Source organism: Crinia signifera, chromosome 2 (genome assembly GCF_055691185.1).
Source record: "Crinia signifera chromosome 2, ASM5569118v1, whole genome shotgun sequence".
NCBI lineage: Eukaryota > Metazoa > Chordata > Amphibia > Anura > Myobatrachidae > Crinia > Crinia signifera.
The window spans coordinates 71,067,019-71,139,107 of NC_139218.1; the positions used below are offsets into that span (position 1 = coordinate 71,067,019).

At 44.3% G+C, this 72,089-nt stretch overlaps 1 protein-coding gene and 1 long non-coding RNA gene across 2 annotated transcripts; one reads left to right on the forward strand and one right to left on the reverse strand.

The window, feature by feature from the left end:
- Positions 1-843: 843 nt before the first annotated feature.
- Positions 844-2,046, reverse strand: LOC146059802 (uncharacterized). The gene is made up of 2 exons (XR_014470315.1): positions 1,476-2,046; positions 844-1,121 (listed from the first exon to the last, which is right to left on the reverse strand). It is a non-coding gene; the product is annotated as an uncharacterized LOC146059802 (long non-coding RNA).
- Positions 1,525-54,222, forward strand: PHF12 (PHD finger protein 12). Its single transcript, XM_083172349.1, has 15 exons — positions 1,525-2,250; positions 4,556-4,737; positions 20,908-20,980; positions 28,284-28,668; positions 29,062-29,182; positions 29,656-29,788; positions 30,209-30,373; positions 31,114-31,272; positions 31,401-32,139; positions 37,298-37,405; positions 37,760-37,903; positions 45,784-45,885; positions 47,621-47,703; positions 52,250-52,388; positions 53,003-54,222. The coding sequence occupies exons 1-15, from the start codon at positions 2,197-2,199 to the stop codon at positions 53,341-53,343; spliced, it is 2,928 nt and encodes a 975-aa protein (XP_083028475.1). The 5' UTR covers positions 1,525-2,196; the 3' UTR covers positions 53,344-54,222.
- The last annotated feature ends 17,867 nt before the right edge of the window (positions 54,223-72,089 follow it).

A 72,089-nucleotide genomic window follows, 5' to 3' on the forward strand; every position in this document is an offset into this window, starting at 1 on the left:
CTTTTTAAAAGTAAGCACGTATGATTTTAATGCCCATCTCCGGGAGAAGTAGCTGGGAACTTCAGGGGGCCGCATCATGATGGAGATTTGCAACAATTCAGCTCTGCACTTTTGATTCCCTGGATTATGAGGCTACCCTGCCCACTTCCCTAGGAAGTGGGAGTGCACTAGGGTTCATTTTTGTTGGGAGACAATTTACCTACCAGTCTATTTTTTTGATTGGGTGAGGAAACCCATGCAAGCATAGGTAGAATATAAAAACATCTCACAGCAAAGGTGCCCATACATTGCCTGCGATGTCTCGCAGCAGTGTACGGACACCCGACAGCCTGCGAACCGCCAGGACCTTACCGGCGGCAGGGACGCATGCGATCTGTTGTGATGGATCGCATGCATTCCTGCTTCCCGCCTCGCCGCCAGGAGGAACGGGTGGTCGGGTCCGGTGCGCATGGGACCACGCATCGGACCCGACAGCATGTCAGGTAGGGACGATTTGACGGGCCGATTGGTCGCAATCGGCCGAAATCGGACCAAATCACCTCGGTGTATGGGGGCCCTTAGAGTCATGATGGGAAATTGAGCCCATGAACTGTGAGACAGTAATGCTAACTATTATTATACCATCTGTACTGCCCATTGAAATCTCTGTTCAAAGTAACATTTGCTGCTACTCGGCTCATATTGATTGTGGAGCATGAATCATTCAGTGCCTTATTCAACAAAATGTAACAAAAGGAACAAGTTAAAATATTTAAATGCAAGTTGTTTTATTCTAAACTCCGAATATGCAAACAGTAAACTACGCATCATCAGGAAGCAAATATTAAAAAAAATAACAATAAATATATGTAGAACTATACAGAGGAGCCATGTTTATTCAAGTACCAAGAATTTCTCTCATGGCAGGTTCTTGTGGAATGTGGATGCATTGTCTACACTCTGTAACACATACAATACACATCCCTCCAGTACAGCTACAAGGGCGTGTTCTCTCAATGTTGCTGGCATTGGCAATATGGACACTGGTGTTTTGTTTGTTTGTTTCTCTCTCATATACATTGCCTTATAGCGGTGCTGGACCACGAGGAGCTGTATTTGATGATTGCTTTTTAACAGCTGATCTGACAAAACAATGTAGGAGAAATGTGACATTTCAACAAACTATAATGCCAGAAAAACGGAACTCTGCATTTAAAATATCAATTGCGGTAGTTCTACTGTAACGCAATAAGAACGTAACTTCGTGCACGCCACCTCCAACATGGCGGATCGACGCAGGCGCACATATTTCGTCCACAAACCCAAACAAAACGCCCACGGCAGGAAGGAGAAAGCCATACGCACACGTTGTGACGCAGCCAGCAACCACGCCTCCATGTGTACCGGCTCTGTACACCACTTTTCCATCACACTGCGCATGCGTATAGCTAGACTTCCCACGTCCAACCCCCTACGGTGTACCGACTCCTGCTCACCTTAGTGCGCCTGCGCATTCCTTAGACGTCACTGTATCTGTACAACTTGCCATGGCAGGCTTGTCTCTACCTGAGGACGCATGCGCCTAGTGTTACGTCAACGTCCTATCCAGCCGCCCCGTCTTCTGTGTAGCGGCTGAAAGAACCCGTTGGCCTTACTGCGCAGCCGCACACTGTTACGTCCACTCGTCTAGCGCTTCTGCCTTCTCCGCTGTAGAGTGGCTCGATCACTCCCCCTCCCCTTGCTCCCAGCAGTACGCATGCGCACACGGCTGTCTCCCGCGCAGTCACTTTGCGCCAAGTGCGCGGCCGCCGCTGGGGGAGGGGAGACGCACGTAAGCATCCGCGGAAGGAGTGGAGCGCAACAGAGAGCCCGGAAAGGATCTGCGAGCCCCCGCCACCTCCCCCCACCTTCCTGTGACAAGCAGGCCCGTCATGGCCGGTGCCCTGATGCTTCCCGCAGACCGCAGCCATTGCAGGAGGAGGGACCGGCGGCCAGTCGGCTAGGCCCCGGATAGGCCTCGACACATCTCCGGAGCAGGGAGAGCCCCTCACTCCGGACCGCTCTCGTCCGAGGCTTTCTTGTCCGGGTGACGTCGAGGCTACAGGCCTGCACTCCCTCCTTACCGTTACTCTGTCTCCAGTGACCGCCCTCCAGCCAGCACCGAGCCCCGGGGGCCTGTATATCCTCTGCCGTCTGTCTAGCCTCCCGGGCACGGTCATGGAGACTAAAACGATCGTGTACGACCTGGACACGTCCGGGGGTCTTATGGAGGTAAGCAGGGAATGTTGCTTATGTGTGCCAGAGTGACAGGCCTGGGCAGCGGGGTTCCTGCGTGTTCCTGCCCCCATTCCTTGTCCTCGGCAGCGCCAGTTCCCTCAGTCCCCTCCTGCAGGCAGGCTACCAGCAACAGACCCTTGCTTTTCCACCAGCAGCTGCATGTATTCCTGTGTCCTCTCTCGCATGGAGGCCCCAGCAGCATATACAACTGTGTCCTCTCCTGCACAAACTCCCCGGCAGCTGCATGTATTCCTGTGTCCTCTCCTGCACATACTCACAAACAGCAGCTGCATGTTCGCCCATGTACTCTCCTGCACAGACTCCACAGCAGTGTCTGCATGTATTCCTGTGTCCTCTCCTTCAGAGGCACCAGCATGTACCCCTGTGTCCTCTCCTGCAAACTTCCCAGAAGCAATGTATTCCTTGTGTGCTCCCTGCACAGACTCAGCAGCAGCAGAGTGTACCCCCTGTGTCCTCTCCTGCAAACTTCTCGGAAGCAATGTACCCATTGTTCTCTCTGCACAGACTCCGCAGCATGTACCCATGTGTCCTCTCCTGCAGACTTCCCAGAAGCAATGTACCCCTGTGTCCTCCTCTATAGACTCACCAGCAGCAGTATGTACCCCTGTGTTCTCCTCTATAGACTCACCAGCAGCAGTATGTACCCTTGTGTCCTCTCCTGCATACACTCACCAGCAGCAGTATGTTCCCTTGTGTCCTCTCCTGCAGACTTCCCAGCAGAGTGTCCTCTCCTGCATGTTTCCCTTTTGTTCTCCCTGCACAGACTTCCTAGCAGCAGCATGTACCCCTGTGTTTTCTCCTGTAGACATCCCAGCACCTGCATGTACAACTGTGTCCTTTTCTGCCCACACTCCCCAGCAGCAGCTGCATGTACCCGTGACCACCTCAGTCCCCTCCTGCAAAGACTTTCTACCAGCAGTATGTCCCCCGTCTCCTCCTGCAAGGACCATTCAGCAGAACCATACTCCTCTTGCTCAGACTCCGTAGCAGCTGCATGTACAGCTGAATCTTCTCACACAGACTTCCTAGCTGCATGTACCCTTGTGTCCTTTCCTGTACAGACTCCCCAACAGCAGCTGCATGTATCTGTGTGTCCTCTCCTGCAGGAGCAGCTGCATGTATCCGTGTGTCCTCTCCTGCAGGAGCAGCTGCATGTATCCGTGTGTCCTCTCCTGCAGGAGCAGCTGCATGTATCCGTGTGTCCTCTCCTGCAGGAGCAGCTGCATGTATCCGTGTGTCCTCTCCTGCAGGAGCAGCTGCATGTATCCGTGTGTCCTCTCCTGCAGGAGCAGCTGCATGTATCCGTGTGTCCTCTCCTGCAGGAGCAGCTGCATGTATCCGTGTGTCCTCTCCTGCAGGAGCAGCTGCATGTATCCGTGTGTCCTCTCCTGCACGAGCAGCTGCATGTATCCGTGTGTCCTCTCCTGCACAAGCAGCTGCATGTATCTGTGTGTCCTCTCCTGCACGAGCAGCTGCATGTATCTGTGTGTCCTCTCCTGCACGAGCAGCTGCATGCATCTGTGTGTCCTCTCCTGCACGAGCAGCTGCATGTATCCGTGTGTCCTCTCCTGCACGAGCAGCTGCATGTATCCGTGTGTCCTCTCCTGCACGAGCAGCTGCATGTATCCGTGTGTCCTCTCCTGCACGAGCAGCTGCATGTATCCGTGTGTCCTCTCCTGCACGAGCAGCTGCATGTATCCGTGTGTCCTCTCCTGCACAACTTCCTAACAGCAGCTGAATTTACCTGTGTACTCTCCCGCACAGACTTTTGCAGCAGTTGCATGTGCCCCCTCAGTGTCCTCTCCTGCACAAACTTCACAGCAGCAGTTGTGTGTACCCCTGTGTCTAATCCTGCACAGACTTCCCAGCAGCATTAGCCACTCTTCCTGAGACCAGCAGTAGCATGTATTCCCCATCCCCTCCTGCAGAGACTTACCAGCAGCAACACATACCCCATTGTCCCCTCCTGCAGAGTCCTCATCACATAACCCTGTCCCCTCCTTCAGAGACATACCAGCATGTATTCCCTTGTTCCATTCTACACGCAGTAAGGAGGTTACTCTGCCTTTGTATGAGTGTAGCTGTACGGCAGCATTGTGTTGTAACCTCGTAGGCCCTGGAAACATAATGATGTTGGGAGCAGACATTTTACACCTGCTTTGCTGTTCCCTGTCGTTAACGCTTATGAAGTTATCTAGTATTACTGTTGTCTGTGCAATGCCAGTGTTTTATTTATTTGTCTGTAATCCTGTATCCTTCATAATTTTTGTTATATTAGCAAATCCAAGCTCTTCTGGCACCCCCCAAGAGTGAAGAGGGGGAGAAGAAAAGCAGGAAACCTGAAAAAGAACCAAGGAGGAGTGGAAGGGCCACCAACCATGACAGCTGTGATAGCTGCAAAGAAGGAGGGGATCTGCTCTGTTGTGATCACTGCCCGGCTGCCTTCCACCTCCAGTGCTGGTAAGAGTCTGCAGGTCCCTTTTCTTTTTATTTTGTATCGTAGCACAACATATATTGTTTTTGTGTAGTCTGTTTTGGTCCATTGAGTCTATCAGACTGTTAGCTAGCGGTTTGCTTTAGGTTTTGGAGGTTGTTCTTACCATTTGTTACATTTGTTTACAATTAGGAGTTAAAGTAATAATTAGTCACTAGTTCTATAAAATCGATAATAACTTATGTCATTGAGTGATCTGTGTCAGTGTTTGGTCTGCGACTAAATGGTTGCCCGGGTATAGAGTAGCTGCTTTCTGTCTATTAATATTTACAAGGGTGGGGTGATTGTTCGGTTCTTAATATGGATTTCCTCTGGTGTAAGGGGGTGTTACACAAACTTGTCTGTGTAGAACAGTGTTTTTCAAACATTAGTGTGCTTTGAGCAGTTCCCAAGTGTGTCACCAGAGCTAGAGATGTCCACCACGGTCCAACTGTTATTCACTGGTCTCTTGTTTTCATGTGATGGACAATGTAATTTATTTATGGTAACCACGGAGACCAGTGTGTTTTTTTTCATATGGTTGCCAATGTTGTTTTTTGTTCTTATGGGGGGCCATTGTGTTTTCCCCTGTAGTGGTCTTATGGTGTGCCTTGGCAATTTTAAAATCTTGTTTTGTGTGCCGTGAAATGAAAATCACTGGCATAGAAAATATTGCACATATCTTGACAGTTCTGTTATAAGCAGCGTTGTGGTATTTATGATTGTCTGTATCATATACTGTGTGTGTGTGTGTGTGTTACACAGTACAATCATGCATCTCCTTACCCTGCTTCTGCTGTTTTAAAATAACATTTACTGGGGCTCATATATTTTAGTGTCAACATAATTTGGCAATGTTAAGCAATCAGCCACCAGTAGGTGGTGCTAGTGCTGCCCTTTCTCAGTCAATAACAAGAGGAGCTATGTTCTTTCTTTCATTAAACTCAACAATGTTGTTTCCTCACAGCAGTGATGCTTTTTGCGTTTCACCAATAGCAGCTAGTTTCTACCCCCATAACATTTTCTATGTTGAAGAAGAGAGTTTTGTTTTACTAACCCTTTCTCGATGTCTACAGTACATTGTTGTGGTGCTGATATAGCAATTACTGATATTAAGTTTGGTTTATTATATGCTTGCAGAGTTTCCTGGAGATTGCTATTTATTATTACTAACCTAAGTGGACCTATCTTGGTCCAGAGCATTACATTGTGGACAAGTTACGTTTCCAGTTACCGTGGGATAAAATATTATTAGGCTTAAATAAATCTCCTTGTAAATTCATTCATTGGCACTGGGAAGGTTGCCAGCATTGTTGTTCAAGGACAACCTTTATTGTGTATATATGATTGAATACTCGTGCTTAGGGATGCTTCCTAGGCCCACATTTTGGTATTAAACAGTATCTGAGATGTATTCTGGTCCATAACCACGCTTTTTGTGTTTTTTAAATAAATAAAACAATTATTATTTATTATGTACACTGACAAGTTTTTTGTTTGAGTACTATTGTTATTATGTTTATAGAAATAGTTATTTAACACTATATTGATGCTATTCATTACAGCAGACATTGGTTTTTGTGAACAACTCAATTCACTATGACTCACCAGTAAGTGCGATATACGTTGCACTAAAGGTAGAACTGAATTTGCAGGAGCTTTCTGGTTACATCACTTTGCTGGGCTCCTAGTGAATTAAATTTACAATGGTCATTAACTGACTTGCTTTCCATAGTTCTTTAATGTATGCATCTGATATCAAACCATCCTCTTGTTAATATTTATCAGTCTCTGTGTGACTGAGCTGATTAGGATGTGTAAAATGGCCGGATGATCTGTATTTAAATATGTCCTCTATACTCTCCCTTATTACTCTGTAGCAGATTGCAGTGTTCTCTACCACAGCAGACGTGTTAGGGCCCTTAAAGATGTCTGAAATACTGAACAGCGCTGGGTATTATCTTATCATATTACATTACATGTACAGTAGAACTTTTGGTCCATTTTTTAAATGAAAAGTGAGTAATGTGTGTGTGCTGTGTAAACATTGCTTCCATTTAAACCACGAAGGGAGGTGACACAGGCAGGAAGTCATTTGTACCGTGTAGATAACATGTTGCTGGTCTTGTAGATGTAATGTATCATTTAGGAAACCACTGTGTTCTGTTTTCCTATGCTGTGGACAGATGCGAGTGGTATTGTATAAATTATATATTCCTGTGCAGAGACTAAAAATGTGTTCATTTTTTTTACCTATTGCATACACTTGGCATTTTCTTCTGTTATTTCTTTGCATTTAAATGCTGATAACAGTGATTATGGTCTGTGATTATCGATAAGTCCATATTAGGAGTGTTCCACTAGCAGACTGTCCATATAAATCAGTGTAACTTAGGATATGCTTTGCATTTCCCTATATTGTTTAAGCATTATCCATTTGTTAATGTTATTGCATTTTTTTTTTTTTTTTAACATGCAGCATCATATATTTTCACTTGTATGCTGTCTGTTTTTTTTTTTTTTTTTTTTTGGTATTCATTTTACTAATGAGTAGCTATACTATACAATATGTGTTTAGAACACTGATTGACCAAATGAAGTAGAATACTGAATTTCTAGTCTATATCGCCATTGACTACCATGCCTTTGGTAATTTGCCAGCCAGCCAGCCATGGATAATAGTATGTCTTTGAGCAAATCCCAAGAGCAAGGTAGCATATGTGCTTGAAACCAATATTACATCTTGTTGGTTTTCTCCTGTCTATTTGTGTAGGACTTTTCTTATACCCCTTTCACACTTGCAAAAATATCCCGGATTTTTGTACATGAATGTGCATCAACCCAGGGATTTAGATCAGTGTGAAAGGGTCTTGAAAGAATATCCTGGTATGAACATCCCGGGATTTCTACCCAGGTCCTGACCTGCGTAAATTCCGGAATCGACCCGGCATGCGGTCAGTGTGAATGGTCCCGTACACGGGACTTTAAAAAAGCTGCTGATTGGAGCTTTCTTGGACTCACAAATGCTAATGTCATCTTTCAGAGCCCTGGAGTCCATTTCTAATGACATGCATATGTATTTGCAGGGATTTCTCTGGATCAGTGTGAATGGGGCTGTCCCGGGTTGATCCCAGGTCTGAGTGCAGTGTGAAAGGGTACAGTCCTGGGAAGCATCCGGGAACACATTCCCGGGTATGACCCGGCTCTGCGAGTGTGAAAGGGGTATAACTTATCTTCCTCTGTTCTGTAATGGGAGATTTGTGTCCATTTATTATTGGGTGAGATCATCTTGCCTTTTGAATCACTTTCCGGTACTTGTGAGTTATCTGGACGCCCGATTTTTTTGATTGTATGCCTTAAGTTAAGGCATACAATCAGATGCGATGCGATGCGATATCGCATCGCATCGCATGCGACCATCGGATGCGATGACCCGATTTTTCCATAGGAATCAATGTTAAAATGATTCCTATGGAAAAAGGGGTCCTTTTCATACCCCTACTATCCAAGTGGGCATGGAGTTGGATATAAACCTGTGGCGAGCGTAGCGAGCCACCGAGCCCGAAGCGTGGCGAGCGAAGCGAGCCCCGCGAGGGGACGGTATTCCGTGTCCCCTCGCGGGGCTCGCTACGCTCGCCACGCTTCGGGCTCGGTGGCTCGCTACGCTCGCCACAGGTTTATATCCAACTCCATGCCCACTTGGATAGTAGGGGTATGAAAAGGACCCCTTTTTCCCATTGAATTCCATGTTAAAATGGACTCAGTCCATTTTAACATTGATTCCTATGGAAAAATCGGGTCATCGCATCGCATCCGATGGTCGCATGCGATGCGATGCGATGTGCCCGATCCGACCCGATTTTGAAATCGGGCGTCCGGATAACTCACAAGTACCCACTTTCCTTTACCTTCCCTGTAATGTTGATACCATTCCTTGCATGCATACTACACATACTATGTATATTCCCCTGCTCTGTCCTGCATCTAATTTGTAAAATACATCCATCCATACATACATCTCTACCATGTGTGCTGATATTACTAATTTTCTGTCACCCCTATGGGGGTACAAGGGAAAGCTCGCATGTCTCTGACCGTGTTGTGGCTAGGAGGACATTGTGTGGTGTACAGTTCTCATTTGGAGTCATTTTATTGGCTTGCTCAGCAAATTATATTCAGCCGTCTTATCCTGTCCTACTGGGTAGCTTTTTAGTGAAAGGGTTTTGTCAGCCATTTTTAACAATGACTTTCTTTCCCCTTATCATTTGGTAGTGTTTGCAATATAGTTGCCTTTGAATAGAAAACACAGCTACAAACGTAGCTACGTTTGTATCAAGTACTTACATCCCTAGCATTCCACCTTGCTATCAAAGGCATACAAAAGAAATATTTATATAAGAGTGCCTGCATCGTAGTTTAAATCCAGAAAGAAATGGTCATAAGGGAGTGATTTTATTCTACCCCTTACACACTTCCAGAAATATGCAGATTTCACATGAATGCGCAGCAACCCGGGATATTGTTAAGTGTGAAAGGACCCAGTTAAAACAATCCGTGTCCAGTCACTGGCTTTCGATGAAGTGTGAATGGGTAAGCCAAGTCCATGCAACCAGTTCACAGCCTAGGAAGAGCCGGCATCGGAGATGGTCTCATCTGCAAGCGCCGGGTCAACAGATGTCTCTGATGTCACCGACACAGCAATAATCCAGGATGTGCCACCAGTCTGAAAGGGGGTTAAGCTGGGTCACAACTCACAACCCTAAACCTAACACCCTCTCGCCCTCCAGCCTACCCCCCCCTTTTAGGTGCTTAAGCCAGGATAGACCCAGAAAGGGAGCCAATTTAAAACCATGTTTAATGACTAGAAGAGCCTCTATCTAAACGGAATGAGGTCTTTAAAAAATAATGAACCGTGCATATTGCCCGGCCAAAGATCCAGGATGCCGCCTCATCTTTGCAGTGTGAAAGAGGTATTGTTTTTATTTATTTTTACCATATTGGCTAGCTGGCTCCTGAAAAATCAACCAACCGCCATGGTTAGATATTTAAATACATGTATAGTCAGAGCATCTCTGGCTTCAGCATTACAACATTACCGAAATACATTGTTGATAGCAGTATACTACACAGGGAGAAAAGTATGTTGGAGAAACAAAAATGGATAAAAAAAAGTGACAAATGCCTTGCTTGGAAAGAGTAACGGTGCATACACCCTGGGTGTTTTTGCCCAGCGTGTAAGCAGAGCAATGATGGGTAAATTCACATGGGCGAAAAATCACTCATTGCATAAACAATAAGCAATTTTTGCCCATCCAAGCGATTTTTCTCAGGGGTGGATGGCTTTCCATGGCAGGTCGCTATGAAATCTGTCCACCCTGTCGCTCATCTGCTGGTAAGAAGAAATGATTGTGCCTGAACAGAGCAACAATTATATTGCTCCATCGGGGGCAATCTAGTAACAAGCAGTGCAAAAAAACTATTTAATTCCCCCTGTAGTGAACATAATGGGTAGAGTGAGATTACTACAGGGTTGCAGCAGCCATTTAGATTGATAATTCACAAGGGGTTACCTAACACACCCACAATAGGTACCAAGCAAGGCAGCCTTTTGGCCATCCGTCCCAAGTCTCATCCCATACTTTGGGTAAAGGTGCGTACACACGGGGCTATTGCTCAGTGTCTCCTTTTCATCAGCGACCAGAGATGAAGAGTAACCTCTGCCGGCGCTGCAGCAGAGGTAATCAGCTGGTCGCAGGAACAAGCTCCTGCGACCAGCGATTATAATGGGGCTGAAAACGGGAGCGCGCACCCAAAGATTTATCGCCAGGGCACACCCCCATCACTGGCAATATGGTCGCCAGCGACCATATTCCCAGCGATTTCAGCCCCTATCGCCCCAGTGTGTACACATCTTTAGAGTGTAGACTGTTCTGAAATAGAAACCTTTTCTGGTTATTTTTTTTTAAAGGAAAGGTCTGAGAGTGAGGTGCGATGTGAAGTGTTAATGTGGTTTCCTTGTTTACAAGCCAATGGGAGTGGTCTGAGCAGACATTTCCCGAAGGGATACAATGCCTATGTAATAAGGTTTATTTATACCCAAGAGGTGTATTTGAGGCGCGATACTTCCTGTCCTTATGGCAGTCTTTTTAATCAGTCAGAGAAAAAAACACACAGTGATGTTTGTTTGTTTTTCTCTAAACACGGACAATATTTTGACTCTGTGCAATGAGGAAATATAGATGGTTTTTAATATATTACAAAGACGGTGTATGCAGTCTTTATAGGACCCATTGTTGAATTTATTAAAAAAGTATAAATAACTGGTTTTGTTAAAATGTTGGGCAATAAGAGGACTTCCTGTACAGGTTGCTTCTCAGCACCTGTGTGATGGAAGTGATCAGTTTTATGTAAACTAGGCCACAGCAATTTGACAAAATATTTTTTTCTTTTGTGTGTGCTCGTGCCATCTGTCATTTTACACTTGCTAAAAAAGCATTTGATACATCTATGTATCAGTGATCGCATAGTCAATGCGATTTGGGCACTATATTCGCACCCAGGAATGCATTGCAGTATATAAAATCACATAGTAGGTGCTGTATTAATCATTCCATATAGGGAAAATTGCAATGATATAATATGAAAATATTCTTACCGTAGTACAGGAAAAGTAAAATGAGTGAACAGTATTAACAGTAGGAACCTATAATCTAGTGCAGCAGTTCTCAAACTGTGGGTCCTGACCCCCAAGTGGGTCCCGACCTTCTCAGTATGGGGGTTGCAACTATTCAAAAATCTGTTGAATTGTTTCTTTTAGACTCCTCCCATCATTTTATGCCTCCACAATGCTGCCATGCAGGTGCTCTCTGATGACTACACATGTTATGTGACCTTCTGCAGTAACTTTCTGGGGTCCCGTAATTATTTTTATTGTCTGATGGGGTCCCAGAGCAAAATAGTTTGAGGACCCCTGATCTAGTGCCATGAAAAGGGTGGTTAGAATGAGGAGAGCTGGGGGGTATTCAATCCCTTGTCACGACTGTCGGGATATCCCCGAGGGGTATTTAATGTCTGGCACTATTTCCGACGGGAAATATGTCAGGCCTTTTCCTACAGCATTGAAGGCGGGTAAAAAGATAAGGGATCCAAGTATACTTGTGTTGGGTATGGGTCATACAGGGGATTAAGGGATGGTTTACTTTGATGGGGGGACACCCATAGAGGGACAAAGTGCCTGCATTGTGGCGGTCGGGATTCCGGCAGCAGTATTTCGTTCGTCGGTATATTGACTACATCCCATCCTATTAGCAGCAGCACTTAACCGTTGCCGTAAGCCACTGTCACAGACATTTAAATGTTATAATGCAGGACATGCTTTAAATGTAGCAATATTGTTTCATCCCATATTTTAAGTAGTAACTACCAATTATTTTAGCATCTGCAGAGTTAAGCTTAGTAAATAGTTATTTCATAAATTCATATTCTGAAAGTGGAGGTGGTCTGTCCTACCTGCAGTGCATTGTAGATGTTGGTGGGAGCTCTGTCGTACCTGCAGTTCGCTATAGACGTTGGGGGAGCTCTGTCGTACCTGCAGTGCACTATAGACGTTGGGGGGAGCTCTGTCCTCCCTGCAGTGCACTATAGACATTGGGGGGAGCTCTGTCCTACCTGCAGTGCACTGTAGACGTTGGGGGGAGCTCTGTCCTACCTGCAGTGAACTGTAGACATTGGGGGGAACTCTCTCCTAACTGCAGTGCACTGTAGACGTTGGGGGGAGCTCTGTCCTACCTGCAGTGAACTGTAGACATTGGGGGGAACTCTCTCCTAACTGCAGTGCACTGTAGACGTTGGGGGGAGCTCTGTCCTACCTGCACTGTGCCGTAGATCTGGTAGTCGCACTGAGTAGCTTGCCACATTGCACAGGCACGCAGAGAAAGTAGCATTGCTGAGCCTGCCGTTGTGGAGGTGATTTTCGCCACAGGGTGACCTGTTCCAAATCAATCAATCACTGTTCAGTTAATTTGCATTTTCATCAAGAGTTTTGGTTTTTATTCCCTCCTAAATAAGTAACTTTTTCTATGGATTCTTCCAAAGGTTTATACCCTGCATCCTCGGGTTCATAATCTAAGAACCCGTGATGAGGTGCGGTGTGAGAGCACCAAAACGTATAACTGGGGTTGAACAACATGGCAATTCGACCCGGGTTATAAGCAGGTTTAAACCCGGGTTGCCCTCTGTGTAATGGGCGACCCAAGTTTAGTGTGAATGGCCGAACCCGGGTCAGACCCAGCATTGCAATCTGAAAGAGGTATAAGTCGCCAAAACATCCCTACATTTGGTCTGTTCCAGTGACTTTATTACTGCTTTTATTGCCTTTGATTGCGATGAGTAAAGATAAATATTTATCTACATTTGGATTTTTGTTAATACATATGCTAAAGTGGCCCCCTTGAAACGTAGTTTTTCTAACGTACAGCCAGTGAAAAGAAATGTGGTGTCCCTCTGTCAGCACAAGTGATCCCCCCCCCCCCCCCCCCCCAATCCTCCAATCCTCCAGTCTTACAGATATGTAGTCACTATGGCAACCAGTTTGTCCAGCTCGGATTTAAAGGAACATGCTCATCAGTTCTCTACAATATGTGGTTTAATGTGCTACCTGCTGTAAAGAATAGGGATATTTCAAAACACTGAGCAGTTCCGTTATGAGAGGATATACTCTATTAAAATGTGTAGTACACCAATGAACCATAACACTTAAACCACTTGTGCATTATTGTGTTAGGTCCCCTTCGTTCTGCCAAAACAGCAGGGCGTGGACTCTGCATGATTTCTGAAGGTGTCCTGTGGTATCTGGTACTAAGATATTAGCAGCAGACTTTGCAAGGTGGGACCACCATATCTCGGGCTTGTTTTTCCAGCACATCCCACAGATGCTCAATTGTTTCCGGGGAATTTGTAAAACATGACCAAGTTGACTTGACCTGCAAACCTATTACCTAGCATTTTTTGGCATAATATCCTTCTGAAAGAGGCCACTGCCATCCGGAGTACCATTGCCACAAAGCGGTGTACTTGTTCTGCAAGAATAATTATGTACAGTAGGTGGTGTCTGTCAAAGTAAAGGTCCATACACACTGGACGACTATGCCCAGCATGTATGGACAGCAGTGATCGCGTTCATCGCTGGGGAGGGGAGACGGACGCTCAGTGCACACACACTGAACGGCTTTCCCCCTGCCCGGTGCTGTCAGCTGGGGGAGGACAGCTTTGCATAGGGCAGCGCTATCCAAAGCTGTTCTCAATCTTGGTGTTTTTGAGCGACTTTCAGCTCAGTCGCCCAGTGTGTATGGGCTTAATGAATGCTAGGAAACAATGTTTCCCAGAAGAACGTTGCTCCAAGCACTACACTGCCTCTGCTTGTTTGCCTTATTCCCATGGTAAATTTTAACAAGATGACCAGTGGTATGCACTTTACCTGTCAGTGGGTTTAATATTATGGTAATCATTGTACTGTACTGTAATCTGTAATTACTGTTTTGTGCACTTGTTTTTCAAAAAAAATTTGCCATAACTTTTTGTATTATAAACTGATAAATATAAGGGGAACGTTTTATAACTCTTCCTATAGATTTCTCATTTTCAGAATACATTTTGTAAAACAGTATTTGTATAAAAACACTGACGTGCTAAAAGTCATGGGTTGAGGACCCTCCTCCCAGCCCGGTGATGTGCACTGTGACCATATTGTGGCCACCATCTTGCCACCCGATGCCCACAATCAGTGCCTCGATATTATCTGCCACCAGTCCCCCCCGGAACTTAGCTGTAGGAGAGGACCGGTCGGCTGGCCAACGTAGTTCCTCTGTTTATCGTTCTCATATCCGTTCCTTTGCGAATATAAGACTGTCATATCAACTGGATCACTGTAAATAGTAGAATACCCCTGCCTCTCCCGATATTCAGTCCACCTATACCATTTTATACGAATTGAGGAGGGGGAGGAAGAATATTTACAACCAGCCGTCTCAAATTGATAATGGTTTTTATACAGGGCATAGAATGAGATTTCCAAAGTTGTCCTATGGCCGCCTTGGTGGAAATCAGGATAATGTCCCATCAGGTATTTGTCACAGCTTAACAGAGGGTGTGTGGTATGGTGAAACAGCAACCACAGGATCAATAGGGACCTCCTTGGCAAATTTAAAGAGAGAATAATTTGCGATGGCACTAAAGTCCCCACACACACACTTCCAGAATGTGTATAGACACTGTATTCATATTTCCTTTTTATAATAGTTTTTCCACACTTAGGGACACCCCCCCCCATTTCTTGATGGTGTCGCATCTCACTTGGATATGATTTAATAGGGCTAAAAGCCAAATGTGCTGTAATAGAAGATACAAAGGTCTGCTAATAAATATGGGAAATGGCTTCTTACCATTGGCACTGTTCTAATGTCTCCGTAGCTTTGTGTCTCATAGGCTGAGGCGTACAATACATGCCATGTACAAGCATTTTCTGTTTGTGCTTGATTCCTTTGCCTGTCCAGACTTGTCAGGATAGCTTGATGATTAGTGTTGAATGCCATGGGCAGGACCTGCCATGTTTTAAGTATAAAATTAACTAATGAAGTATACTTTGAGCTCCCACAGTTTTTCTGCTATAGCAGATAATTAAATTCAGTTTTTCAGAATTTATGACCGCTAAGTTAGACAAACTTTCTATGTTCGTGTTCATCAATGTGATTTGTGATATCTGGGAGTGATCCCCAACAAACCACATTGATCTATACACATTTGGTCCTAAATGGTATAGTTTACCACTCCCAGTAGCCTGTTCAAGAAAATTTGCGCAAAAGACGCAAGACATCAGACTTCACATGCTCATGACACCCGCAACACCCCATGCAGTGTCCTCTGGCTCTGGCAGGTTAGATAAACAGGCATGGTTAGCTCCACGGTTCAGTAAGAAAGTGAATTTTTGGACCCCATTAAGCAACAGGCAGTTTAGTCTTTTGCTTTTCACTGATTGCTCCCCTGCACGTCACATTTCCCACTCAAAGCGGAATCTTATTGGCTATCATCTGTCACATGTTTTGTATAGCCAATAAGATCCCACTTTGAGAAATGAGTAAGAAAGGATAAAACCGAACCTGCACATCGCTAACACAACTGTTGGTTTATTTTGCTGCTTGTTGTCCAGCCTGGACCCATAAGGTTATCTATGAATCTGACTGGACTCATTACTTCCAGGTTTGTACTTTCCATGCTACTTCTGGTGGCTTGCACTTCATACGGAAATGCAATGTTGAGATGGAGGAGACAGTGTTGGCAATTATGGATTTGTTCAGTGTAAACATACTTACTTTAAGGCTTTCCTGTCCGGGAGAAACCTGGAGGGTAGACTTTCCAGAGCTGGAGCTTGACATGTCACAAAGCCCTCTCCCTGTAAGTAAATGCAGACATTTGTGGCTCTGCAGGCAGGGAGGAGGGAGCAAAATTTATTTAGTTTATCTAGAGCAGCAGATTCCATTGCGCTTTACAATTGTAGACTGTACTATATATAAAACAAACCGGGTAACAGACCGACTTTGAGGTAGGATGGCCCTGCTGCAAGCTTACAATGTATGGGAACATAGGAGGGAAACACAAGGACAGGCACCATTAATAGCATGGCAGTCCCACCAAGTTGCAAGTCCAGAAGAAAAACTATAAGCGCCTCAAATGATGTGCATCAATTTAGCCCAGCTCCCTCCCCACAGAACTGTGACTGCCTGTATTAGACTGGTGGGGGAGGGGACTGCAGGGGTGCCAGCTAAATGTGGTAGGCTTGCCCACCCTTCTGGAGACCAGGAACCCAATTTTCAGGTGCCTTCTGGCCATTTCATGGTTTATGCTTCTTTTACAGTGAGCGAGTTTAGGAATTTTTATTTTAGATGGGGTAAGCTTTGTATTTTATACTGGTCCATTTTATTGGTTTTGTGTGTGCTAGGGTTGTTAAGGTGAGAGAGGGTTACTATTGACACGTTTTGCTGTGACAATGGTCTGAAATGCTGAATCTGTAATTATTGCTTTGTTTCAATAAAAAATTAAATTATTTGATGCGGAGCAATAGTTAATGTGGCCCCGACAGAGCAGTTCAATTGTTCCGGGAGCCCATTATTTATTACACTTATCATGCCCAAATAGGCCTGTCCTGCAGTTTTCGCACAGGTCTGCTTGCCACCTTCAGAAGCTGTGAGCAGAAATGTGTTCTCCTGTGGCATGTGCGCCCAAACAGAGCAACAATTGAAAAGTGTGGCGAGGGCAGTGAACAATGTAATTGCCCCCTGTGACTTTGTTAATGAATACATGTCATATTATACTTCATCACAACTGTGAGTTCTGCTACCTTTTATTGTACAGAGTGTTGGCTAAATGTTACAGCAGTGTGATGGAAACCTTTCAGAAGGGTAATTACTGGAAGCATATAGTTCTGGGCAGGATGTGTTCTAATCAGGTCCATACCGTGCCAGCCATTTGTTTTGGCAGGAATCTCTACCACTCTGGAAGATACGATATAACACGCAGGCCGGAGCCTGTCTGAGATTCATGAGATGATCGCTTGCTAGTTGGTTCCTGCTGCTGGGATTTCTCTCTGGTAACATATTTTGGTATGCAGGCTTTGTTCTCCTTCAGACCAGACATGTTCCAGGCTCCTGCCATGTGTGCGTTCTACTTGTGTTTGCTGCCATTATTTCTTCTTACACTCTAGCCCTCCACCGTTTTCTCCTCGCAGAAAGAAATGCTGCACTGCACTTAAACTTCATATACAACTGAGCTTGTACAGTATAATCCCTTTGGAATTGTGTTTTTGACTTCACCATACCAGGAGTTGCTTGAGGGATTTCTGTACAGGATTTAAGTAGAAAGCCTGTGCATGAAAACATGCCTGCCACTCCATCATGCTACATTCTGCTTGTAATGGCCTGTTGTGAATGAGAAGTGTTACTATTGTACTGCGGGCTATTTACTTGTGATCTCTTGAGTAATACCTTGCTGTTCTATTTTCTAGGTCAACATTACGCGGTGTATGTGTGGTTGTCTTGTTTGTTTGAGTGGAGGAATTCCCCGAACGGCGAGGTTTGCGTCTAATGCAGCGAGCCTGCTGCATATAGCCACGAGCCTCGCCGTTTTGGCAGCCGCACACGCTGTTTCCACATTGCTTTTTAGAAATCGCAAGGTGGAAAACGGCAAAAAGCAGAGTGCAGGGGGGTCGGTTGAATAGGCACTGCTCACTGTCATAGCTCACCCTTTAGCATTGAGTATACCGCTTTAAGTTGTTTTGTACTTGGAATTTACTTGCTGCATTGGGGGATTTTAAAAAAGGAAAGGGAAATCTGTGTTACCTAAAGTTAATGGGGTATATTCAATGCTAAAGGGCAGGGAATGACAGCGAGCAGTGCCTATTGCTCACCGTCATAGCTTGTGGGTCAGTATTCAATTGACCCCTGTCTTCGCCGTTTTCACCTCCCTGTTACTAAAAAGTGAGGTGCAAATGGCGAGTGTGGTTACCAAAACGGCGAGGCTCATGGCTATAAGCAGCGGCTTGATGCATCAACAGCGATCTTTGGTGGAATCGAAGATAGAATAGGGTGAGTGACCGGCAAGGGTGTCAAACTGCGAGGATGGCTTGTTTTCAACGATCCTTCGCCATAACTCCCTCTCCGGCTGCGTTGAATACATGCCTTTTATATCTTTGATGCGCTCTAGCATGGATGGGAATGTGTGTAAATGGCTACCATAGTTGGCTCTTCTAGACAGATGATTAAAGGACTTGCTTATGTTATTTTCTTGACTACACTGCAGCATTGGAAGCTGTGGTCTTTTTGGTCTTTTGCTCAATAAAAATTATATTGAGATAGGATTGTGTTGGTTATTGAGAACAAATATGACCCCAATTTTCATTGTATACCCACCCTGATGGGTCAAATGCCCCCCCCCCCCCCCCCAATTGTTAGCGCCACACCACGATCAACGCCAACCCGAAGCGTGGCGAGCGGTGGCAGTATGCGTCCTCCGACCTTTTCATTCCCCCTCTATCCACTTCGACGCGGAGTTGATTGTATATAGTGTGGCGACCACAGCGAGGGGACGCGCATTACTTCACAGGTATTACGCGTCCCACACGATATAAAATCAACTCCACACCGACGTGAATAGTGGGGGTATGAAAAGGTCGGAGGACGCATACCGCTGCCCCCCTCGGGCTCGCTGCGCTTGCCACGCTTCGGGTTGGCGTTCATCGTGGGGTGGCCTTAACAATTTGGGGGGGGATTTCACATGTAAAATACCCACAAGGGTGGGTATACAATGAAAAATCGGGTCCATTGGCCCATTTAACATTTGTTCCCTATGTAAAATTGCGTCCATCGGTCGCATAGCATGCCTTAACTTAAGGCATGCGATGGACGCGATTTTTTAATTCTCGGGTCAAAGGCTAAAAAATAGCACTGAAATCGCGTCGGTCGTGTCCATCGCATACCTTAAGTTAAGGTATGCGATCACCTACGACGGGCGTCGTGCTAGGAAACAATATGTTTCCTCGGACTCCATGTGTATTCATATCTCTCACTGTCCACAATACTTTGGATCTGCCTGTACATGTCTGTTTCTGCATACCTACACGAGTGTGGCTTCCTATGTACGTCTTAGTATATAAACACCGCTACAGGAGGTAGGCACCTTTCTCCTGAGAATGGAAAGGAGACCACTTAGATGGATGGTGACAAAAGGAACGAGATACTGGCACAGTGCAGAGTACTGACACCGGCATACTGTGATCTAGAGCAGAAGGGTATGGGTCATTGGCTCGAGTATGAAATGCCACCTGACGCCTCATTAAAAAGGTGAAAAACTCGTGTCGTCCTTTTGACTGTCCACCTTAATGTCAACCTTCAGTGGTAGACCCAATGCATGTCGACCAAGTGACCGCCCCGAGCAGAAGTAGCCCTCTGTTTATCAAGCCAAAGCCTTAACACTGCAATTTTAGGTTCTTAATTAAGTAGGTCCCTGGCTTAAGGCCCATACACACTAGATTAGTGGTAGCCAACTCCAGTCATCGAGAGCTACCAACAGTTCACGTTTTCCAGACAACCTAGCTGCTGCACTCATTACTCACTGGCACATTTTAAAAGATCCACAGGTGGAGCATATTATGTCACTTGTGATTTTGTGAGGAGATCTAGAAAACATGAACTGTTGGTAGCTCTCGAGGACTGGAGTTGGCTACCACAATATTGCTTACAATATCTCTCAGAAATCCCTTTCAATATCGCCTAGTGTGTATGTAAGCTGTACATGGTTAATGACGTGCGGACCCTCATCCAAACATGGTCACTTAATACCCAGTGCCCCACCTCATGGCATCGGCAAGTGTGTGATCCACAATCTTCCGTCACTTTAGACAGGAGATTGGGGTGCAATAAACATTTGAATATACCCCTCTGTATAGTTAAGTACAGTATGTGTGCTTCTGCAGGTTGTTAGCAGTGTCCTCAGTACATGCAGCTCAATAGTCAACCGCTATACTCCACTGACTAATATCGTTTTTCCAGGAGTTCAATGGAAATCACGAGCGACAGTGTATCGTTTGCAGGGTTGTTTAATTTGTACCCAATTTAAAGGAAACTTATTAAGGATTGAGAGAGCTCAAATGGTGTTCTGCAAATGTTCTGTGAAAAGATGGAATAGGGCGGGAGAGATGCAGTGAGTCTGGTTTGTGTGGTCTATTTGGAGCGTCTTGCCAGCCAATAGTCCTATAGCGGTACAAGTTTTGCTGCTTTACTTAGTAAATAGGCACTTTTCAAATGTTTTCAGTTATTTTAAGAGCTGAATTAATTACGTTTTCTCATCAAACTTTTTGGCATTGACTATTTGTGTGTTTGTTTAGGATTTTGTCTCCAGGTTTTCCTGTATGTTTCTTTTCAGGAAGTCTGGTCACTATACTGTACTCTAGGCTGTCCCGTCAGTAAAACCTTATTAGTAAAGTAGATCTGGCTTACATACTGCACCGCGTTTGTATATTTGCAGTGTTTCTAGTATTGCTGATGTCTTGGTAATACAATGCGGTTTCTGAATAAAGAAAAGATCTTAATTCTATCTTTCTGTTTTCTTAGCAACCCTCCCCTGAGTGAGGAAATGCTGCCCCCTGGAGAATGGATGTGTCATCGCTGCACTATACGCAGAAAGGTAACTAGTGTTTATTTCTGGCTAGATAATTAGCTGGAATGTATTCCAAATTTAGATGATGATGTCTTTCACTTGGAGGTCCTCACATGGGTCTCTGTTACTTTTCTCCTTTCTGGGTGATAGAAAATCCTCTTGGGACAACTTTAATATTGCGATATTCCATTAAGTGGAAAAGCGATAGCTCTAGCTGCAGCACCGTGATCGGGGTGTGGGCACATGGATGATCTATGCTGAGCGGTTTCACTTCTGCATTACAGAACATCTCCTACTTATAAAATTCACACCATTCATTTTCCACATGTGTGCTGCTGTGGAATGGAGAGAACAGTACAAGGTTATGGTGGTGGATCCCAGTTGAGTAATACGTCGTCTTATGGCAAAAAAGTGCATTTATTATGCTTTCAGACTGTAAAATGAGTGGCGATTTTATACATACACTTCAATTATCACTACTGTACGCCTAGTAATGCTGTCATTCTTAATAATTACATGTACAAGAAAAGAAAAGTGCAGTACATTTTAGATAACCTAAGGCTTTGGTAGCCTATGGGCCATATTCAACTGTTTGCCCTGTTGGCAACCACTAGAGGGTGCTAAATGGAGCTTTTGAAATGTATTCAGGCGCATCCAGCTGGGGGTGCTGAGCTAAAAACAGCAAATTCACCTGTTTGAGCGCTCAAACTGGGCTTTTCTGGGTGCGCCCGTTAGTTTAGTTGCTTTAGGTGTTAGGCCCCCGCTAAAACCAAACTTTATGAGCGCAATCCGCATGAAAGAAAAAAAATAACATCTCTCCGGTTGCCAATACATTGTGTGGGAGACTGTTTTCACGCTGTTGTAGTCAGACCAATTTCTGTCTACCTTTGCCCTGTGTGTGCACTCTTCTACACCCCTTCCCCTTGTGCAGTTACAATATCTAAACGAAGGTTAACAAAGACGTGGTAAACCGTAGTCTAGAAATACTATATATTAAAATCCTCATAAGACGGATACCTTTTCTGAACGTGGTGTTATGTTGTGGCATTTCTGCGCAATGTATAAGTGCAAAGGGTATAACAGGTTGACCACACATTTTTCTAATTTTTTTAAAAATCTGGACACCTCAGGAACCAGGGTAATTTTATGCTGTGGTAGGGTTGAAGGGGTGGGAAATAAGGGGCCCTCCAGCTGTTGATGAACTACACATCCCAGTATGCCTTGCGTTAGTTTTTCTATTTGGCCATGGTGCAACTGATGCAAATCCTGCTGGGATGTGTAGTTCATCAACAGTTGGAGGACCACTTATTGCCCACCCCTGGTAGAGGCTACAGGGAGGGAGTCGCGCTGCGTGGAGCTGTGCTGCAGGGGGATGCGACGGACTACAGGTGGAGGAGTTGCATTGTAGTGGTGGGCAGTGGAAACCAGGTTCAGGCCCCCAGTGTGCTCCAGGGGGTAACACTGATAATCTGGCAAACAGGGTTATCCAGCACAATGCTGGAACCCAGGTTGCCAGATTATCGGTGGTCAACCTGTAGTGTGTATTTGTGTTGAGAAGCGATAATCATTACACATGTGAAGGGTAAATATTCTGTTTGCAATTTCTCTGTTCCCCACCTCCTCCAAGGACTTAGTATAAGGCTTTATTACAAATCGGTACTTTGTGATTTGTTTCTGCCCACATACATATGTGTTATGAGCCTGCTGCTAGTGACAACACTAGGCTTTATGTGCTGCAGATCAACCTAGCAACATCTCTAGTGACACCATGAATGTTAATGAAGGATGGAACAGCGATCGGTCCATTTTTCATTAACGTTGCTCCAGTGTGTTCGGGGGGGGGGTGTGCAATGTGTGGAGAACAGAATCACCACAAATTACACTGTGCTTCTGGCGCTGTTTTTATGAAAATGAGTAAAAAAAGGCAAAATACTATATCAATTAAAATGGCTACTGCTGCTGCATATGGTTTATGCGAATTAGCTGGAATTCACATGAATAGAGAAAGGAAATTTGTTTTAAACCACCTTGCGCTGCTAGCAGACCAATTTAGCACTAACAGTACCACTGGACAGAATGACACTGGACACACTGCTGGAAATGTAGAAAATTTTATATATGACAAAAAAGAATAATAAAACAATTCATACATAAATAACAATAATTAATACAATACGATAAAAATACCTAAATGGCCATTAGGGTTTTACGTTTGCAAACTGTATGAGACTCCGTGAAGGGTTAAAAAATATATATAATGGTGGTAGTTCCTGGGGTTAACCAAGATGAGGGGATGAATAGGGAGAATGATGCGAATGAATGAGCAGCACAGTTAGTAGATGAAATGAAATGCACATGCAGGGTTAATGAGGCTGATAGAACAATGCCCAGAATGAGGCACTGTAAGCAGTTAAGTATTATCTCACCCTCCGTTCAACACATAATGAAAAAACTTTCGTTTTGAAACAATTTACTAATTGTGACACAACTCATTGCGTCTATCTCTTGGAGTGTCCCTGCAAATTACAATATGTGGGGAGGACAATACGGAGCATTAAAACCAGGTTTAGAGAACACAGAACAAACATCCTAAAGAAATATATGAATCACAGCATTCCTCGCCATTTTTCCCAATACCACCAGAGTGATCCTAGTGGCCTAACCATTACAGCCATTGAATTCATCCCGAACACTAAAAGAGGAGGAGATCGGTTCAGAAAGTTGTGCTTGGCCGAAACCTCCTGGATCTTTAAACTAGATACACTCAGCCCGCAGGGCCCAAATGAAGCCCTGGATTTAACATTAATGAGGCTGATAGAACAATGCCCAGAATGAGGCACTGTAAGCAGTAAGTATTATCTCACCCTCCGTTGGTGTGGTAGTAGGAGGCGTCGGGGAGCTTCTGTTGGTGTCAGCTCATACCCGGATAGATGACACTGCAGGCGGGGAGCTTAAGTTGTAAAAGCTCTACCCTCTGTGCTCGGTCTGATGGTGTTGACCGGCTGTGAATGCTGTATGGACGTAGCCAGGGATGACTGCGGCTCGGTATGAATACTGGGTAGCGGGAGTAACGCTCGACCGCTTGGTGGAAGTGTGGCTGCTGCCCAGATGACGGTGGCTTGTTAGCTTGAGAAACCGCGGCAGACCAGCTGGAAGTTGAGACTGGGAATCAGGGGAATCACGGAGGTTTGCAGACGCAACAGGAAGTGACATCGACGCGTTTCGTCTCTATGGCAACGGAGACTTTTTCAAGACGGATGTTATGCTGGCTCTACACAAACCTATTTAAAGGCTGTATAGTGCTGGTTAACCAATCGGGTCATTGAGGTAATCTACATATCATTAGGATAAGTCTAAAAGCTCGTGTATTGAGTTTTCAGGAAATAAACAATCATATGAGTCTGTACCATTCAAGTGGTTATATCTTACTTGTTTAATGCTATGACTGCATTTAAAGGGGTATACACACCCGCGATAGAGTGGAGAGAAATAGGGTCTAATACATTCGAAGTTGTTCAATATAAACGTATAAAATCTTTATACACATATAATTATGTATATCATATATTTATATAAGAACAGTAGAGAAGGAGCTCTTTATTATGAATTCCGCAATTAGGAGAATAAAAAATAAAAATATAAAAAATATATAATATAAAAATAAAGAATAATAATGAAGATACATATAAATAAAAATCTGTATGTAAAAAATATATATGTAATAAATCTATAAAGATATAGATAAATATATATAATAAAAAATAATAAATAATGAAATATAAATACTACATAAGAAATGTATATTTTCTCATCTTCTATAGATTCTATTACAATAGTAGACGTATATGTCATTGATGGAGACCTAATACAAATTTTGAGTAACAGTCTAGAATTTCAGATCTGTGGGGGCCAGGGGGAATTTCATCTGCAGACCCATGGGGCGAAATGTAATAGGGTGTGATTTTTTAGACATGTGCGATTTTTGGTCAAAAACGGCCGAAATCGCACATTTTCCGAAAATCGCACATTTAATAGGTTGAAAATCGCGGTAAAAAATCGCACTTTTTACCGCGAAATCGCACTTTTAGAAGTGCGATTTTTAGTCACATTTCAATTCGCATCCAGATGTTTTCCCATTATAAAGTATACAACTCGCAAATGTAATAGGGTGCGATTTTTGGTCAATGTTACCAAAAATCGCAAAAAAAATAGACCAGGTTCTGACAGGCGAATTTGACAGAACCATGCACAGATCATTGAGATCTGTGCATGGTTCTGTTAATAAAAATGTGTAAAAGTGTTTTTATAAAAAAAAAAACGGCGTGGGGTCCCCCCTCCTAAGCATAACCAGCCCCGGGCTCATTGAGCCGGACCTGGTTCCAAAAATACGGGGGGACAAAAAGCATAGGGGTCCCCCGTATTTCTGAAACCAGCCCCGGACTCTTGGACCGGTCCTGGTTCCAAAAATACGGGGGACAAAAAATCTGGGGGTCCCCCGTATTTTGAAACCAGCACCGGGCTCCAACAGCCCGCGGTGTCATGCCACAGCCGGGGGACACTTTTTATACAAGGTCCCCCGGCCAAAACATGAGCACCGTGGCTGGTCAGCCTTGGACGGGGTACCTGGAGGAGTGGGGACCCCCCCAATAAAGGGGTCCCCCCCCCCCAGGCTTCACCCGTCCAGGGCTGAAGCCCGGGGCTGTCACCGGCGTCCGTGGCCAGTGGACGCCGGCCTGATAGGGTTAAATCCATCATACATATCATTACATTGCTTTTTACCGGCGAACTACAAGTGCCAGCAGACCTCCCCCGCATGCTGGGACTTGGAGAACCACAAGTCCCAGCATGCAGGGCATTAATGGGCCCGCTGGGACTTGTAGTCCACCTGTAAAAAGAATGTTTATAAAAAACACACACACAGAGAAGTACAAGTTTATTACACACACACACCTCAATTTTACACCAGCATACTTACCATTCCTGGATCCAGCGCTGGTCTGGCTGCTTCACAGCCGGCTCCCCCCGCACTGACAGGCAGCGGGGAGAACCGGCTTTCTCCGTTGCCTGTCACCGGCTTTCTCCGTAGCTTCTGTAGCTCTGTCCGAGTGCTACAGAGGCTGAGAGCGCGATTGGCTGAGCTACAGTATGCGTCTCCATGGAGACGCATAGCTCAGCCAATCAGGACTGAGCTATGCGTCTCCATGGAGACGCATACTGTAGCTCAGCCAATCACGCTCTCAGCCTCTGTAGCACTCGGACAGAGCTACAGAAGCTACGGAGAAAGCCGGTGACAGGCAACGGAGAAAGCCGGTTCTCCCCGCTGCCTGTCAGTGCGGGGGGAGCCGGCTGTGAAGCAGCCAGACCAGCGCTGGATCCAGGAATGGTAAGTATGCTGGTGTAAAATTGAGGTGTGTGTGTGTAATAAACTTGTACTTCTCTGTGTGTGTGTTTTTTATAAACATTCTTTTTACAGGTGGACTACAAGTCCCAGCGGGCCCATTAATGCCCTGCATGCTGGGACTTGTGGTTCTCCAAGTCCCAGCATGCGGGGGAGGTCTGCTGGCACTTGTAGTTCGCCGGTAAAAAGCAATGTAATGATATGTATGATGGATTTAACCCTATCAGGCCGGCGTCCACTGGCCACGGACGCCGGTGACAGCCCCGGGCTTCAGCCCTGGACGGGTGAAGCTTGGGGGGGGGGACCCCTTTATTGGGGGGGTCCCCACTCCTCCAGGTACCCCGTCCAAGGCTGACCAGCCACGGTGCTCATGTTTTGGCCGGGGGACCTTGTATAAAAAGTGTCCCCCGGCTGTGGCATGACACCGCGGGCTGTTGGAGCCCGGTGCTGGTTTCAAAATACGGGGGACCCCCAGATTTTTTGTCCCCCGTATTTTTGGAACCAGGACCGGTCCAAGAGTCCGGGGCTGGTTTCAGAAATACGGGGGACCCCTATGCTTTTTGTCCCCCCGTATTTTTGGAACCAGGTCCGGCTCAATGAGCCCGGGGCTGGTTATGCTTAGGAGGGGGGACCCCACGCCGTTTTTTTTTTAACTTTTTTTTTTTGCACAAAATCGCATTTATAAAAATGCGCACATTTTCATGACTGAAAATGCGCACATTTTCATGACTAAAAATCGCGGCAAATCGCATTTTTTTGCCGCTAATTCGCATCTCATTACATATGCGAATTCGCGGCAAAAAATGCGATTTTTAAAGGTGCGATTTGGTGCGATTTTTTTTTAGTCTAAAAATCGCACCCTATTACATTTCGCCCATGGTGTCATGGAGGGAATACCCCCTAACCAAGCACCATGGGTAGATGTCCTTCCCCCTGACCCGCACAGAGCTGGGAGCCAGAAGGGTGAAATAGGTTCTAAATCCCTCAAGGGGAATATATCAAAAAGAATAAATGGTTCTAACAGTCTAAGGATCAAAGGAGGTCCTAGTCCATACATGTTAAATCCAGGGCTTCATTTGGGCCCTGCGGGCTGAGTGTATCTAGTTTAAAGATCCAGGAGGTTTCGGCCAAGCACAACTTTCTGAACCGATCTCCTCCTCTTTTAGTGTTCGGGATGAATTCAATGGCTGTAATGGTTAGGCCACTAGGATCACTCTGGTGGTATTGGGGAAAAATGGCGAGGAATGCTGTGATTCATATATTTCTTTAGGATGTTTGTTCTGTGTTCTCTAAACCTGGTTTTAATGCTCCGTATTGTCCTCCCCACATATTGTAATTTGCAGGGACACTCCAAGAGATAGACGCAATGAGTTGTGTCACAATTAGTAAATTGTTTTAAAACGAAAGTTTTTTCATTATGTGTTGAACGGAGGGTGAGATAATACTTACTGCTTACAGTGCCTCATTCTGGGCATTGTTCTATCAGCCTCATTAACCCTGCATGTGCATTTCATTTCATCTACTAACTGTGCTGCTCATTCATTCGCATCATTCTCCCTATTCATCCCCTCATCTTGGTTAACCCCAGGAACTACCACCATTATATATATTTTTTAACCCTTCACGGAGTCTCATACAGTTTGCAAACGTAAAACCCTAATGGCCATTTAGGTATTTTTATCGTATTGTATTAATTATTGTTATTTATGTATGAATTGTTTTATTATTCTTTTTTGTCTTATATATAAAATTTTCTACATTTCCAGCAGTGTGTCCAGTGTCATTCTGTCCAGTGGTACTGTTAGTGCTAAATTGGTCTGCTAGCAGCGCAAGGTGGTTTAAAACAAATTTCCAGTGTGTTCGGGCCATCTGGGCTGGCTATGTATTGCTAAAAGGAAAAAGTTGATCATTGTTTCACTCCTCTCCTTGCAGAAACGTGAACGGAAGAAGGAACTGGGCCAAGTTAATGGATTGTTTGACAGATATGGGCGGAGGACTGTGTCGCCCACCTGTGACATAGATTTTTCTGAGCGAGCTGTTGGCAGCTTTCGGGCACTTGCCCAAGCCAGGGTGTTGGAGAGGAGGATAAGCCGTCCCGGTACCCCTACATCCAGTGCCAGCACTGATACTCCCAATTCTGAACAAAATGACATGGATGAGGATCTGATTGATGTAGATGATGAGCCTTCTACGGAGTCTGATTGCAGTCATTCTCAGCTAAAAAGACCATTTCAGCTCCTCATTGCAGCAGCTATGGAGCGCAATCCTACCCAGTTCCAGTTACCCAATGAACTCACCTGCACCACAGCACTTCCAGGTCAGTTATGAGGAGTATTAGTTACTCTGACCCACTAAGGTTTATGCAAGTACTGTATCTTAAGATGGCCATACACACGCAGATTTATCTGCAGATCTGTCTGGTTGAAACAAAAACATGGTTATGGATGAGAGCAAATGACAGTTGACCGTTTGCTTGGAAATGCTGAAAAACTGACAAACTGTCACTTATCCATAACCATGTTTTTGTTCCAACCAGCAAGATCTGAAGATAAATCTTACTAGTGTATGGGCACCTTTTATAAGATAAATCTACCAGCATGTGTTAATGGGTGACTCAAATCTTCTATCCTCATGGACCATATGTACAAGTATAGTTTGTTGCTTTAAAACTTACTTTAACCACATGTAGACTAATAACTATATTCCACAGGCACCAGCAAACGGCGGAGGAAAGAGGAAATGACAGGCAAAAATGTAAAGAAAGCACAGCATGAGTTGGATCACAATGGCCTGGTTCCTCTACCAGTTAAAGTCTGCTTCACGTGTAACAGGCATGTATAGTAACTGCTTTCAGAGCTTTTATTGCTTGATGAATTATTGCCTATGAATTCTGTCACTGGGGGCACTGCATGATTTGTCTTACTTTGGATAAGCCCTACACACATAGCGACCTGCCATGCGAGATCGCTCAGCATGATCACTGAGAACACATTGATGTGCCAGCGCTGTGTGCTGAGCGATCTGTCAGGGCCAGTGTTCTCCGCTGAGAACACTGGCCCCGACCAATTAATAACGTGCATGCCAGATACAGACCCGCAGGGCTACGCATTTAAATTGTTATGTAGACCACAAACAGCAATATTCTTCAGTTTTCTGAGCTATTCTGAGACATTTTATGTAAAATTGCTCAGAAAATGCCTGAATATCGCTCTGTGTGTAAGGCCCAGTACTCCTGATAACAAATGTAGAAAAGTCAAAATCTCTGTGCTGACTATCTTTTGTAAAATATTTGTTTCTCTGCCAGGAGCTGTCGTGTGGCACCTTTAATTCAGTGTGATTACTGCCCCCTCTTGTTCCACATGGACTGTTTGGACCCTCCTCTCACTGCCATGCCTACCGGCCGCTGGATGTGTCCCAACCATATTGAGCACATTGTGGTGAGTCTTTTTGGAATTGTTGGCATTTATACAATTTTTTGAATAAATGTTATTTTACTCCTTTACATTCATAAGGTATGTGAATAATTTGTTAATATGAGTAACCGTAATGAAAACAACACTAATATTTGGTATAATCCACTCTAGGCACTTTTATTGAGACTAAAATGTAGTGCAAGACTGTCCATTCTGTGAGTCTCTACAGCTGTTGTGCAACTACACATCCCAGCATGCAATGCCAGTTTTCCCTAATAACAAAATTCTGTCATGGCCTTCTGGGGCTTGTAGTTTCACAATAGCTAGAGTGCCATGCCTGACTTAGTGTATAGACATCAGTTGTGCCCTCTTGAGAATTAGCAGCTTGTCTTTCTCAGATAAAGATGTTTTAATGTCCTTCTATCACCTTTGTGTCCTTTTTAGCTGAACCAGAAGAGTATGACTCTGAGTAATCGGTGCCAGGTGTTTGACCGCTTCCAGGACACCATTTCCCAGCATGCGGTGAAGCTGGACTTTCTGAGCCGCATCCATAAAATACATCCACCAAACCGCAGGGTGCTGCCCACCGCTAGGAAAAACACAGTCAAGGTGAATAAGCTTAGTTTACAGGCAGGGAAGTTTTGGTTTCAGATTTAAAATGTTTAAATGAAATTTAAGCTTGACAATTAACGTAGATTAAGTTAGTAGAAAAGCGTTAGATATATATTATGTAGTCAAAAGTTATTGGACACTGATAGCAAATAGATCAAGATTTTAGGGACATCAGTAATGTACTGCCATCACATGCAGTAATTACGGCAAACGCTCTTCTTGGCAAACGTTCCTGAGCATCTTTAACGACCTCTGCCATTGGCTGAGCATTCAGGTCAGTTTGGCTAGATCGCCAATGACCCGCATGTTCAGTGGGTCCTGTTGATTGCACTGAGCAATATCATTTATCATTCAGTGTCTGTGTGTATACACTCAATATTGGCGACCCATGGACAGTATTGTTAACTATATCGGTGGCAGCCAGGTTCGCCTAGTGCGTATGGTGCTTTAGATGTTCTCATGGCAATCTCCAACCCCAAACTTGCCCACACGAACACATGTCTGCTGCAGGAGCGCACCATTCCCATTGCGCAGGGTGTCCAGTCACTTTTGCCTACACAGTGTAATCTCAATGGTGTCCGAGCTACAGGCATTAGCTTTTGTAGTCAAACTTCCTAGCCTTTTATTTATGATCATTATTAAGATTTATGCATTTGGTTGGTCGATTTACAGTTGTAACTTTTTAATATGCATTACAAATTACTTTACATCTCTCTTTTTAACTGTATAAATGTTAGGTTCCTGAAGCCATCAAGGCCCAGTACCAATCGCCTCAGCAATTACTGCCCCCTGCAGGTATTCGTGATGGAGAGCTGATTTGTAATGGTGTAGCTGATGAATCACAAAAGCGCCTACTGCATTCTGAACATTTAGCTAACCAAGCAGAGCAGCAAGAGGTTAGTACAAATCCTGTCCTCTTACAACAATACTTTTCCAAGTCTCTTTTTTTTTTTTTTAGACCTTTAACTCCAGCAGGAACATAGGATAATTAAAATGCTTAACTTTTTTTTTTTTTCTTTTCTAGTGGCTCCGTAGCGTGGTTGCTCTCCAGTGTAGCATATTGAAATACTTATCTGCTAAGCAGTTGCCATCCTGGGGATCAGATGAAGTAGACTTGTTGGATGTCAAACCGGTCATTGCACCTGATGGATCCGTTTCCAACTCTCACCAGCATGCTGATGGCAAGCCTCAGCTTCCTTCGTCTTTGTGTTCCAGCAGTCAGTCTACAACATTGGAGGAAGATAGTACTTTTCTGGTGAAACCACGCATCTCTGCTAACTGTGGAACTTCCAATGGACCTGCTGTATCAGAATCTAAATCAAATGGGCCACATACTTACAATGTTAGCCCAAGCCCCATGGAACAATTGATTGACCATCAAAGGCTAACCGGGACTAGCACTGGCATTTCTGTACTTTCCCAGCGACAAACACGGCCTCGGCCAGGAACGCCTCCCACAGCGACTGTTCTCCCAAATCATGTGCTGAAGACTGAGGGTACGGCAGGAACCACACTCTGTACCCACAGGCTTCCATTGCCTGTTGTTACTGCAAATTCTTGCACCAGTACTGACCTTTCTAGCACTTTGTTACGAAAACATTCTCAAGCGCAACCTGGGCCTCCACTCAGTCAACAGGAATCACGACCAGTGGGTTCACCACTCTCTGGCACCAGGGCACTTACACCCCCGCAGGCTGTTGGTAGTGAGCTCGCCTCTGCAGCATCTGGTGCCTCCAAACTTTGTGCAGCAGCTCCCCCTACAGGTGAGTTATACTGCGTCGCAGCATTCCTAATGTATTTTAATGTTTAAGGATACGGAGAGATTCAAGGTGTAATAAAAGATTTTACTTTTTTGAATCGTATAAATCTTTTGAAGGTCTCTGTATGTAGTTTTGGACGGCCTTTCCTCAGCCAGTTGTATGTACAACTTGACCTTGTGAACATATATTTGCTCAGCAGTTTGTTATGCAAATGAGGCCCCTAGACAAAGCCACTGCTCATCGAAATGAGCGTGCATTTCTCCCTCTGCTAAGCAATGCTTCACCATAGCACTATATTTTTGTGATAACCGCTAAGCTATGCCTATTCAATTGCAAATATCCTGAAGTGGTCTGTAATTCTGTTCCTTTATTAGCGTAATTGTCATTTGGGCATTACACTAGAGTGGCTTTCATGGCTGATCTGTTAACCAGGACATGGCCATTTTTATAATATTTCCTAAATACATTTTATAATTTTTTCCTAAAGAAAAAATTATTTTACCCCTCCATAGAATTGATGGGGGGTTTTCCTTGCGGGTTTAAGCACAAATATGTTCTGTGGATTGGATATAGTTATACCTGATCACAATGACACAGAAAAGAAACATAGGATCAGTTACAAGCCTATACAGAAGTAGAACTTGCTGTAAAAGGTTGTATTATATGGTGGTGTTTAAATTATTTGTGGACAAACACCCCTTTCACTTCACCATAGCATCTCACCTGGAACCCCTGTCATCTGAAGCCTATATTAATCCTAACTTGCCCACTCCCCCTCAGTCACTCTGCAGCCCCATTTTTTTTTCAGGTACCCATCAGTGCAATTCAGTTGTTGCTCTGATCAGGTGTCCTTGCTTTTTATGTACCCAACAACTGTGTTTAGCCGCAAATGCTACCTAAACCGCGGACTTGGCATAAGCCACTTCTTTCACCTCAGGAGGCTGCAAGGAGAACGGTTACCCCTGAGGCTTAACAGAGCAACAATTAAACTCCTCTGTTTTGCTCTCCCTCCTAGTAGCCACAGGGAAAAACAATTGAGTTGCCCCTTCAAAGGCTGTCAAGTCCTTTTAAGAAAACAAAAATCTTTTTAGGGGTCATTTGAACAGTGGTAAAGTGTCTGTGCTTTTTTTTTTATGTCTGATACACCAATTCTACAACAATGAATACACAACTACAGGCAATCAATGTGCATACTTATGTTTTGTCTAAATAAGTTTTAACTGAACATGTTTTCCTGACCGTAGTTGGTGCACATGTATGCGTTACCGACTGAAACATTGGTAATTCCTCTTCAGCTGAAACACATGGGTCCATCACCTATCTCAGATTTCTATGAACATCGTTATAGTTAATTGTAAAAAGTAAAAAAAAAAAGATTTTTGCCAAATATGTAGACTGTCTGACAATTAGTTTCTGAAATATTGGTTTTTCAATTTTTCCGCAACTATTTTATTAGACTATTTTCTAATCACTGCTTATGTATTATAATTTATTTGAAGTGTCATTAGATATCCCAATTTTTTTGAGTTGCTTTCCAAAGCTATACATTACTACCACAGGAAAAATATATCAGCAAGGTGTGGTTTCATAGTGGGGAAGAATGCCATTCCATAGTTTGCTGTAACGTATATTTATTTTACACAAGAAAACATGACATTTTAAAACTTCAACATAACTGAAGTTGAGTCAACAATCATTAACAACAACAATCAAACAACAATCAATCCCCTTAGTTGGAATCTTTTGTAACGGTCTGTAATTTGTGATAGCAGAAAGTGTATACCGCCTTCCAGTTCTTCCTTGGATAGTAGAACAGATCGGGAAGAAAATAGTTCTTTTGAAAGCCAGGATAACCCACTTGTTGGTTTTGTTTCATGAAGTGTACCAGCACACCTTGTTCCTCTCTAATATACCCTATGTACCAGTAAGGACTAGATCACTTTTGTCTGTATTTTGTGGTTGTATTTAAACTAACTTTGGTTCCTGCTGTCTTCATGTGGTCTGATGACAAGCAGTATGTGTGTAGCTAATGGTTACTAACAGGCCGAAATCTGAGTACCTATTCCTGCCACAGTCTTTGCTGTGTCTAAACAGTTACGCAGCTTGGTTTTGCAATCTTATATTTCAGTTTGTCACACCTAGAAAAATGTTGCCACATACATTTTCATCCAGTTTTACATGTCCAAAATGTCCAAAGGTGTCAAGATGTGATGTTTTTCCACTGCTTTCAGACTGGTGCGGGAGGCTAGACCTTTAACTGCCGTCACATGGTCTTTTATCATGAGCTATGGCAAAATCATTGCATTGTCTGTGACTGCTGAAGACCTTCTCATTGAAGCATAAGTTCATTGTATTGGAATACTTTTAGCATGCTGGCAGTTGAAATCCTGACTAGCGGCCGTCGCACCATTGCCAGAATACAGTCATCTTTTGAGATGCTGATGTTGCAAACCCAACAGCCTGCTTTTTGATCATAAATCTGCTGCAGCCTCTTAGGGGGCGGAGTGTTAACGTTAGGCCAAGGGTTAAAGTTAGTTATTAACATGGAGGGTTAGGCATCAGGTAAGGGTAGGGTGAGAGGGTAGGTATACTTACCAAGCCTATGTCAGGATTCTGTACATTGGGAATGCCGTTCTGATGGCCAGCTTCCTGACAGCTGGTCTCTCATATGTGTTCCCTTATATTCTGCACTAGCACCATCACTAAAGAAGTGAACATACTCCAATTTTGGTAATAGATCCGCTGCCGTACTAAAGGCATGCACAGTTATGGCTACATGGCCACAGGTATCACTTATATAACACACAAAATCACACATTTTAAAGTGTCTTGCATAAAATATATATACTCCTTCATCTGGGACCTGGCAGTGTGCGTGTGGGCTCTTGCATCATCAACAGCACTAGAAATAACTGCACAGACGCAAACTTTATAAGCAGTAGGTCCACACTGGCCAAACGGTTGTGTTGTCGTCATCCAGGTCACTAACATGAGAAAAAAGTCAACTGTTTTCTAAAGTGCTTCCAGACTTCGGCATTTTTTGTGTAAATTATGGGGTCCATCTTATTAACTGAAGGGTGCAAGTTGCCATTCGGTAGTCGTTTTAATGCTGAAAATTGCACCTCAATTAACCCTAACTTGCACCCTTCGCAGGGCCAAATTTGTTAAAAAACTTCTCAGCGAATTCAGCCCGGTGCGTGATGATTTGCAACTCGCGAATAATCCGCACCCTTCGGGTTTAATAGGATCGACCCTTATGTATGCGGTACAACAGTAATTGAACATCCACTTCATTACTATGAAATAGAGTACCATACTGATGGGGGGTTTTCTTTGTGGTGGTAGTAGTGTAAACCTTTTGTTAACTCTTTGAGTGCCAACATCTGTGACGTGCAAAATATCTGCTAAAAATGCCAGCGTCGCTCACATTTGTTATATCAATTAAAATGTTTATTTTATATATAAGGTAAACATTACAGGTCATTATGATGACTAAAAATGTTTGCATGGAGATTTTCATACCTACTGTATTTTCACAAATTCAATCGGCACTCAAATGGTTAAGGGTGCAAATTTCGCAGCCATGCCTTTAACACCCGTGACACTTTAAATAAGCTGTGATTAGTGAACAGTTTCATAAATTGAAAAAAATCTAGATTTCAGAAATTAATGTTCAGACAATTGAGACATGAGGCAGAAATAGTTTCATTTGCTGTTTCCACCTTGCCTGTTCCCTAAAGTGAGGTGGAAATGTAAAGTGTGGCCATTAAAAAAAGCGGGGCTTGCCACAATATGTAGCCGCCTTCTCACTGCGAGGATTTGTCCCTTACATTGAATACAGCAATGGGGTTTGACAGCAAGGATGGCTTGTTTTAGGCGAGGAAAAGCCATCCTCGCCGTACAAACCCCCTCGCCGACTTCATCGAATTCAGGGGGCAGAGACTTTCTCCCTGAAGTTTCATGTCAATGAACACTGCAGCTTAGTATGGGTACACCCTGGTACGTTTATCGCACAATCATGGTCGTTCTGGTGTGTACCCAGCCTTTAGGGTAGTTAGTAAGGTTAGGTATATACCCCATGGAATGTGGAAACCTTTTTGCTAGTTTCACTCACCCTACCCCTTCAAGTTTTAAGAATTTTTCATGTATGTCCATAAATAATTTTATAAATGATACCCTGTATGGTGCAAATACCATCCACCTAAATTCAGTGGAGGCTTGCATGCATGCATTGACACATGGCCCCGGTCTACTGTATAGGAGGCTAGTGACATCCAAGACCTAATTATTAGAATATTCGAATGAATGCACCATAACACATGTAATTGAGGTTCTAGTGCGATGATGTCACTGCCCCTTATTTTGTGACAGTCTAGAACAGTCGTGAGATGGGTCTTCCAGGAGAAGGTAAACATTGCACTGACAGCAACACATTGTGTGGTATTAGATGAATGACTCGCTGAGTACTGGCTATTTGTATTTACTGTGTGAAAATTGTGTCTGCCTGTTCTTTGTGAGATTAATGTCTTCTGTCCACAGCATCTGTCACTGTTTGCCAACTCTGAAATACATTTTGGCACCAGTGAGCGGTTTTGAAAATTGGCATTGTTACATATGTAATTTAATGTAGAAAAGCGCTTAGATTTCTCATCGTTCTGTGATCTAAAATGTCTATTTTATTGACTTATTTAGTTTTCAGAGGTGAAACATTCATGTTTTATAACCTTATAGAAAGAAATTGGCTTGTTTTCAGATAGTCCATCATTATGTACACAGCTTCCAGCAGATGGCACTGTTAGTAATGATGGGTAACAGTTCTTCAGACCTAATAATTTTCTGTTTTATTCAAGAACACTTTGTAACATTACATTCCTTCTGCTTTGGTAGAACACAAAATCCGTTATTTCAATACCTGGTTATGTGCTCTTTCCAGTACGTTCTAAAGGGCGCCATGTTCAGCCAGTATTTTATAGGAAAAGGTTCCATTTAGTTCCGGGTCCAGGGAGGTGTCACACCGTTTTTCTCTGAATTGAGGAACAGCCCATAAGGTTTACTAGTTATGTAATGTCATGTTTTGCATGGACACCTATACAGTATGCATATATGGACACTGATACATTCTCTGCTATGCTATATCTGAATGACCATCTTCCTGCTTTAGATGGTAAAGTGCGACCTAGTGCATTAATAATCGATGGAACATCAGTTGGTTCTTCAGCGATGATGGAGCTCACAAATTCTCTCAGAACGCTAATGGATGGAAATGGAGGTAAGTGATGGTGATTATATTTCCAGGTGTACAAGGTTTTTTTTTGTTTTAGTTTTATTGTTAGACATGGTGTAACAGAGCTTCACGTCTTGCCTTATTCTCAGGTTGATTGTATCAAACCTTCTTCATTAAATGGCAGATAAATTGGGTCCATTACTCATGTTGGCTATTTTTAGTCAAAGTGGTTAAGTAATAACATATCTCCACTCCATACATTTTTGGGTGCCTACAAAACAATTAAATCTGTCCCATTGTAGAAGTATTATTATATAGGCACAGTTACACACATAGTAACATATGTTCCCACTATTCTACTTCCTCTCAAATCATTTTAAATGCTATTTATTATTGCAGAGATCCAGATAAACCTGCTGGATGAGAAGCTGGTGAAGTTCTTGGCCATGCAGAGAATCCAGGAGATATTCTCTTCCAAAGAGCACCCTGTAGCAAGTGCCACCCGTCCGCAGCCAGCGCCTTCCCTCGGGCATCATGTGGAAGGTTGGTGTGCATGTAATCATGTCTCACATTTTATCTAACAGTGGTTTTTCATGAATTGATAACAGTTGATTCTGTATATTAATGCGACAATAGTCCAAATGCTGAGGCAACTTCCTGTTGAATAACTGCACACTGACAATTTCCCATTATATGTTGTACATGACAGAATATCACCATGTAAAGTAATTTTTTCCGATATCACCTGAGCAGAGCAGTACTATATGTATGGTTTATACAAAATGCGTTCCAGCATTTTGTTTTGCATTAACATTTCTGCAGAACACTATCCTGGATGCTAAATTCATACCTCTGAAACAACTGTGGTGTATTCCATGTTACTATGTGGTAGTTGAGGTCAGGCTTGGAGCACTTCATGCCAAACATCAGTGGGGAAATGTGTACAAATGCAGAACCAAGGTAATGTTATACAAAACCATTTCCAGGTTTGGTACTTATATGTTAGTCAGGCGCCCGGCTACGCTATGCTTGGCTATGTTCTCACCGTAGCCATTGCCGGGCACCCGACTAACATATAGGATTCAGCGGGCTTTGGGCAAACGGGCGGAGCATTATACTTACCATCCACGACATCCCCTCCGACACTCGTCTCCCCGCATCGCTTCCGCCATGACAATTCTCCCCGGGTACGCTATTAGCGTATTAGCTGGGGGAGCATCAGATGCTTCCCTGCTCCCCCAGCGGTGACTACGCTAATAGCGCGGGGAGAACTGTCATGGCGACCGCGATGCAGGAAGACGAGTGCTGGAGGCGCCGGGGACATCGTGGAAGGTAAGTATAATGCACACTACACAGACACACAACACCCACTAACAGTCATATATACACACACAACACCCACTAACACAATCATATGGCCACTATCCACGTCCTACCCCCAGTGTCCACGTGGGCGTGGAGTTGATTTTATAAAGTGTGGCGAGCCACCGAGCCCGAAGCGTGGCGAGCCCCACGAGGGGATGCGTATCTTCGGCCCCTCGCGGGGCTCGCTGCGCTCGCCACACTTTATAAAATTAACTCCACGCCCAGGTGGACACTGGGGGTATGACGTGGATAGTGGCCATATGATCCATTATGTATTAGCTGGGCTCCAGTTACGTCATTTGCGTAAGTTACGTAGCCAGCATAGTGGTGTATTGGTATTCTCAATACACCACTACGCAAACTACGTAACGGGCGCCCAGCTAACATATATGTACCCCAGGTTTTGCTAATCGAATTGTAACCTGTTCGACCATCTCAAAATCCCAGTGTCCCAGCTGGCATTTAGGAGCCTCCAATTTATGTGTCTAAATTGTCCATTTCATCAAACTGTTATTGTACTTTTGTTGGGTGATTATTGAACTGGGATATTAAGCAGAACACATTTGAAATAGAAATGGAAATTAAGGTAATGAGTCCATTGCTAAGTAGAACAGTGGAAAGAATGATATTGGCATAATGACTTGACCTGGCTGACTTAAAACTGTTTCCACCTAGAAGGTGAATATACACTAAGGGCCGTATTCAAATGTATTGTGCTGGCAGCCACAAGAGGATGCTGAACGGAGTTCCGTTCGCATGTATGTGTCTGCCGGCGCCAGCATTTCAGCCAGCACCTCCCAGGAGTGGTGAGCTCAAATGCGTGAATACTATTAGTAACTAAACCTGACCTTAATGGGTGTGATCATCGCAATGAAAACGGTCATATTTGAATATCACTTTAGGATGGGAGATTGGGTGCAATGAAACATTAGAACATAGTCCTAACGGCCCATACACACAGGGTGTTTTCTAAGAGATCTACCTAGAAATTGCACTGCTGGCTCCCCGTGTATATGCTTCTGGGCGGCGGAGATGCCTGGTCTCATGCGTCTATTGCCTGACTAGCTCTTGACTGCATGCAATCAAAATCTAGTTAAATCTCCGGGATGCAGTTACCATCCCGGCGTTCAGAATCCCAATGCCGACACTTTCTCCCTTCGTGGGTGTCCACGACACCCCTGGAGGGAGAATAAATTAGTGTGCCGAGCGTAGCGAGGCACTGGGCCCGCTGCGTGGCGAGCGCACCGGGCCCGCTGCGTGGCAAGCGCAGCGAGCCCGCAAGGGGGGGGCGATCCACGTCCCCCCCCCCCCCTTGTCAGCATTTCGGCTGTCGGGATTCCGGCGTCGGGATTCTGAACGCCGGGATCCTGACCGCCGGGATTCAATACTGAATCCAAATCTCCAGCATATAGCACATAGCATGTCAGCGCTTAAGCGCATTGCTCAGCCCAGGGCTCCAGTTGCCCTTTGTCTATGGGGCTTTATTGTTCAAAACATTAGGACCACCAGGCATTTTATTCACGAAGCAATCTAACAGAATGGACTAATGATGTTCATTACTGATTAAATAATGGGTAAATGATGCGTTCTTTTAGACTTTGAATGTGGAATGATTGTTAGTACTCTGTGCACTAGCATTACAGCTACACTGGGGAATTGTTTAAGGGCAACCAGTTATATTGAGCCAAATCATTCAGCCCCACACATGGACAACAGTGCATCATATTACACATCATTTGCATCAAGCACCAATTCAGATGTCCTAACAAACAAAATGCCGCACATTACTTGTGTGGGCTACAGAAGCAGAAGGCCTGTCTGTTTGCCATTGTTATCTTCTGCATCATGGGTGAAACGCCTAGGAACACAGGAAATGGACTGAAAATATTTAAATGGATCATGTTCATCTGAAGTGTCACACTTTCGGTTAGACCATGCAAATAGTAGGGTGAGGCTATGGAGACAACAGTATGCAAAGGAGGATCTGACAAATCAGCTGCCATCAAATATATAGGAACTGGATGATGCAGGGGAAATATTCTACATTAAACATATGCAGCCTGTCAGTAAAATCAATGCCTGTAAGAATTCAACTTGTATTAAAGTCAATTGTTGGCCCAATTTTCCCACTCCATGTATAATCCGGTGCAAATCATAGAATTAAAGCCCTGCCCTTGATACAATGAGCCCGACTGATTTGACACACACTGTTGACTTTCTGGCAGGGTATTCTTAGATTTGTGTTGAATACACCTGCTTGCTACTCTCTAAAATCTCAGACCATGTTCTGAAGGTAGTCTTCTGCTTGTCCCTCCTACATCTGCCTCTGTACACACTGTTCTTTATGCCTTTGTCTATAGGATTCTGACGTTATCTGCATGCTCTACACATACTTTGTATTATACTCTAACTGCTCTGAAAAGGCACGCGTGTCCTGTCCTGACACACAGTTGGTCTCACATGACTTGTACATTGATGTATCTTATGTTTTGTTTATTGTGTATTGCTTGTTTCCATGCCTACTCGGCCCTACAGAAGTTGTGGCTCCTTACAATATACTATAATGGTGATAAAACAACCACTGAAGACGTTTGGTATGTGGTTTTACTAGTATTCGAGTTCGCTGTTGGCTTTGCATTGGGTCTATATGCAATCATTGCCCAATACAATAATACTAGCAGCAATTCTTCAACCATACAAAACAAAGTATGGTTATGGTAACATAAAGAGGAAGATAAACTAACATGCCTTGAAAAAGCATGTAATACAGCCAGTAGCTAATTATTAAATTAGTTATAAATAGTGCCAGCATATTCCGTTTTATAGATGGGAACAGAACCCTAATGAAACAAGACCGTGACCTTTTATAGGGTGCTATTCGAATGTTCTGGATGCTCCTCAATTATAGCAATTCCACCAAATGGCTACGAATATCATGAAGCCATCTAAACTTATGGCTAAGGCGCTAAAGCATTCCTTAGGGTGCCAAAACCGCAGAGTCTTTACACATCTCTTCTTGCAATCAACACTTTTGTTGGTAAGCTGCTCAATCAGAGGTGTGTCATTCAGGTGCCAAAAGGGAGGGGTAATTCTGTCTAGGAAAAAAAACATTTTGTATCCCAATTGCACACTGAATGAGAAAATAACTACATATTAATCAGATAATACAGAGATCTTGGTTGCATATATCTGCAGATATAGGGTTAAGCCCCCAGGCCGTACGTCAAGGCCTCTCTGTCACTGGGGGTCCCTAATACTGGGTATGGGTCTGGGGTGTGGGCCCCCAACATGCCGACACAGGCTGAGTACTCCAGGGCAGCACACAAATGAAAATTAGTAAGAGTTAATAAGAAGCACATAGGTGCTATGTAGGGAAGTGAAGGTGGGATTAAAATACAAAATATATACAATGTGATAGGAAAAAAAAAAAAGAGTTAATAAAGTGTTAGGGTGTGCTAACCTGGAGCAGTCCAGCCCTACCAACACAGGGGGCACCACATTCCCAAACCCATCCCATAAACAATAACAAATATGTCTGGGCTTAATAGCCCAGTGTAAGGCCACATGATAATGGCATATAACATCTGAGAGCCAGCTTACCTGGAGATACCCCTGGCTTCTCCAATGGCACTCAGGTGTCAGCAATCCCTCCTAATGCTGACCCATCTATGCCTCTCAACTGCACAACACTTTTGTTGGTAAGCTGCTCAATCAGAGGTGTGTCATTCAGGTGCCAAAAGGGAGGGGTAATTCTGTCTAGGAAAAAAAACATTTTGTATCCCAATTGCACACTGAATGAGAAAATAACTACATATTAATCAGATAATACAGAGATCTTGGTTGCATATATCTTCTTGCAATCTCAAGACCCTGTGAGACTAAATGTGTGGGCCCCCAAACTCCACCACCACGGCACTCCTGCCTAAACAGCACAATGATTCATACCCCTTTTCCACTTGCAAAAATATCCCGGGTTTTTGCACATGAACGCGCATCAACCCGGGATTTAGTGCAGTGTGAAAGGGTCTTTGAGGGATATCCCGTGTTCAGCATTCCGGGATCTCTACCCAGGTCCTGACCTGGGTAGGATCCGGAATCGACACGGGATGCGGCCAGTGTGAATGGTCCCGTACCCGGGATCGGGTACACGGGACTTTAAAAAAGCTGCTGATTGGAGCTTTGTTTGGGCTCACAATGCTGATGTCATCTGTAATCGCTCTGGAAAGCGGAAGAGAAGCCCTGGACATGTGCAGATCGGAGCAGACGGGCATCATGGCAAACTGGACGGACCAGGAAGTGAGAGAGCTCCTGAGCATAAGGGGCGAGGAGGAGATAAAACGCCAAATTACTGGCACAGTCAAAGATGCCGTGGTTTATAAAAACATATCAAAGCTGCTTGAAGCCAGAGGCATGATCCGGACACAACAGCAAGTTGTCAATAAACTGAAGACCCTGAGAAAGAGAAGTTCATGAAGGTGCATGACAACAACCGTAAAAAGAGTGGGGCTGGCCGCATTGAGTGGGAATATTATGACATCTGCGCAACCGTCTTCGGGCACACAGCTCTCTGCAATCCTGTGAGTCTGTCTTCAAGTTCACAGTACATTGCTGCAGAAAGCAGCCAAGGCCCTGAAGATACACAGACAAGTGAAGTCTGCCACTCATCACCCCTGCTAATTGAGGACACACCTGATTGTAGTGAGCATGAAACATCCACCCACCTGCCCAGCCCTGATGGCAGCATATCCGTCGCCGTTGAAGAGGTCGTGGAAGCTGCGACCACTGACAGTGGGTTTCCACAAAGTGCCGTCTCCCCAACTTTGCAGAGAAACAGTAAGTTTATTTTTTAAAGACACATAGCACACTATAGGGTTAGGTTGGGGGTGGGGTGGAGGTGGAGCATAGGGTTATGCACAGCATAGTGGTCCTCCAGCAGTTGTGGAACTACATATCCCAGTATGCCTTGGCACAGTTTAAGCATTGCCTAATAGCAAAACTGTGGCAAGGCATGATGGGACTTGTAGGCTGTGGGAAGGGGGGGGGGGGGGTGACATAATATACAGTTATCAAAGTATAACCTGCAGTGATGTCGCAGTGTGTACAAGGGCGTAACTACCATGGGTGCAGGGGGTGCAGCTGCTATGGGGCCCAGAGCTGAGAGGGGCCCATTTTGCCTGTCAAATTATTATATGCTTTATGCATTTTTTAGCATTAGGTGAGAAATAGGGGCCCTTATAAACTTTTGCTATGGGGCCCACATGTTTCTAGTTACGCCACTGATTAAATAGTTTGCCAAAGCTGCTATTTTTATGTATGGTCATTTTCAATTTATATCTTATCTTTACAGTTTACAACGTTCCACCTAGAACGAAGAAAATGAACAAAGCGGGGCAAGCAGTTAGAGCCATGACAAGTGCCCTTGTTGAAGAGCTCCGAGAAATGGACAATGCTATGTCCACACAGGAGAATGCAAGGATCAACAAATTTTTAGAGGCCGAGTGTGAAATGCAGGACTCATTTCTTTCTAAAATCCTGTCAATGCAGGAACGCATGAATAGAGAGGCTCTTGAGCGTCATAGGGAATTGCAGCAAATGAACATGGCGTTCATGGAACGTTTGTTCAATAATCCAAAAGCTCCAAGCCAACACCACAGCTCACAATACCCTGAACCAGGTTATTCCACATATCATCATGGACCATACTTTGGTTCAAGCAATGCTGCAAATGAGCAAACCTCAGAGTTTTCAGTTTTTTGCAATTTGTCTTAAAGCTATAGGCACATACTTAATTTTTTTTGTTTGTTTTGCACTTAAAGTGCCTCGGCACTAGTTTACCTCGTTGTTTATGCACTACTAGTACATTTTGTGTTGCACTTAAAGTGCCTCGGCACTAGTTTACCTCAGTATTTACATACCCTCCAACATGACCCACTCCATTAGGTACAAAATGTTCTGCTCCTGGACTTCCCTGCCAGTGGCAGTTACAGAGGTTGGACTCCAGCATAGTCCACAATTCAAAGAGGGGGGTCACATCAACTGTCAGTGAGTCCAGGACAGTGATGTTTGGAGTGGCATTAGGTGTGGCTCCCCTTTTTGAACATTGGATTGTGCTGCAGCTCCAACTCTGCAACTGCCACTTGCAGGAAAGTCCAGAAACAGAGCATTTTGTACCTAATGGAATGGGCCATGTTGGAGGGCATGCGTTTATGTACCTGTAGTTCATTGTTTTGCACTTAAAGCAGGCATGTCCAACGTTGGCCCTCCAGACGCTCCGAAACCACACATCCCAGCATGCTCCGCCACAGTGTTGCTATTAGAGAATGCAAAAACTATTGCAAAGCATACTGGGATGTGCGGCCTCAAAACACCTGGAGGGCCAACGTCGGACATGCCTGACTAAAGTGTTAATGCACAACTGGTTGTGCATTCGGTTAGCTTGAAATGCTAAACTGCAAGCAATTCTTGTTTGGGATGGGGGGATGGGGGCGGTTTGGACGGGGGGTTGGTATGGGGGGATTGGGACGGGGGCGGTTGGGATGGGGGTGGTACGGGTGGAGGAGGGTTTCTTTATTGTTTTATTGTTTTATTGTAGTGTCTATACAAAGGCAAAATGAAAGGCAAATAAAAATTGCACCTATAATCCAAAGGTGCTAAACCAAATAAAAAAATTATAATTTTAAACACCCTTGTCATCACTTTTTTTTTTAGTTAAAATGACCATTTCATATGGTATTTGCAGTGATTTCCCGGGATCAGTATGAATGGGGCTGTCCCGGGTCGATCCCGGGTCTGAATGCAGTGTGAAAGGGTACATTCCCGGGTAGTGTCCCGGGAAGCATCCTGGTACACATTCCCGGGTCTGACCCGGGACTGCAAGTGGAAAAGGGGTATCAGTTGCTCTATCAGGTGGCATCTAGTCAAGTTGAGTCTCTCCTATTGTGTTTTGTTTATCCTGTAAATGTGCAATGGTACATTGGGCCAATATTAACTGCATCATTATGTGTGTGTATACAGCTGTAACTTTACACATGTACCTTTTTTATCTTTTTCTTTTATAGCACCAAGGAGAGATGTGCAAGCTAGGGCCGTATTCTATCCTCTAATGATGGGTGTTGGTGCTCCAGTGAACATGTGTTACCGAACACTCTACATCGGCACAGGTTCGTTTCATTTTAAAGGAATCTATTTATATAGTAGAATTACAATCTGGAAAAAATACTGTGGGGATAAGACACCCCTAGCACCCCCGTGGGGGTCCAGAAAAGTGGTCTGGACACTACGAAGTGAGTCAGGGAAGCAACATATGGCAAAGTTGCATAACATAAAGGGAGAAGAGGACATGGGGTTTAAGAAAAAAAATGTGCTCAGATCCGATGGGCAGGGTGAGTGGTTAAGCTTAAAACAAAAGAACGATAATCTTAAGTGCTTGTCTCAACATAGCCACCTTTCTTCAATATAACCACTGTACATACTTGTGGCATTCTTTTTAAATTAGAATCAAACCATAATTAGAAAGTTTTTCCCAACGCTGTTGCAGAAGTTCCCACTAATGTGTTGCAATTGTAGGTTTCTTTGTTTTCACCCTTCTGTCCAGTTCATCCCAAACCAGTTTGGATGGTAGTTAAGTTTGCATCCTGTGCTGGCCTTTCCATGATTTGGAGTCTACTAACATTTTCTTTTCTCAGAGGTAGTTGTTGCGTAGGCTGGAGATATGTTTTGGGTTACTATATTGCTGTAAAATGAAACTGACAATTAGGTGTAGACTAGTGAGTATTGCATGATTCTAAATTGCTGTACGTCACTAAATTTGGATCCATAAAAATGGGAAGGGAAGGGGGATTCACTTGCTTTATCGGGTACCCTTTGTAAACTATCCGCTACAATATGCCAGCTTCGCTCACATTTGTTACAATCTTTTTTTGCACATGTTTTACATTTTCTAAGATTTCCTATTTTGACAAATTCACTTGGCACTCAAATGGTTAACAAAGAGGCCTCTAATGGAGCAATTTTTATCATTCATAAACTGCATTGGACCATTTTCTCTTTGCAGCACACTGGACTGGCTAGAAAAAGATGTGTGAAAAGTCCATGGTCTAGGCATCCTAAAGGCTATTTGGCTGCCCTAACCAGGTCTTTACATGTGCTTAGCTGCTATTTATATGCGGTTAAACCAGTGCTCTTGGGAGTGTGTAAAATAATGGACGCCCATGATTGGGTGCCAGTCAAACCATTCCATTCCCCCTCTGTCACAGGGGTTTCTCTACCAAACCTTGAGGCTTCTCAGCATGTTTCAACTCCAAGTTTTGGATGACAATGCGTTCAGTTGCTAAAAGTGGCAGCTCTTCCACATGACACGCCTTGGTAAATAAACCCTACACACTGAGGGCTTGATGCACTAAGCTTCAAAAGTGATCAAATGGAGAGTGATAAAGATCTAGCCAATCAGCTCCTGCCTGCCATGTCACAGACTGTGTTTGAAAAATATCAGGCAGGAGCTGATTGGTTGGTTATCACTCTCCATTTTATCCCTTTTGAAGCTTAGTGCATCTGGCCCAAAGTGAGGAACTATGCTTTTGGCCTACTTCATCCCTAAGATATCCATTGAGTCTTTGGCACTCTACTGGTAGTCCTGCTTGGTCCAGGAAGATCTTTGTGTGTCTGTGTAAGATATGTATTTATTTTTTTCATTTATGCAGGACTGCTGTAACTTTTACCTGTAACAAGCCCACAGGTCCCCTCTTTTTTATTTCTAGAGGTTTACTTCAACTTTACAGCTTATTGCTTCAATTTCAATACAAACTGAAGAAAAATGTTCTGTTATGTTCTACTGCTGTCTCAAAAGTGTGCAACTAGCTCCTGAGATTGAGAAGCTTGTGTTACCCTTTATTTCAGGAGCTGACATGGACGTGTGCCTTACAAACTATGGTCACTGCAACTATGTGTCTGGCAAGCACGCCTGCATATTTTACGATGAGGTGAGTATGCTTGCACACACTTTTATTTTTACATGTTGTGTAAAATGGTTACTCTATATTTCTAAGGACAGGATTTCATTTCACGATTATTTCATTTAACCTTTCTCTTCTTGGTTTCTAGGCAACTTGTTTATGTTAAACTGAATAATAAAAAAAAAAAAAAACACAGTTCAAATAAGCACGTTGAAGACCCACTGATTTGCTAAGTGAATGCAAGTAAATGTAAAATATTTTATACTAGCTCTTCACACTGGCGTAAGGGGCTCCGCCCCCTTAACCTGTGAAGATCTTTATGGTGTAAAATATGGTTTGTGCGGGAGGAGCGGGTGTAATTTTTTACAGGTGGATGTGGTAGTGGCGGGTGGCATGGGTGAGTGTTCGGTGCGAGGGTGGGCAAGGTTGATTGCGGGTGTTATTGGTGGGAGAGAGGCGGGTGCGGGGATACTGCAGGTGGGGGTGTTGGTGGTGTGGTCCGTGGGGGTGGACCGGTTGAGTGAGGGGCAGTTGCGGGGGTGGCATGGCTGCGGGATCAATGGTGTTGTAGGGAAGGTGTGTGGGTAGTGGGGTTGGGTGATGGGTGTTAGCAGTGTTGGTTCGGCTGGGTGTGGGAGGACTGGGTTGAGGAGGTCCGGTTGCGGGGGTGGGTCCATTAGTAATGCGAGTGGAGGTGATGTAGTGGGAGGGGCATGTGTGCTGGATTTACAGTTGTGTGGGGGTGCTGTAGCTGGGGGAGGGGTGGGCACAGCGGGTCCTGTGTGGGTGTGGTGGTGTTGCAGTTGGGTGAGGGGCAGTTGCAGGGGTTGCTGCGCATGGGTGAGGGTCTGGTATGTGTGAAGCGCGTGTGGGTGTACTGTGGGGCTTTGGAGAGAAGTGTGTGTGTGTGCGCGGGGGTACTGTAGGTGTCTTTGGCTTAGCTGCAGGGTTGGCATGTGTGGTGTGAGAGTGCTAGGGGTGGGTGATGTGCTGCTGGGGGCGCAGGATCGCCGCTCTCTCTGTCACACACAGGGAGAAGGGAGACAAACAGCAGATCGATGGACGGACACCATAAAATGCTGGGCGTGTCCCTAGCACTTTGGTGCACTCGGCGCGGCGGAACGTGTTAATGGTGGATGCACTGGCTGAGTAGGGAAAAGGGGTTGGGCTGGATGAGGAGCAGCGGCGAGGTGATGTCACCGTGCCAAGGGCTGCTGGTGGCATTGTACAGCACGGTGCCCCTCCCCTGCCAGCACAGCACCTGTGAGAAGCGGCTCTAGGATTGTGGGCAAAGTCATAGAGCTTTGATAGGCTATGGGTGGGCAAAGTCATAGAGCTTTGATAGGCTATGGGTGGGCGAAGTCACGTGCGTCTGTTTGCTGACATCACGCAGCACCCAGTTTCTCGGGCACAGGTAATGTCTGTGGGGTGTGTAAACTTAAAGTGGCTTTTATAAGGCTGTGTGTGTGGCGCCCTGGTGTCATCCCAGTAAGTCCCTGCTCTGATGGCCCATTGTGTCTGAACTGTATCACTCTGTGAGTGTGTGTGTGTATGACTCCGCCCGACATTATACACACTCACAGATTGATTGACAGTTCTGGCTAAATATATAAGAGATTTGTATTTTGACAAGGTCAAAAGGCCAGATGTACAATGCTTGAAAAGTGATAAAATGGAGAGTAATAAACAACCAGCTCATAACTGCCATGTTACAGGCTGGGTTTGAAAAATGACAGCAGCTGATTGGCTGGTGGTTTATCACTCTCTCCTTTTTATCACTATTCAAGGCTTAGTACATAGAGCCCAAGACTAAATTTGTCTGGAATATAACCCTGCAAGAATATTTTTTACAACTTTTAAGAAGCTTCACTAAAGAAAAAGAGAACAGATGTGTATTACCACCAGGGTAAATACCAGGCGCTACTTTAGGGCTTGATTCAAATTTAGCAGCAGTTTTAATTAGGGATAGTCAGTCCCTAAATATGTAGACAAAAAAAAGAAAGAATGTAAGCTGCGCTTTTGAGGAAAGAATAACCACAATAAAACTGAACCAATTTATTACCTAATAAATTACACTAAAAAATGGCATGATAAACATTTAAAATACACTAAATATCGATTTAATTTATGCAAGCCTTGATTTATAGTGTAACTCCACTTTAAATGGATAAGAGTTGAGATTTGTAGAGAAAGCACCCCACTGATCCTTCCTTTTAGTGGATTCTGTTCCTATTTGACTAAGATGGACAAAGAAACAGTTTTTTGGTGTGGACCGTTTTTAACACTCACGGATAGCTGCCACTACTGTGTGCGGCAGTTGTAGTGGTCTCTGTGAAGATGGGATACTGTCCTCAAGTCGACTTTAGATGGCACAAAATTTGGCAATGTCCATTTCAAGTCCTGGTTCAGATATCCGTTGGAAGAAATATTGTAATCCACCGTCCACAATGGGAGGGAAGGAGTGGGGGTGCTGTAAGCTTTAGTGGATTTACACTATAAATCAAGGCTTGCACCAATTAAATCGATATTTTAGTGTATTTTAAATGTTTATCATGTTATTATGTTTTAGTGTCATTTATTAGGTAATAAATTGTTTAAATTTTATTGTGGTAATTCTTTCCCCAAAAGCGCAGTTTAAATTCTTTATTTTTTTGTCTACATATTTAAGAAGCTTGTAGCTGAAAGATTGGAGGATTTCCACAGCTATAAAAGTTGCCAGCACATTAGAATGTAATGACAGGTGACCAGACCTCTGAACCTTCCCACCTCTATAAGATTAACAGAAGAAACTGAGGGGGCGGAGATAGAGGGAGAGAGAAAGTGTTCGGCTACTGCTGAGAGAGATGGGCAAAGGATGGCGTGTACCCAGAATGAAGCCATGCATTACAGCTAGTATAAAAACATTGTTCTACATCCCTGTCCCTTCCCTTATTGTTAACGTTATAGTAATAGTCTAGTACAGCGGTTCTCAAACTGTGGGTCCTGACCCCAAAGTGGGTCCCGACCTTCTCAGCATGGGGTGGTGACTCCATGTTGCTGACCATCAGGCTGATGACTTTTCTAATTTCAAGTCAGTGATTCAAGGAGTCTGAAAAATCGGTTGAATTGTCTGTTATTTTAGACTCCTCACATCACTCTGTGCCTCCACAATGCTGCCATGTATGTGCCGTCGGCTGACTACACATGTGATGTGATGACCTTCTGCAGTAATTTGCTGGGGTCCTGTCCTTATTTTTATTGTCTGATGGGGTCCCAGAGCAAAATAGTTTGAGGACCCCTGGTCTAGTATGTATTCACCTTAAGATGTCAGTAATATAAAGTTGTACTTTACGCTGTGGAATGCTTTCCAGAGAGAAAATGGAAGTAGACATGAGACTGGAAACTGCAAAAAACGAAAACAAAATAATGTAGATTTAAGGGGCAAATATTGTTTTATTTGCATTGTAGCACGAGTAGGTCATACATTTAATTATAGTTACATTTATTGCAATTTTTTTTTTTTTTAAGAAAAGTTGTATGGATGTTCTTTGCCACGTGAGGAGGAGTTAAATGTTTAGAAACCTCCGTTAGACGTTATATAACGTGTAATTTCTGAAATAAACCGATTTATAATGATGTTTTTTTTAACAGCCATAGCTTCAAATTTCAATAGAGACACATTGGTTATTCATTTATGATTTTAATGATCAATTTTTAGTATGGTTAGGGACTTGATGAATATCATGATTGTCCCCTTCTCCTGAAGTACCAGTGATGACCGAACTTGCAAAATCCCACACGCCTAGCACCATTAAATAAATTCTATAAATAAACCTATGTTAGATGTTTTTGAAAACCATGTAAATAATTTGCATAATGAAAATACATAAGCTCGAGTACTATACACATGCCGAACTGTGCCAGATAAACAGATTTAAAATTCAAATCGCTCATTTATCACATGACCTCGTAGATTTAAAATGCCAAGATCACCGCTGCTGGTTCTAGCTTCACCAATGTTTAATATTAGAGTTTATGCAGGTTAAAAAGTATGATGAGGTGGTTTATTTGTGAGCAAAGCTCCTGATTTCTTTAGTTTAATGAGGAATTTGCAATTCATCAAATGTGCATCAGAATTAATGATTTGTGGCAGTTTATTAATAAGTCTCCACATGAGGTTTTCAAACGTGACCTATTAAGGATCTCCTAAATAAGTGCAATTGAAGTAATCCTATATGAACCTGCATTAGTGGTGGACACTAGTACCTATGTTCTACATTACATATGAGCACTACCTATGCCTGGTTACCTGTATGTACTTTAATAGTGCCGCAGTTCATACTCTGTCCTCAGGATCACAAACCGTGAATACCGTATTTTCCACACAGGAGCAAAGTAGAAATAACTAGCTCCACTTGTGGATCCTTTAAAATGTCAGTGACCTGGAAAACAAACTGTTTGAGGTCCTGAGGACTGTCAAGAACCGTTGCTATAAAATATGTATTACCATTTGTACATCTTTTATACTTTCACACAAGGTTGCTCATAATGAAGTTATGCATGTAGATAACATGTTTTCTTCTGTCTCTTACAGAACACAAAGCATTATGAGCTGCTTAATTACAGTGAACATGGAACGACAGTGGATAATGTCCTCTATTCGTGTGATTTTTCTGAAAAGATCCTCCCCACCCCTCCCAGCAGTATTGTTGCCAAAGTGCAGAATGTTATAAGTAAGTTCTCTCTTGCAGGCACTTGTCTCTTTCTTTCCTTTTGTTTTAACCATTTTACTTGAATATACACAGCTTTTGCTAGAAATAGCTAGTTAGGATACCCCAGATGAAATGATGAATTCTATTAGCCCTGATCACTTTTGGACAAATTAAACAGGCTGATATTGCAACATTGTGTTGTTTTTTGTTTTTTTGAAAAAAAAAAAAATTGTTAAGATCACTCATTATCACACTTTTCTAAGTGATCTGTTTAGATAATTAGGCACAAATCACCCTGTGTGTACATCACATAGCGATGACTGCTATCCCCTGCTCAGATCTTTAGCATATGCTGTCAAGATTTAGATACATTTCTGCATGTTCATTAAGAATACTAAGTAATACTAACATTGGAGTGTAATAATTCTCACCAGTGATCGGTGTCAAACCCAACTATGATTTCTGAAATCTAACTCATCTATATTTGGACATGAACACAGTTTTCATAATATTAGCTCTTTACACAATGGATTTGAAATGAAAATGAAATGCAGCTTTATTTCAAGGGTTGCTAAAGTACCTTTTTAAATGTGCCTGTTCTATACTTTTTTTTCCTTTTTCTTCCCTTTTCCTAGAGCGGCGTAAGAGCCAAAATCCTGAGCCAGAGCCAGTTAAGGAAGAGCCAGTAATGAACTCTCAGGCGCAAGGTCCCCATGCACAGTCATGTAATTGCAAAGCCAGCAGCTCTAGTCTCATTGGTGGAAGTGGAGCAGGCTGGGAAGGCACCGCTCTTCTACACCACGGAAGTTATATCAAACTGGGTTGCATTCAGTTTCTCTTCTCCATCACTGAGTTTGCAACAAGGCAGCCCAAGGGTGAGAGCGATGCCTTAGCACAAGACCTGGAACTAGAAGACAAGCTATCTTTGAAGTCGTCCCACCAGGTGCCCGTTTTACGATCCAACTCTGTTCCTTAGGAGATAAAAACTAGAACTCTAACGAGACAAAGAACTCTTCCTGAAATACAACATACTCGTCAGAGCAAACATGTCCTGCGGCCTCCCGGAACCCCTGTTTTGGCCAGAAAGAGTTTGCACATTTGCATGATATGAAGAAACGTCACGTTTTATTTTTGTTTGTTTTTTCTTCTCTGCTCATTTTTAGGGGCATTTGCACATATATTTCTATCATACATTTCATATATTATAAATATATAAATATATATATTTTTTTTTTATCGTAAGACTCAAGACAGCACCCCCCTCTGTAGTGAGTATTCCCAGACAAATAACAAAGTTTGGAGACCAGAGAAATTGCATTTAGTTTGATTTATATTCTTGATGCTATTGTAAATTAATCAGACACAACTAACTATTAATTTGTGCCAGTGACTGGTTTTAACAGAAAAAAAAAAAAAAAACATTTTAATTTTCCATTATAATTATTTATCTGCGTACAAGAGTGTCCCACTTCAGAACCCTCAGTATGACCACAGTTGCAATAAAAGCATCTTCATCATAACTGCAAGTACAGCCTTCGGAATTTTGTACATACACAACAGATGGCCGACATTTTGCCCTGATTTTTTCGTTTTTTTAAACATTTTTTAAAATGTATACAGTGCCGCGTGTGATATGCCTTTTGGCTACTGTCTGTTGTAACAAAATATTTTGTTGTATACTTCTTTGTCCCTTTTTGTTTATTTTTAATGTAATACTGCCACTTCTTCTTGAGGAGATTGGACGAGATAGATTCAATGTAAATATAATTGTATCGTTTTAGATTTTACAAAACCTTTTTTTCCTGTACTCTGTGTATATATATACATATATATATAAAAAGTTGATTCTTTCTGATCTTGTGTAATTCCTTTGTTATCTGTATATTATAGTAATTCCCAGGTGTCATCAATAGATATTCTAATTATAATTTTATTAAGGCACCACAAGTGTTTTGCAGCACCGTACAATGGGGATACAGTAAAGAGACAACTTTACATTACAGTAAATAAATAACAAAAATAGAGTACAGGTAAAAAGAGTACTACTAGGGGCTGGTGGCCAAAGATGGAGATGAGTATGCGGACGAAGATGGTCGCTGAGTATGGGAGAGCTGTAAGTGAAATGTGAAGAGAAGAGGGCTTTGACAATAGATATGGATCAAAGCATATTTCTTCAGTATGTTTTAGATTGTTCTATTTAAATATGAGTATTGGAATGAATTCGTAAATGTTTAAGGATGCGTAGAGTTAAGGCTATAGTTCAATTTGTAACCAGCTCAAGATATATGTAATCTTCCTCTTTCTGCTCATGGTGGCTAACCACGCATGTATAACCACGCAAAGTGAGTCTAAAGGTAAATCTGCCGGAAAGACTCGGAATGCCCTTCTGTTTTCCATATTTTCTGTGCAGAGACAACTATGTATTGATCAAGCACAGCTGTTCTGAGCAACAAAGTTGATTTAAGTGTGTTTCTTCTATTGTGGATAATTTTTTGTGTGGATCTTTTAATTTTTTTTAATGTTTATTTTTGAATGAGTACTATACCCAAGCTATATGTTCATTGTGCCATACCATTTAAAACATTGTTCAGCTACTGCTGCAGTTTCCTGGCTGCTATATTACAACGAAAGATTTAAAAAAATCACTGTAGAGCTGCTTTTTAGCACCAGGAACCCAAAGATGTCATCCAACACACAACATAAAATTCAATATGAATCCTTTGTTGCTCACAATGCTGTCTTCTATATGTTTGCACATAAGTATATACCAGTGGTTCCTAAACTCATTCCAAGACCTCCCAAAAGTCCAGAGTTTCATGATCGAGAATGAATTTACTTCAAACCTGGCTGCTATGTTTTAACCCCTTCAGTCGTGTGTTGTTGTTTTTTTTTAAGCTAGCGCTCCCCACTGGGTGAGTTTTTTTAGGGAGAGCGCTACCTAACAAAAAAAAAACACCACGCTGGCCCCCAGCACCACTGAACACTATGCCAGCCGCTGCCCGGCCATGCACCTGGCAACCCTGCATGTCAGTAGCCGGCGCCATAGACTTCAATAGAAAAGCCAGAGGAGAGGGGTGAGGAGGAGGCGCGGCAGAGGAGAGGGAGCTGGCTCTAAACAGTGGCAATTCCGAGATTTTTTTAGGCTTGCCAGACAGGGCACTAAGGCACAGCCTGGAAAATTCTCGGGATAACCACTGAAGGGGTTAATTACTGCATTCAAGAACAACTGGTGTAGACTTTTGGGGCCAATCCTTTTAGCCGCAAATGGCACCTTTTATTCACCCCTTGCGATCTGATCTCACCTCAGATTTGTGGATTTTTGTGAAGAGCCCTATGGTGCTGGGGGGGGGGAAATGTCTGATGGGCACCAAACTAAGTACGGCATGCACCTGCTCACACATCAAATTGTAGCTAATTGGTCTGATCCCTAGCTGGTATGTCTGTGAAGCTGAATTAATTGGCTCCGTGCCTATATTTGCACAAACGTCAAGGTGATGGCACGATTTGCTCAATAGAAATGACCGGCTATGGGAGCAGTGAACAGTTTCTTTCCTGTACAAGTTTAAGACAGAACAAGCTCTGTAGCTATGTTTCTTCATTGACCATGATGGCCACTACATTGAGTTAAGCTCCATACTAGATATTTAAACACAGGTAGTTTTTAAACCTACCCTCTGATGATTTATGTAGAAGCTGCTATACTTAACTATTTTGTCTCTAGTTAACACAGGCATGTGGGGATTTATTGTGTTCCGCAATGAACCCACAATGGTTTTCCTTTATTGTAGCCAGAGCCACACTAGGTATGGCTTTCAAGGATGCTTGAGACCAGACCTGTGAAGACGCTTAGATCAGGGATCTTATTGCCCAGGGGTACAAGCTGGAATTTGAAACGAAACACCCACACCAGTTCTTCACCTACGGTTTAACAGTTTTGGCAGAAAGGCGAGATGCCCAACAAACTGCTGGTTGCAAGGGATCTGCTTCCCATTCCTGTAGATCAAAAGAACTAGGGTTTCTATTCCAGTTTGTTTGTTGTCCCCAAACCAGACAATTCGGTCCATCCAATCTTGAATTTGAAATCCCTTTTTGCGAGTTTTCATATTCAAGATGGAATCACTCCATTAAGTGATTGCAGGTCTTGAGGTGGGAGAGTTTTTGGTATTTTTAAGCTATCAAAGATGCCTACCTCCACATACCCATTTGGAAGCCTTATCAAGTGTCCATTTTGCTTTACGATCCAGACCTTGCATCACCGATTTCTCGTAAAGGGTCTTGATGTTGCAGCCACGATCTCATGTGAGTGAACACCATCCCATATTATGACTATCTGCTCATAAAGACACCACCCAAGACTCTGCTGTATCAGATTATCTAACACACCAGTTGAGACAGCACAGTTGGATTCTCAACTTCACAAAGTCCCACCTGGAACAGACACAGTGGGGGGTATTCAAATGTTTACTTTTGGGCGTCATATTTATCACACCTTTCAAATTCACGCATCTGACGTCTTTTGAAGTAATGGTCGGGTTTGCTATTCAAATGTTTTTTCTTTAGACGTCTAATCTGCTGTAGTTGGCTTATTTATCACGCCCATTTATTCCCCTCTTTTAATCTCACGCCCATTTTATCCCTTTTTTTATATCACGGATTGCATATATTTTATTTGCGTGCCATTTTATTCCTTTTTTATTACCTATTTTGTTCCACCTTTTTTTACCCTGCCCTCTGCCCAGTCATACAAGTTTGTCTCCATTATTGGGGTGCCCCTCACCCTGTTAAGCAGACGCCATTTAATTCGCACTGCCCTCGCCCAACTACACCCTGATGTGTCCTGTACTGTGATTCTGAAGGGTGGCAGATGGGTTCCAGACAGTCATTTACCCGACGTATAGCAGTTCACCCTGTATAGCACTGGCTTGCTGATGCATTGTGTGTAACTATAGTAGCCTACCCTGTATAGCACATCTTAAGCTGGCCATACATCAGAAAGATATTGTACGCAATCATACAATCTCAATTGATTGTAAAGATGGATTGTATGCAGATTGTGTGCACATCTTGTGTACACAATCATACAATCAATCATAAGATGGATTGTATGACTGATTGTATGCAGATTGTGTGCACATCTTGTGTACAAAATCATGCAGCAGATGGATTGTATGACTGATTGTATGATGGATTGTGTGTAGATTGTGTGTCCAAAAACCACCAAGGACTGCTGGGGATTTCAAGGGAAATTGTACACAATCATGAGTGCAATCGATCTTAAGATCGATCTTTCTGATGTATGGCCAGCTTTACTGACATATTGTGTGTATCTATAGCAGCCTACCCTATATAGAACTGGCTTACTGACACATTGTGGCAGAGTGTATTAAGCCTTAACAAGAGATAAATGTCCAGCCAATCAGCTCCTTACTAACTTTTTTTTCAGACACAGCCTGTGACATGGCAGTTAGCAGGTGATTGGCTGGACGTTTATCTCTATCACCCTGGCATTTATCTCTTGTTAAGGCTTAATACATCTGCCCCATTGTGTGTATCTATAGCAGTTCACTCTGTATAGCACTGGCTTACTGACGCACTGTGTATAACTATAGTAGCCTACCCTGTATAGCACTGGCTTACTGACACAATGTGTGTAACTATAGTAGCCTACCCTGTATAGCACTGGCTTACTGACACATTGTGTGTAACTATAGTAGCCTACCCTGTATAGCACTGGCTTACTGACACATTGTGTGTAACTAGAGTAGGCTACTCTGTATAGCACTGGCTTACTGACATATTGTGTGTAAGTTTAGCAGCTCACCCTGTAACAGGACTGGCTTACTGACACATTGTGTGTAACTATAGTAGCCTACTCTGTATAGCACTGGCTTACTGACACATTGGGGTTTATTCTAGTTCATTCTTTCTGACAAAATCCTTCTTAGATGGACAAAACCATGTGCACTGCAGGGGGGCAGATGTAACATGTGCAGAGAGAATTAGATTTGGGTGAGTTATTTTGTTTCTGTGCAGGGACAATCATGACTGCATGATTTTACACTTCAATATAGATCTCACTTTGAAGAAAAACCCCACCCAAATCTAATTCTCTCTGCACAAGTTACATCTGCCCCACCCGCAGTGCACATGGTTTTGTCCATCTAAGAAGGATTTTGTCAGAAAGAATGGACTAGAATAACCCCCCATGTGCACTGCGGGTGGGGCAGATGTAACTTGTGCAGAGAGAATTAGATTTGGGTGGGGTTTTTCTTCAAAATGAGATCTATATTGCAGTGTAAAATAAAGCAGTCAGTATTTTCCCTGCACAGAAACAAAATAACTCACCCAAATCTAATTCTATCTGCACATGTTACATCTGCCCCCCTGCAGTGCACATGGTTTTGTCCATCTAAGAAGGATTTTGTCAGAAAGAATGAACTAGAATAAACCCCATTGTGTGTAACTATAGTAGCCTACCCTGTATAGCACTGGCTTACTGACACATTGTGTGTAATTATAGCAGCCTACCCTGTATAGCACTGACTTACTGACATATTGTGTGTAGGTTTAGCAGCTCACCCTGTAACAGGACTGGCTTACTGACTCATTGTGTTTAACTATAGTAGCCTACTCTATAGTATGAAAGTAATATAAAGGTGTTCAAATCGCGCTTAGAATGCATCTTGGTGGATGAAGACAAAGGGATGGTGTCCCCACACCATATAAACACATGGAAGAAAAAGATCATATGCAAGAGCATATGAAATCGTGTCTCGTTCATCAGCGCTAGTGTGGCCAATCCCGGGATCGGGATCGGCGGGATCCCGGGATTTGGCCCCAAAATGTCCGGGATTTCAATCCCGGGATTGGAGTATCCAATCCCGGGATTTCGGGATTAGACTGCGCACGCGCAGTCTAATGCCGAGCAGCTTCTGAGCACCCGCTCAGAAGCTGCCCGGCTGTTCCCGACCCCGGCGTGCAGCCTGCGCAGCGTGACCTCTGACTGTCACGCTGCGCAGGCCACAGCAGCCTATCATAGGTGACTGCTTCCGGCCGCACTGACCTCCTCCCCTCACCGTCCGCAGCGCTATGTGCTCCAGCCCGCCTATGTAAGGTAATTTGCGGGGCTGCAGCGCTGCTCTGTCCGCCCGCCCATGTCGATGGCCGCCCGCCCACCCCCCATGTCGATGGCCGCCCGCCCCCCATGTCGATGCCCACCCGCTCGCCCACCCCATGTCGATGCCCGCCCGCTCGCCCACCCCTTCTCGATGCCCGCCTGCTCGCCCACCCCTTGTTGATGCCCGCCCGACCATGTCCACCCCCCCCCCCCCCTGCCATGTCGATTAAATGGGTGGACAGGGCATGTTTTTCTTTTAGGGATGCCAATCCCGGGATCCCGAGAATCCCGGGATTGAGCATTTTTCAATCCCGAAATCCGGGATTGAAAAAATGCCCCGGGATTGGCATCCCTAATCAGCGCTATCATTAGATAATACATCCCTATGAAGGTATGTTAGTCTCCTCTTTTCCGCCTCAAACTGTTTTATACAGTAAAGCACTGCAGAATATGTATGCGCTATATAAGAAACTGATAATAAATAAATAATACAGTAGAGATGACCGCAGTATTGAAAGGGATTCTTGTTATATATGGATACCCATCACCGAAGATGTCAGAGTGGGGAGAAAATACCATACATCCCTATATGGGATTGGGCTTCTCTTCTTCTCTTTTTGTATGAAATAAAGTGTGGCCAAAATCGATAATCATCTGACTATACCACTCTCCAGTGGTGTGTACATAAGGAGAGAGATAAGTGTGCCACGTGTGATGTTCATCAAGGCTTGTCGGCCTTTTTGTATGCTGTACACTGTATTGTCAGGACATAATTACCCATTTCTCTTTCAATGGTCCTGGTGACACAGCTCAACACTGGGATGTAGGAGGGTCCGAAGGAGCCAGGCACCTATCCTAAAGCTTTAGAGGGTAGGCTCCTCCCCTACTGCATCCCTGGACTCTTCAGTTCGTGTTAGGTGCCCACTGGAGTGGGTGCTATTCTAAAGGGCTGCAGGAGCAGCCGAAGAATTAGAGTAGTTAGGGGATTTTATTATTTTATTAACTTTACCCTAGCTAGGTAGGCACAGTGTGAGGATTCTCATAGTGAATCCTCACACTGCTTGCGCAGCAGGAGCTGACAGAAGCGCGTCCTGTCAGCTCACTGTGCACAGGGGAGACACTGTCTGGTCTCCCTGTGCAGCGCTTATAGCCTTTTCTAAAAGGCTGCCTGGGCTCCGGAGTACCCTGAAACCGGCTCCACATTTAGGTGGGGATCATGGGGGACAGGCGCTCCGTGATGGCGGCGGCCATTTTATGAGGAGCTTACACGCTGAGCTCCTAGATGAGAGGACAGCAGCGTTGTGACAGGCATGTTCCAAGTGATCCCCATTTGAGGGGGAGACACTGGAACTAGGAAATCCTACCTAAGGAGCGGCTTGCTGGGGGTGGTTGGCGCCAAAAGGTCACGGACCCCGCAGCAGCAGGGACCTGTGGTCTCTTCCTTCACTCTGACTTTGGCGCCTTTCAGAACGCTTGCAGCGGAGCTGAGCTGGCTAATTGATCCTGGCAGAGTGACTTGGATTTCCTGGGCATCGCTTCCCCGCAGTTGAAACCAACAGACAGATAAGTGACTGCGTGCATTGCTCTGTATAAGCGCTTGTACATTGTTTGCACTGTGTATACTGATAGATATACATTTATCACTTGCATCATGTCTGAGCATCAGGCTGTGGTTTTGGGGGAGGGAGCCCTAATTGCACTGAGCGCGTGCAATGTTTGCACACAAAAGTTTGTCCCTGAGCAGATGGCCAAGGGGGGCTTATGTATTACTTGCGCTGATGTGAGACCCATGGGCAGTGATCCCCATAGGGCAGAGCATATGGAACCTGCGTGGGCCAGGGCCCTAGGCAGGTCAGTAAACGCTTTGGTGCAGCTTTTGGACAGGCAGAGTGATGGGCTGGTAGAATCACAGAGACCTATGCCATCATCTCAGCAGTCGTCTGGCTCCTTGCCTCTTACCCAGGCAGATCCTGCACTTATCCAGGTGATGCAGGATACTGCAAAAGGGATTAACAGGTTCAGTGAAATGCTGGACAAAATGGATGATGTGGCAGGGACCCCTAGAAGGTCTTATGCTTTAACTACTGTGGTAGATGAAGAGGAAGGAGAGTATACTGACATCCCCTGGGATCAGGGTGATGATTTGGAAGAGAACTCTGCTGCTGGTATAGAGGATCTCATTGTAGCTGTGAAGCAGGCTTTAAAGCTGACTGTGGAGGATAAGACTCCTGTTAAAGGTGTTTTTAAGCGACAGCGGAAGGAGGCTGTTACTTTTCCTTCAGATGAGGGGTTACAGGAATTATTAGAAGGGGCTTGGAAAACTCCTGATAAGAGGCTTCAGATGCCTAAGCGATTCCTTAGTCTGTACCCCATGCCAGAGTCTCATGCGGAGCTCTGGGAAAAGGTCCCAGTTGTGGACGCTTCAGTGGCACGTTTGTCCAAGGCTACTGTATTGCCAGTACAGGGCGGTGCAGCTTTTAAAGATTCTGTGGATAAAAAGCTGGAGGGAAACCTCAAAGCTATCTTTGAAGGGGTAGGGTTTACCTTACGGCCCCTTATTGCTTCAGCCTGGGTCTCTAAGGCCATGATAGAGTGGGCTGGTGAATTATGCACCATGCTGCAGGCTGACCCTGGTGCATTACTGCTTGCAGAAAAGATTAAAGCAGCAGCAGAGTATGCAGTGGAAGCAGAGGAGGAAGCTATTAAAATGGCAACCAGAGTGTCCACAGTCTCCATCAATGCCAGGAGAGTGCTTTGGCTTAAAGCCTGGGAAGCAGACAATGAGTCCAAGAAGGCTTTGGAAACATTAGCCTTCAAAGGAAAGGTACTCTTTGGTACCGAACTAGAGGAGATTATAAAACAGGCCACGGGCGGCAAAAGTACATTCCTGCCGGCCTCCTCAGCAAAGCAGACGTCAAGATTTTCTGCTTTTAAGCCGTCCTTTCGGCCCTCCCCTAGAGGTGGTGCGTCCTTTCGAGTACAGTCTTTCAGGGGAAGGTTTCAGTCCTCTAGAGGCAAGACACAGAAGTCAAAATTTGGCTCTTTTCACAAGAAGCCTGCCACAAAGGGAGAGGATAAACCCTCTGCATGACTGTCAGGGGCTTTGCCCGACAGTGACAAAAGTGGGGGGGCGTCTCACACTCTTCAGGGACGCTTGGGCTGCTTTAGGCCAGGATGCCTGGGTGTTAGATATCATAACACAGGGTTACAAAATCCCTTACAGAGGGCCGCCTCCGAAGAGGTTCATCCCCACATCCTTACCAAAGGAGGCACGGCTTCGTACAGCTCTTGTGAGAGCAGCTCACTCCCTTTTGGAGAAAGGGGTGGTTACACCAGTCCCCAAGGCAGAGTGGAAGAAAGGCTTTTACTCCACGCTGTTCCTGGTGCCCAAACCAGACGGGTCTTTCAGACTAATACTAAATTTGAAATCCCTAAATGTTCATTTATGGGTAGACCATTTCAAAATGGAGTCCCTACGGTCAGTACTTCTGAGTCTGGACCAGGGAGAATTTTTGGCGTCCATGGATGTCCAAGACGCATATTTGCACGTTCCTATACACCCGGAGCATCAGACCTTATTGAGGTTTGCCATAGGAGACCTGCATTTACAATTCCGGGCGTTACCCTTTGGGCTAGCAACCGCGCCAAGGGTATTCACAAAAATAATGTCAGTAATGGCGGCGGTGCTGAGGCTCAGGGGAATCACAGTCATACCCTATTTGGACGATCTCCTGTTCAAAGCAGAGTCAGCAGTTATGCTGCAGAGTCACTTGGCAGAGGCCATCAGTTTTTTGCAGGCTCACGGCTGGATTTTAAATTTGCAAAAATCTCAGTTGGTACCGTCGCAAAGGCTCCAATTCCTGGGAGTCATACTAGACACCCATCTTCATCGGGTATTCCTCACGGAGGTAAAGGCCAGGGATCTGGTCACCCTAGTCCAGGAGATTCTCAGGGCTCAGAGCATTTCAGTATGGAGGTGCCTCAAGCTCCTGGGGAAGATGGTGGCGTCATTCGAGACGCTTCAATTTGCCAGGTTCCACTCTCGGAGGTTCCAATGGAACATTTTGTCAGCCTGGTCAGGAAACACTTTGACCATGAAATCCGAGATGATAGTGCTGTCTTCGGACACCCGAGAATCCTTGAAGTGGTGGACAGAAGTAGATTCCCTTCAGTGGGGTCGGTCATTACAGACCTGGGACTGGTTGATAGTAACTACCGACGCCAGTCTCAGGGGCTGGGGGGCAGTAGTCCTGGATCTCAGGCTTCAGGGCCTGTGGACGGCAGAGGAATCAGCGTTACCAATCAACATCTTGGAGCTGAGAGCTGTCTGGAAAGTGATTTCCTTGGCGGGAGACAGGTTACAGAACCTCCCTTTGAGGATTCAGACCGACAATGCCACAGCTGTGGTGTATCTGAATCACCAGGGAGGTACACGCAGCAGATTGGCCATGTGGGAGGTGTCCAGAATCTTCCTATGGGCGGAACAGAATGTTCCAGCTGTATCGGCTATATTCATCCCAGGGATAGAGAATATAGAAGCCGACTTCCTGAGCAGGGAGGAGCTCAAGGAAGGGGAATGGAGCTTACACCCTCAGGTGTTTCACCAAATCACTTCAATGTGGGGAACTCCGGATGTGGACCTGATGGCATCCAGGATCAACCGTCAAGTGCCCAGGTTCTATGCCAGAACAAGGGATCCACTAGCGGAGGCAGTGGATGCCATGACTATTCACTGGCAGGGAGATCTCCTTTATGCATTCCCACCAGTACCAATGCTACCGAGACTTCTGAAGAAAATACAGGGGCAGAAGGTTCCAGTGATCTTAGTGGCTCCAGATTGGCCAAGGAGATCCTGGTACTCGAGGCTTCAGAGGTTGTCTGTGGACTCATGGCGTCTACCTCTGAGACCAGACCTTCTAAGACAAGGCCCATTCAATCACCTGGATTCAGATCGATTGATTTTGACGGCCTGGCTATTGAAACCATCATTTTAAAAAGAAAAGGGTTTTCTGACGCAGTAGTACAGACGATGATAAAAGCCAGAAAAGCTGTATCTTCGGCAAATTATTATAGAGTCTGGAAGACTTACATTCGATGGTGTGAGAGAAGAAAGGCTCATACATCTCATTTTAAGCTATCAAGAATGATGGAATTCTTACAAGATGGTTTTTCATCGGGCCTAAGCCTTCAGTCACTGAAGGTGCAGATTTCGGCCTTGTCCATCTATTTCCAGAAAAAGATAGCCATTTTGCCGGAAATTCAAACTTTTTTACAAGGAGTATCCAGGTTGAAACCTCCATACAAGCAACCAGTAGCACCTTGGGATCTATCACTGGTTTTGGAATGCCTTCAAAAGGCACCTTTTGAACCTTTAAGGTCGGCTGACTTTAAGTTTCTTACGTGGAAGCTAGTGTTTTTGTTAGCAGTAGCATCTGCTAAAAGAGTTTCAGAATTGGGAGCTTTGTCATGTAAATCTCCCTTCTTAATTTTTCATGATGACAGGGCTGTTTTAAGAACAGTGCCTCAGTTTTTACCGAAGGTGGTATCTACCTTCCATTTAAATCAGGAGATTGTTCTACCTGTGTTTCAACCCCCAGAGGGTTCTAAGAAAAGGGACAAGTTGAGAACTTTGGATGTTGTGCGTGCCTTACGCATATATGTGGACAGAGTGAAGAGTGTCAGGAAGACTGACACATTGTTGGTATTGTATGACGTAAACAAAATTGGTTGGCCTGCATCTAAGCAGACTATTGCTAGGTGGTTGCGGTCTATGATAGCCTTTGCTTACACCAAAGTGGGTAGACCAGTACCGGCCAAAATAAATGCGCATACCACCAGGTCAGTTGCCACCTCTTGGGCGGTTCGACATGGGGCCACAGCTGAGCAGGTTTGCAGGGCTGCCACTTGGTCATCTGTTCACACATTTGCCAAATTCTATAGATTCCATGAGTTCGCGTCGGAGGACGCATCATTCGGGCGAGCAGTGCTGAGAGCTGCAGACCTGAGCGTACCCTCCCAAAGGACCGGCTCTGGAACGTCCCAGTGTTGAGCTGTGTCACCAGGACCATTGAAAGAGAAAAAGGGATTTTTGTAAGAACTTACCGTTCGAATCCCTTTCTCTGATATGGTCCTGGTGACACAGCGATCCCTCCCTTACGCTCAGTAAGTATGCCAGAATTTCATGATGTTCATGTTAAAATGGTTAAAAGTTAACAGTTTCTGTTATAAAATGTGCATATAATGTGCAGGTGTTTGTACTGAGTTAATGTATTCCAGTGGCTTTGAAAGTTGAACTGAAGAGTCCAGGGATGCAGTAGGGGAGGAGCCTACCCTCTAAAGCTTTAGGATAGGTGCCTGGCTCCTTCGGACCCTCCTACATCCCAGTGTTGAGCTGTGTCACCAGGACCATATCAGAGAAAGGGATTCGAACGGTAAGTTCTTACAAAAATCCCTTTTTCCTTGTCTGCATCAAATAAGCGCTGGACTTGAAGTGTTCGGAAGAAGCCTGCTTTGTCTGTAAGGAGGATATTTATCAAAGATTGGAGAGAGCTAAGGTACCAACCAATCAGCTCTTAGCTGACATTTTTGAAACACAGGCTGTAACATGGCAGTTAGAAGCTGATTGGCTGTTAATTTATCTCTTTCCAACCTTTTTCACTCGGATAACTTGTTATACTGTAATTTATTATCCACGTGGCCTACAATTGGTAATGGTAAAGTATGGCGAGGGAGGCACCATACGAGGGTACTTGGTACACTAATTGAGGGTCTACGTCGACTGTTGTTGACCTAGGCACTAAAAATCTTAAAAAGTCATGTCGACCTTTTGCTTGTCTCAAACTTTAGTCCATGTCAACCATAGTGCATGTAGACCTTTTCACTGCTAACCAATAGTGGTTGACCTAATGACCGTTGACTTAGTTATCGTCTACCTAATAATACACTTTTTGACAAACAGCAATGCTAATATTGCATTGTGTATATTATATTAGCACAAACTTGCAAAATATTAGTCACTGTGTACTAGGGGCCTCACTGCAGCGCTTTATGAAGCGGCCATTTTGTTTCCTGAGGTAACTTTTTGAATGGGCCGCAACCTACTGTATGAACTCTCCAGGCATTTGTAACATTACTGAAATTACAGGATTTTAATGGCTATTTTAAATACTGCATGGACCAAAGCAAGGAACCCTCTTAGATGTGTGTAAACAGGAGAATGATAGGGTAATGGCTATGTCTCCTCCTAGACCAAGGAACCCTCTGAGATGTCCTGTATGTAGACACAAGAATGATGAGGTAATTGCTGCATCTCCTCATAGACCAAGGAACCCATCTGAGTTGTGTGTAGACAGGAGAATGATGGGGTAATGGCTATGTCTCCTCATAGATCAAGAAACCCTTTGAGATGTCTGTAGATAGGAGAAAGGAACCCTCTGAGATGTATGTAGACAGAAGAATCATGGGTAATGGCTATGTCTCCTCATAGACCAAGGAACCATCTGAGATGTATGTAGACAGGAGAATGATGGGTAATGGCTAGGTCCTTCTCATAGACCAAGGAGCCCTCTGAGATGTGTGCAGACAGAATAATCGGGTAATGGCTAGGTCTTCTCATAGACCAAGGAACCCTCTGAGATGTGTGTTTATGTGTTTTATTTTACATATTCTGACACTAGCCGCCAAGCATTCACCCAGCATGGAGACGCACCAAATGAAAAAATAACCACAGAGATACAGTATTATTCACCACTCATTTTATTACCCAAATTGTTGTTGGAAATAACACATGATGGGGTATAAGATGGGAATTCTGAAATGTAGTGGGATGCCTCTACATTGGGAGTGCATGCCACTCCGTGATGGTGACAGGGGTGCATACCACTCCTTGGATGGTGTAGGGAGTGCATGCCACTCCAGTGACAGGGACGCTTGCCACTCTGTAAATGGTGACGGGGGAGCATGCCACTCCCTTGATGGTGACGGGGGTGCATACCACTCCGTGGATAATGACGGTGGGTATATACCACTCCATAGATGTTTCCTGGGTCTCTTGCCACTCCGTGTAGGTTTCCTGGGTCTCTTGCCACTCCGTGGATGCTTTCTGGGACTCTTGCCACTCCATGAATGCTTCCTGCGACTCTTGCCACTCCGTGGATGCTTCCTGCGACTCTTGCCACTCCGTGGATGCTTCCTGGGAGTCTTGCCACTCAGTGGATGCTTCCTGGGACTCTTGCCACTCAGTGGATGCTTCCTGGGACTCTTGCCACTCCGTGGATGCTTCCTGAGACTCTTGCCACTCCTTGGATGTTTTCGGGGGCAAATACCAGTCCATGGAAAATGGGTTCTCATGCCACTCAGTGGATTGGAACGGGGGCTCTTGCCTCTCCATGGATGGTGATGGGGGCGTATACCATTCCGTTGATCGTGGCGGGGGCTCTTGCCACACCGTGGATATTGACGAGGGCGAATTCCTCAATGGTGAGGAAGCCTTTCTCTCCCTCGGTGCCGGTGGGGCCTGTCTCTCCCTCGGTGCCGGTGGGGCCTGTCTCTCCCTCGGTGCCGGTGGGGCCTGTCTCTCCCTCGGTGCCGGTGGGGCCTGTCTCTCGCAGGGAGGCGGTGGTGCCTTTCTCTCGCGGGGAGGCGGTGGTGCCTTTCTCTCGCGGGGAGGCGGTGGTGCCTTTCTCTCGCGGGGAGGCGGTGGGGCCTTTCTCTCGCGGGGAGGCGGTGGGGCCTTTCTCTCGCGGGGAGGCGGTGGGGCCTGTCTTACCCGCGGTGCCAGGGGCATCTGCCTCTCCCGGGGTTCTTGTTTGGCTTGGCTCTCTGATGGCAATTGGGCCATTTTTCCTCTTGTAGCAAGTTTGACTCACTGCGTCACCTTAATTAAAGATAAAATAGAAATATTAAATAACAAATAAGCTATACACAAATATACCTGTAAAGGTATCCGCATGCCGGGGTGTCGCAGGGAGTCTTTATTTAGACGCTACGCTGATAACATAGTGCTGCGATGAGAACAGCTAGAGCGGCACGCGCACACACTACGCTGGTAACGTAGCGCTGAGAACAGCTAGAGCGGCACGCGCACAGAGTCTGGCAAGCTGCCAAGTTTCTAACAGACTGTGCGCGCAGTGGCGCCGTGAAACGACACAAGTACCGCGAATACAATACCGTAATGGGGGAAATAAAGGGCTTTATTATTTAAAGTCCATTTATCAACAACCTCATTTGTAGTGAAATGTGGGCATAATATCGGTGCCCATTGTCACATGCAAATTGTGATTATTTAACCACCAACAAAAAGAAAGGGTTTAAACCAAAATAAAAAAGTGTGTGTGTGTGTGTACACGAACCCACTGGAATCGAATAACCATTTTAGCTCATATTGAAAGCCAAAAATGTTGGGGGTCATTGGGAACCGGCAGTGAAATAAATAATAAATCTCAGGTTTGGGCAAAGACCCCCCTGAAACACCCACTAAATTGGGACATAACCACCTTCCATGCTATGACACGCCCACTTTCAGGTGAGCCTCGCCCCTTCAGAAATCCATGAAGAACCCTAATTGCTCAAACAAAAAAGTATGAATAGAAATAAGAGCGCACTTACCTTGCTACTATAGAACGGGACGCAGCGCACGGCTGCTCCCGTTTGTCTCCTCCTTCCTCCTCTCTCTCCTCTTTCTCCTTGCTCCTCTTCAAACACAATATATGAACTGAAAATGCTGAATAATCAGACACATTCAAAAGCTCTGACTGCACAAGTCGGGACCAGGCAACAGAATGACTCCTAGTGTTCCGTCCTGGCTCACCAGGCATTGTGACATCATAGAATCACTGTTATGTCATCACAGGGCCATTGTGATGTCATCACACTGGTATTAGCAGCAGCCATACAGGCAAATATATGTATACAAATAAAGTGGTGACCATACACTAGTAAGATTTATCTTCAGATCTGGCTGGTTGGAACAAAAACATAGTTATCGATGAGTGACAGTTTGACTGTTTTCCAACATTTCCAAGCAAATGGTCAACTGTAATTTGCTCTCATCCATAACCATTTTTTTTGTTTCAAGTAGCCAGATCTGAAGATAAATCTGCGTGTGTATGGCCACCTTTAGATTATGTGTATGTATAAGCAAGGGCAGAATAGCATATATCCTACCTGCCTCAATTTACAACCCTGAAAGGGGCAAATATATTACCAAAATGGGAGGCGCTTTGCAGATTGGGGCAGGTTTTTTTTATACCAATATAAAATGTCTTAATGCTGTCAAGTGTATCAGGCCTTGCCAAGATCCATACTAAAGTTTGGGTAGGGGTCTGTCAGTGCTGCTTCAGCCTCTGTGCTCTCAGAAGGTCAGTTCAGGCACTGCTACTGGTCATGTGCGACCCTGATAAAGCCACTAAAGTGAAATGCGCACTGGCGGAACACCTGTGTTGTTATGGTAACAGTGATAGGTTACTGTGTGTGGCCTAGACAGAAGGGCTCAATAGTGGAGTTACCTGTGAGCCATAGGATAGATAGCTGCGGAAGGCAGATTGGATATACTGAATCACCTCTATGCAATATTGTTAGCAAACGAGATATTGATAAAGATATCGCTTCACCTGGTGGGCGAACGATCTAGGTCTTAAACACTGAATGATACCATTATCGATTTATAAACGGAATGTTGGGAGTGAATCACTGCTCTCTGACCGTCAGTGTAACATCTACCTACCCTGTATATCACTGGCCTACTGACACATTGTGAAACTATACACGCCTACCCTGTATATCACGTTTTACTGACAAATTGTGTGTAACTATAATAGCCTACCCTGTATAGCACTGACTTGCTGACACATTACATGTAGCAGTCTACCCTGTATAGCACGTCTTACTGACACATCATGTGTATCTATAGCAGCCTACCCTGTATAGAACTGGCTTACTGACACATCATGTGTATCTATGGCAGCCTACCTGTATGGCACTAGCTTACTGACTCTTTGTGAGTAACTATAGCAGTTCACCCTGTATAGCACAGGCTTGCTGACGCATTGTGTGTAACTATAGTAGCCTACCCTGTATAGCACTGGATTACTGACACATTGTGTGTAACTATAGTAGCCTACCCTGTATAGCACTGACTTGCTGACACATTACATGTATCTATAGCAGCCTACATGAAAGAATACGAGCTGCTGGGCTGTGCAGGGAGTCGGAGCCTACCGTCCACAGGAGCGAAGAGAAGCCGCTGCGCTGTGCATGGAGCCAGAGCCTACCGCCCACTGGAGAGAAGAGGAGCCGCTGCACTGTGTAGGAAGCCAGAGCCTACCGCCCACAGGAGCAAAGAGAAGCCGCTGCACTGTGCATGGAGCCAGAGCCTACCGCCCACAGGAGAGAAGAGGAGCCGCTGCACTGTGCAAGGAGCCGGCAGCCGCTGACCCACCAGGGTGATCCGTCTGTCTTACACACACTTGGGAGACTTGTGTGTGAAGGAGTTGGGGGGGGGGGGGGGGGAGGTTTGCCTGTATACAGTCATTAGGTCGACACTATTAAGTTTGACATGCATTGGGTCAACCACTGAAGGTCAACAGGGCTTAGGTCAACATGGAAAAGGTCGACACAAGCATTAGGTCGACACTGGGAAGGTTAATAGTTAACGTGTCGACATGGGTTTTTCAAGGTTTTTCTGAGCTGACAGGCGATATTTCATACCCTACCATCCACTAGGGCAGTGGAGGGAGAATATATTAGTGTGCTGAGTGCACCGAGCCCGAAGCATGGCGAGCACACGCAGGGCACTTTTTCAGTGCCCAAGTCGACTAGTGTATGTAAACATCAGGGAGAAAGAAAAGTCAAAAGGTCAACCTTCCCATTGTTGACCTAATGCATGTGTCGACCTTTTGACCCTGCAACCTTAACCATGTTAAGCCCCAATGACCCATACGCGTTTTGCCGGTGTGCTTACACTCTATGTGGGAGGTGTTCCTATACTCTATGGGGGGATGTGTGTCTATACTCTATTACACAGGTTCTCAAACTCGGTCCTCAGGACCCCACACAGTGCATGTTTTTCCAGGTCTCCACACAGAATCACAAGTAAGATAATTAGCTCCACCTGTGGATCTTTTAAAATGTGTCAATGAGTAATGAGTGCACCTGTGCACCTGCCAGGTGACCTGGAAAATGTGAGCTGTGTGGCGTCCTGGGGACAGAGTTTGAGAACCCCTGCTCTATTGCATTTTATTGTTTTTAAAGTTTATCCTTAACCCCTTACAAAAAAAGGAAATTTCATTAAATAAGCCATTCATTTATTTATTTTTTAAATAAAAAAAAATAACACTTTTATCACCACCCGACACCCAGGTGAATAAAATGACGAGAAATTTACCAATTTTAGACAACTTTTAAAAGGCTTGAAACTTATCACCAAACATTTTAATACGAAGCCCATTGAAAATGACTGTGAAGTAGATGTTTAAAAAACTGTCAACTTTTAAAAGACGGGAAAAAGGCGTGAAAAAAGAACAGACCAACATTTGAATAACCCCCAGTGACTTCAGTTTTTTTGGCATAATACTGGACACAGACAGGCAGAGTGTTTCCCTTCCTCT

Bases quoted from the DNA above. Each gene is read 5' to 3' on its own strand.
- PHF12 (XM_083172349.1), top strand. From the start codon at position 2,197: ATGGAGACTAAAACGATCGTGTACGACCTGGACACGTCCGGGGGTCTT. The intron at 4,738-20,907 runs GTAAGAGTCTGC...CTGTTTTCTTAG, and splicing joins GCCTTCCACCTCCAGTGCTG to CAACCCTCCCCTGAGTGAGG. The intron at 47,704-52,249 runs GTGAGTATGCTT...TGTCTCTTACAG, and splicing joins CCTGCATATTTTACGATGAG to AACACAAAGCATTATGAGCT.